Source organism: Coregonus clupeaformis, chromosome 9 (genome assembly GCF_020615455.1).
Source record: "Coregonus clupeaformis isolate EN_2021a chromosome 9, ASM2061545v1, whole genome shotgun sequence".
Classification (NCBI taxonomy): Eukaryota; Metazoa; Chordata; class Actinopteri; order Salmoniformes; family Salmonidae; genus Coregonus; species Coregonus clupeaformis.
Genome location: NC_059200.1, coordinates 28,101,709 through 28,173,797, shown reverse-complemented (window position 1 = coordinate 28,173,797; position 72,089 = coordinate 28,101,709). Strand labels below are relative to the sequence as shown.

General features: G+C 42.4%; 1 protein-coding gene across 1 annotated transcript; it reads left to right on the top strand.

The window, feature by feature from the left end:
- The first annotated feature begins 25,366 nt into the window (after positions 1–25,366).
- Positions 25,367–62,513, top strand: fgf10a (fibroblast growth factor 10a). The gene is made up of 3 exons (XM_041887032.2): positions 25,367–26,569; positions 60,228–60,331; positions 61,552–62,513. The coding sequence occupies exons 1-3, from the start codon at positions 26,245–26,247 to the stop codon at positions 61,741–61,743; spliced, it is 621 nt and encodes a 206-aa protein (XP_041742966.1). The 5' UTR covers positions 25,367–26,244; the 3' UTR covers positions 61,744–62,513.
- The last annotated feature ends 9,576 nt before the right edge of the window (positions 62,514–72,089 follow it).

Here is a 72,089-nt window from a genome sequence, read left to right as displayed (position 1 = left end):
CATATTTGCTTTGTCACAATTAACAGGTTAATTGTGCTAAAATTTACAAATCAGCTTCATTATACTGTAATAATAACTACCTAAATTCCAGAGTGAGGTTTGAAATGTTACTGTAGCTTGTGATATTGAAAGCATGCAACAATTTCACGAAGTGCATATTTTTCATTTTTGCCATTTGGTATACAGCTATGTGATGTGCTGAACATAAAGTTGTGTGGTCTGTCAGCTGATCTAGAGGAGTCTGGCCCAGTTTAACCTGATCCCTGAAACAGAGCGTAACTACTCTACGGAGGAAAGAAGGGTGCCTGGTTTCACCTGAGAGATGCTAATGATGTGAGGGGTTGGGTCGTGGAACACTGGAACACTTGCACAGTTTAGCTCAGCCCTGTGTGTGTGTTAGAGAGAGAGAGAGAGACCGACAATGTCTGAAACCCTGTCTCTTTAAAGAGTATCTTAAATAAATCAAATAGCACCAGTCTTTTCCTACTAGCACTGACATTGCTGATAACTACTTTGTTGAGGGGAAAGTACTTTCTACGATTGCGATATGTTGTTGTCTCACCTAGTTATCTTAAGATGACTGCACAAATGTAAGTCGCTCTGGATAAGAGCATCTGCTAAATGACTAAAATGGCAACCTGGTCTCAGAGCATTTCGTATTATTCTGTACGTAATTCTGAGATACTCCATTTAATATGATATGTTACGTTTCGTATAGTATGTATTAATTTGTGGATGTCCATCAATCATTTTGTATGATATGTTCCGAATTACAATTCGCATTATATGTTACGAATTTTCAAAACGTACAAATGTTACGAATTCGCAAAACGTATGATATGTTACGAATTATAGCTAGGTGGCTAGGTGGCTAACATTAGCTAGCTGGCTAACATTAACTAGACTAGGGTTAGGGGTTAGGGTTAAGGTTAGGGTTAAGTTTAGGAGTTAGGTTAAAGGGTTCAAGTTAGGGTTAGGGTTAGCTAAAAGCGTTAAGGTTAGGGTTAGGGGAAGGGTTAGCTATAAGGGTTAAGGTTAGGGTTAGGGGAAGGGTTAGCTAACATGCTAAGTAGCTGCAAAGTAGCTAAAAAGTAGTAAGTAGTTGAAAAGTTGCTAATTAGCTAAAATGCTAAAGTTGTCCGTGATGAGATTCGAACTCACAACATTTGGGTAACCATCTGTCTTATGTAACCATACCAAACATAACATATCAACCTAATTTGAGTGTCCCGGATTTAAATGTACTATGTTACGTCTAGTCTATGAGACCAGGCTGAAAATGTAAATTTAGAGAGAGAGAGAGAGAGAGAGAGAGAGAGAGAGAGAGAGAGAGAGAGAGAGAGAGAGAGAGAGAGAGAGAGAGAGAGAGAGAGAGAGAGAGAGAGAGAGAGAGAGAGAGAGAGAGAGAGAGAGAGAGAGAGAGAGAGAGAGAGAGAGAGAGAGAACCCCCACACATCCACTGAGGACACACAAAAGCCAGAGATTGTGCTCCTCATTGACTCAATTGGCAAATATATTCAACAGGATAAACTTTTTCCCAAACACAAAGTGCTAAACTCTGGTGCCCAAACACTAGGCATGCCCTGGAGCTGTTGTCAGAGGACAGACTAGGGTCCCCCAGCCACATCATAATTCACATGGGCACAAATGACCTGAGGGCTCAGCAGGAAAGGGTGGCCACAGCACTCAAGGGAGTGATTGAAAAAGCTTCTTCCACTTTCCCCAACACACAAGTGGTTATCTCCACCCTGCTACCACAAAAATATTTTCACCCTTCCACCATACAGCGGGTGAATGCAAGCATTTCGCGAGACTGTGCCTCAAAACCTAATGTCTACCTGGCTCACCACTCCACCCTGGACTTGAACAGCCTTTCCGTCCAGGTCCACCTTGATAAGGCAGCAATCCCAACTTTTGCCAGGACCCTGAAGGACGTCACCCTCAACCGTAGCCCCAATACCTCACACAGGAGCAACATAGCAACAGACAACCCACCCAGACCAGCGAGGCACCCTCCCAGACCTGCAAGACCCCCTCCTGAAGGACCTGCACTGAGAGAACCCACGCCAAGAGGACCTACACCCAGACCACAGCATCACCAGCCACACCCCAACCTGCTAAGACCACCCCAAGCAAATCCTGGCCACACACTATATAGGCCCCCCCATATCAGACCTATGCCCTTTCTGCCGACCCCATGCCCCCCGCCCCTGCGGCAAGGACCTCAACATGACAGCAGGACATATGCCCAGGCCGTGAGCAGAGCAACAGGCCCAACCCCCACTATTACACCCGCCCAAGCCCCATCCTGCGACCTAAGAGGTATGTATCAGATGCTCAACATGCTCTGCTCACACCTACTGTGATGGTCTGGGCCTAAACCACACAAAAACAACACTAAACACTATGGAACACAACGTTTTTACGATTTCATCCTGGAATATACAAGGTCTGAGGTCATCTGCCTTTGGTCTAAAGAGTAGGAACCCAAAAAAAAGAGACTTTTGCCTCCCAAAAACTTCAACATCCAACAATGAACATTGGGACAATATATTTCAACATCCAAACGTTGGGAATGATGAGAAATATGAGAGATATGGAAAATGAATGTCTATTTTGTGATGTCATAAAAAATGGTATAAAGGCGTTATAACGAAAACATTGTGACTTGAAGAGCTTTTACACTGTGTATACAGTTGAAGTCGGAAGTTTACATACATCTTAGCCAAATACATTTAAACTCAGTTTTTCACTATTCCTGACATTTAATCCTAGTAAAAATTCCCTGTCTTAGGTCAGTTAGGATCACAACTTTATTTTAAGAATGTGAAATTTCAGAATAATAGTAGAGAGAATTATTTCTTTCAGCTTTTATTTCTTTCATCACATTCCTAGTGGGTCAGAAGTTTACATACACTCAATTAGTATTTGGTGGCATTGCCTTTAAATTGTTTAACTTGGGTCAAACGATTCAGGTAGCCTTCCACAAGCTTCCCACAATAAGTTGGGTGAATTTGTCCCATTCCTCCTGACAAAGCTGGTGTAACTGAGTCAGGTGTGTAGGTCTCCTTGCTCGCACACGCTTTTTCAGTTCTGCCCACACATTTTCTATAGGATTGAGGTCAGGGCTTTGTGATGGCCACTCCAATACCCTGACTTTGTTGTCCTTAAGCCATTTTGCCACAACTTTGGAAGTATGCTTGGGGTCATTGTCCATTTGGAAGACCCATTTGCAACCAAGCTTTAACTTCCTGACTGATGTCTTGAGATGTTGCTTCAATATATCCACATAATTTTCCTTCCTCATTATGCCATCTATTTTGTAATAATAAATAATATGCCATTTAGCAGAAATGTTTTGTAAAGTGCACCAGTCCCTCCTGCAGCAAAGCACCCCCACAGCATGATGCTGCCACCCCCGTGCTTCACGGTTGGGATGGTGTTCTTCGGCTTGCAAGGCACCCCCTTTTTCCTCCAAACATAACGATGGTCATTATGGCCAAACAGTTCTATTTTTGTTTCATCAGACCAGAGGACATTTCTCCAAAATGGCGGTTTTGGAGCAGTGGCTTCTTCCTTGCTGAGCGGCCTTTCAGGTTATGTTGATATAGGACTCATTGTACTGTGGATATAGATACCTTTGTACCTGTTTCCTCCAGCATCTTCACAAGGTCCTTTGCTGTTGTTCTGGGATTGATTTGCACTTTTCACACCAAAGTACGTTCATCTCTTGGAGACAGAACGCGTCTCCTTCCTGAGCGGTATGACGGCTGCGTGGTCCCATGGTGTTTATACTTGCGTACTATTGTTTGTACAGATGAACGTGGTACCTTCAGGCGTTTGGAAATTGCTCTCAAGGATGAACCAGACTTGTGGAGGTTTACCATTTTATTTCTGAGGTCTTGGCTGATTTCTTTTGATTTTCCCATGATGTCAAGCAAAGAGGCACTGAGTTTGAAGGTAGGCCTTGAAATACATCCACAGGTACACCTCCAATTGACTCAAATGATGTCAATTAGCCTATCAGAAGCTTCTAAAGCCATGACATAATTTTCTGGAATTTTCCAAGCTGTGTAAAGGCACAGTCAACTTAGTGTATGTAAACTTCTGACCCACTGGAATTGTGATACAGTGAATTATAAGTGAAATAATCTGTCTGTAAACAATTGTTGGAAAAATTGCTTGTGTCATGCACAAAGTAGATGTCCTAACCGACTTGCCAAAACTATAGTTTGTTAACAAGAAATTTGTGGAGTGGTTGAAAAACGAGTTTTAATAACTCCAACCTAAGTGGATGTAAACTTCCGACTTCAACTGTATCAGGTTTACATCCTTTACCTTGTGTAGAAAATATCAAGGAGGATGACAACGTTTCCGTGAAGATAGGAATGTGATTTTAGCTTTCTAACAAAGTCATAGTGATAATAATACTTTTTGTCTCGTAACTAGCCACGCCCGAGGGAGCTCAGAGAGCGTGTCAGTATGACGGAAACGCCCCTCTTTACCAGAGTGCATAAAAGACTGAGATAAGAATGTTCATATCAGACTAGACGGACCTCAAGTTGCAGCTTTTGTCCATATTGGTCCCGACCCTGAAAATCAACACGAGGTGAAGACGACAAAGTTGCCTCCACTAACAATAAATGTTACAGCTGAGTAGCTGTTCTAAGTACTGTATCTAAGAAGGTGAATTTAAGTGGGACCATCCTGTTACTCTCTTCAAACCATTGTCTACTACACTGCTCTCATCACTCCACAGGGGATCATTGACACAGCTGATTAGCCATCCTCAGAAGACCACTTCCAGAATGAGTGAAAGTAAACAGACAACTAAGAAGAAGGACATTGTGACCTCTTGTGGACAATCTGAGCCTTACATCTGAACCTTATATCTAAAAGGCCATCCGAAAAGAGAAGGCCCAATCGACCCTTCCCACGAAGGCCTGGGTCCAACAGAGACAACGAAGACAAACACGTAAATACCTGCATTACTTCTTACCATACGGGCGGCAGTTCTTGGCAAATTATTAGGATTACTATGAGTATAGGTCCATGTGTATCCAAGTGTTTTCTCTCGCTCTCTCTCTCCCTTTAAATCGTCATCTTTTGTAACAAGTTTCATATTGTGTTAGTCCGCTAGGGACCCGTTTTCATTGTATTCAGTTTCTAATCCCTACCGTGTATGTGTTTCTATCTTGTGTTATCATTTTTAATTAGTTAGTAAATAAATAATTAAATCAATTTGTGTGGTACGGAATGATCAGTAAGACCCGGGTTCGTGCAGACCTAAAGAGCCTACGACTTTCAAAATGAGACTGATATGAGGTAAATGATTAATAAATGACTGTTAAATGATGGGAGATTTCAAGATATCTTTAGAGTTAATTTGGGAAACGGTAACTCATTAAACAACTTTACCCGTGGTGCCCCAAATTCCTAATGAGTTAATTGTTACATGATTAATTTAATCTAGTGGCAATTAAACATAGTAGGTAATTATTCGATAAATAATAGTCATCACAATTATGAAAGGCATGTCACGACCCTGTAATAGTGAAGGTGTAAACTTGACAGTAGAAAACCTAAACAGTATATTTGACCTCTCAAATGGTTTGATGAAGAATGTAAAAAGAAAGAAATTGAGAAAACTATCCAACCAAAAACAAAGAGACCCAGAAAATCTGAGTCTTCACTATTGTGAATCACTAAAACCATACAGAAATAAACTACGGAAAAATAAGGAACAGCATGTCAGAAATCAGCTCAATGTAATTGAAGAATCCATAGTATCTAACCACTTCTGGGGAAATTATCTATCCAAAACGGAGATGTATCTTCTCCAATCTTTTTGGCTCTATAACAAAGAACAAACAGCAAAAACATATACATGATCAAATACAAATCTTAGAATCAACTATTAAAGACTACCAGAACCCACTAGATTCTCCAATTACATTAAATGAACTACAGGACAAAATACAAACCCTCCAACCAAAAAAAGGCCTGTGGGGTTGATAGTATCCTAAATGAAATGATAAAATATACAGACCACAAATTTCAATTGGCTATACTTAAACGCTTTAACATCATCCTCAGCTCTGGCATGTTCCCCAGTATTTGGAACCAAGGACTGATCACCCAAATCCACAAAAGTGGAGACAAATTTGACCCCAATAACTACCATGGGATATGCGTCAACAGCAACCTTGGGAAAATCCTCTGCATTATCATTAACAGCAGACTCGTACATTTCCTCTGTGAAAACAATGTACTGAGCAAATGTCAAATTGGCTTTTTACCAAATTACCGTATGACAGACTACATATTTACCCTGCACACCCTAAATGACAAACAAACAAAACAAAACAAAGGCAACGTCTTCTCATGCTTTGTTGATTTCAAAAACGCTTTCAACTCAATTTGGCATGAGGGCCTGCTATACAAATTGATGGAAAGTGGTGTTGGGGGAAAAACATACAAAAAAAAAACATTAAAAAATCCATGTACACAAACAACAAGTGTGCGGTTAAAATTGGCAAAAAACACACACATTTCTTTCCACAGGGCCGGGGGGTGAGACAGGGATGCAGCTTAAGCCCCACCCTCTTCAACATATATATCAATGAATTGGCAAGGGCACTAGAACAGTCTGCAGCACCCGGCCTCACCCTACTAGAATCTGAAGTCAAATGTCTACTGTTTGCTAATGATCTGGTCCCCAAACAAGGACGGGCTACAGCAGCATCTAGATCTTCTGCACAGATTCTGTCAGACCTGGGCCCTGACAGTAAATCTCAGTAAGACAAAAATAATGGTGTACCAAAAAAGGTCCAGTTGCCACAACCACAAATACAAATTCCATCTAGACAGTGTTGCTCTAGAGCACACAAAAAACGATACATACAGTGGGGAAAAAAAGTATTTAGTCAGCCAGTAATTGTGCAAGTTCTCCCACTTAAAAAGATGAGAGAGGCCTGTAATTTTCATCATAGGTACACGTCAACTATGACAGACAAATTGAGATTTTTTTTCTCCAGAAAATCACATTGTAGGATTTTTTATGAATTTATTTGCAAATTATGGTGGAAAATAAGTATTTGGTCACCTACAAACAAGCAAGATTTCTGGCTCTCACTGACCTGTAACTTCTTCTTTAAGAGGCTCCTCTGTCGTCCACTCGTTACCTGTATTAATGGCACCTGTTTGAACTTGTTATCAGTATAAAAGACACCTGTCCACAACCTCAAACAGTCACACTCCAAACTCCACTATGGCCAAGACCAAAGAGCTGTCAAAGGACACCAGAAACAAAATTGTAGACCTGCACCAGGCTGGGAAGACTGAATCTGCAATAGGTAAGCAGCTTGGTTTGAAGAAATCAACTGTGGGAGCAATTATTAGGAAATGGAAGACATACAAGACCACTGATAATCTCCCTCGATCTGGGGCTCCACACAAGATCTCACCCCGTGGGGTCAAAATGATGACAAGAACGGTGAGCAAAAATCCCAAAACCACACGGGGGGACCTAGTGAATGACCTGCAGAGAGCTGGGACCAAAGTAACAAAGCCTACCATCAGTAACACACTACGCCGCCAGGGACTCAAATCCTGCAGTGCCAGACGTGTCCCCCTGCTTAAGCCAGTACATGTCCAGGCCCGTCTGAAGTTTGCTAGAGTGCATTTGGATGATCCAGAAGAGGATTGGGAGAATGTCATATGGTCAGATGAAACCAAAATAGAACCTTTTGGTAAAAACTCAACTCGTCGTGTTTGGAGGACAAAGAATGCTGAGTTGCATCCAAAGAACACCATACCTACTGTGAAGCATGGGGGTGGAAACATCATGCTTTGGCGCTGTTTTTCTGCAAAGGGACCAGGACGACTGATCCGTGTAAAGGAAAGAATGAATGGGGCCATGTATCGTGAGATTTTGAGTGAAACCCTCCTTCCATCAGCAAGGGCATTGAAGATGAAATGTGGCTGGGTCTTTCAGCATGACAATGATCCCAAACACACCGCCCGGGCAACGAAGAAGTGGCTTCGTAAGAAGCATTTCAAGGTCCTGGAGTGGCCTAGCCAGTCTCCAGATCTCAACCCCATAGAAAATCTTTGGAGGGAGTTGAAAGTCCGTGTTGCCCAGCGACAGCCCCAAAACATCACTGCTCTAGAGGAGATCTGCATGGAGGAATGGGCCAAAATACCAGCAACAGTGTGTGAAAACCTTGTGAAGACTTACAGAAAACGTTTGACCTGTGTCATTGCCAACAAAGGGTATATAACAAAGTATTGAGAAACTTTTGTTATTGACCAAATACTTATTTTCCACCATAATTTGCAAATAAATTCAATAAAAATCCTACAATGTGATTTTCTGGATTTCTTTTTCTCATTTTGTCTGTCATAGTTGACGTGTACCTATGATGAAAATTACAGGCCTCTCTCATCTTTTTAAGTGGGAGAACTTGCACAATTGGTGGCTGACTAAATACTTTTTTTCCCCACTGTACCTTGGCCTAAACATCAGCGCCACAGGTAACTTCCACAAAGCTGTGAACGATCTGAGAGACAAGGCAAGAAGGGCGTTCTATGCCATCAAAAGGAACATAACATTCGACATACAAATTAGGATCTGGCTAAAAATACTTGAATCAGTTATAGAACCCATTGCCCTTTATGGTTGTTTGGTCTGGGGTCCACTCACCAACCAAGAATTCACAAAATGGGACAAACACCAAATTGAGACTCTGCCTGCAGAATTCTTTAAAAATATCCTCTGTGTAGAACGTAAAACACCAAATAATGCATGCAGAGCAGAATTAGGCCGATACCCGCTAATTATCAAAATCCAGAAAAAAGCCGTTAAATTCTACAACCACCTAAAAGGAAGCGATTCCCAAACCTTACACAACAAAGCCATCACCTACAGCAAGTTGGGGCTCTGCTCACAAACACAAACAGACCACACAGAGCCCCAGGACAGCAACACAATTAGACCCAAACAAATCATGAGAAAATAAAAAGATAATTACTTGACACATTGGAAAGAATTTACAAGACAACAGAGCAAACTAGGCTATTTGGCCCTAAACAGAGAGTACACAGTGGCAGAATACCTGATCACTGTGACTGACCCAAAATAAGGACATCTTTGACTATATATAAACACAGTGAGCATAGCCTTGCTATTGAGAAAGGCAGACCTGGCTTTCAAGAGAAGACAGGCTATGTGCACACTGCCCACAAAATGAGGTGGAAACTGAGCTGCACTTCCTAACCTCCTGCCAAATGTATTACCATATTAGAGGCACATATTTCCCTCAGATTACACAGACCCACATAGAATTCGAAAACAAATGCATGAGCACTGAGCAGATAGAATCGTTTTATTTGTAACTGATTACCTCAAGACTCACGTCAGAATATGGTGCAACTTGCAATACATAACAATAATATTGTAATAGTTGAAGAGTCTACACCAGGGCTGTCAAACTCATTTTGCCCCGGGAGCCACATTCGGTCTTCAACAAGGTCCGGAGGGCTGCACTGATTTTAAAAAAATTATCCTCACCCTCAGAATTAGCAACAAATAGTCCTCTATTCATTGATTTTGGAATGTTCAATGCTCCCTGACTGTCTAGCTTTCATTTAGGTGATTATTGGCAAGCTGGACACAGTCAATAAATTGTATGAAGGTAGGTTCATTAATTATTTCTACACAGTTTAGATTTGGTTTTAGTCATTTTAAAGTATATTGAGTTTATTTCCACCACACCAAATAATTGCAAAAAATATTTGATTCAAACCACCCGTGGGCCGGATTGGACCCCCTGCCGGATCCGGCCCATGAGCCATATGTTTGACACCCCTGATCTACATGTTTGAAATGGGACCCAGAGAGGTTAAGAGTTGACTGTACTGCAGTTGAACCCTTCAACCTTGGATGCTGATAAATAATTGGGGTGCGGACACAGCAGCCATGTGCGTCAGTAACCCCAGGCAGGCACTGATAGAGCTTCCTGTGTGTCCCCCTCCTTCCCCCTCCTCCCCCCTGGCCCCTGGCCCTCAACAGGGCCACCAACACCAGGGTGACAAAGAGCCAAGACCTCCCGAGACAATGATTCCATTACCACAGGTCTCAGATTTCCATTGACTCAGGAGGGCTTTGTTCTGACAGAGATAACCCACAGCTCACTGTCCAATAGGATCGGCTGCTGGAGGGAATGTACTGTATTAAGATGTTGAATACAAGATATCTGGGCCTGACATATGACTTGTTACCTGTGAAGTGAAATGGCTCCCATCTCCTGTTGAGTCTGACCTATAGGAGGTCTACTTATTCCAGAGGGCCTGGGAGTGTTTTGGCCTAATTGCCCCTAGCCTCTTCCCACTTACACACACCTGGCGCTCATTTCAGAGCTTCCGTTCCTAGCACTCCATATCTGCCATAGAAGAGCTGGACATCAGATAAAACCACATAGGGGAGGTGAGGCTTTGCACATGACGGCTGACGCAATGATTAATGACAGAACCTAGAGTCCGATGGGAGTGCCATGTGTGCCTCCATCAGTTTAAACACTCCACCACCTCCCACAATTAAAGTCAATTATCTTGAACTTTACCCAACCTCTGGACCAAGGTTAAAGGGATAGAGTCCTCAAAATACAAATGTACATGATTTTTCACTTACCTCGGCTGTAGGAGATGCTTAGAGATAGTTTTTGGATACTAAGTTATCTTACTGAGATACCGTACTAAATCATTGCTAGAGGTCCGATCATTCTGAAAATATGTCTAAAACACCTTACAAACCAGCCAATTAAACTGTTATCATAGGTATGTAGACATTACTTTATTTTCAAGGTAAACTTCAGACAGGAAGCAGAACTTGAAACAGAAAGTCACTTCTCTGTAGCAACTGCCTTCTAGGGGATGGGGGGGTGCAAGTGTGCATTGACATCTCTAAAAGCGTACCTAAAGCTCTTTATCATCCTATCAGCATCACTTCAGACATTCCCCATCACTCTGAAGGCAACAGTCATTCAGACCTTTATGAGTCACATGAAATTGCCTGCTTATTTGAAAGCTCTCAGACACTCTGCTCACGTTTTAATGATATCACCGATGATTGGTTACAGCCTTTTGCTTCGAACTTTCCACTTAGTGAAATAAACTATGGTACCAAGAATAAAAACAATCAACTCATTTTTTATTTTCATAGTTAAAAACAACCCCTTGCCTACGTGACTTTTATGGTCCTGTAAAAGTCCTGGAAAGTGTATCTGCTGATTAAACCACAAAGTCTGTCAATCGCCTCTCCCCATTCCCTGAAATGGAGGAATGGCTTTGTACAATAATTAATTCATCTGCTCACTCGCTTTCCCTGAAACTAGAACTAATCCTGCCAATGCATTATTCACCAATAACCAACACTTCCACCATTAATATTTCAGCACTGCCCAGCTAATGTTTTTCTCATGGGGTTTTGGATCACTTACTGGTATGAGATAGAAATGGACGAGATGGAAGGTTCATAGGATCTGTAGTGTTATATTCATCCCAGGAAGTAGAAAAGTGACCACTCATCCTTACTAGGGTTGAACATTTTCCCGGTGTTTACAAATGTTCCATCCTGAGAATAAATCACTGTTCTCCCAGGTAACCCGGTATTTCCCGCCAAAACCTGAAGTGTCATTCAAAAGCATTATAAAGCATATAAATATCTGGATTTGATTAGAACTTTGATCAGCATGAAAATTCTAATGATTGTGCCATTATCCAATAGATATATGATATAGACTACTGCACATAAAAGCCTATAGATGTAGCTAGCTATATGCTCTCTTGGGTAAATACATTAAACTAGCTCCAGTAGGCTAATCTTTTTGACTGTGAACTGTATTACTGTACTGTATTGTATTATACTGTATTATATGGACTGGAATTACGCACATCGTTCAAACCATGATAAAGCAGAAGAGAACATGCGATTCTGGTGCATCACATGCGGCCTACAAAGTTACAAGTATAGTTACTGCATCGCAGTGCTAGCTGTGCCACTAGAGATCCTGGTTAGAGTCCAGGCACTGTCGCTGCCGGCCGCGACCGGGAGACCCATGGGGCGGCGCACAATTGGCTCAGCGTCGTCCAGGGTAGGGAGGGTTTGGCCGGCAGGGATGTCCTTGTTCCATCGCGCACTAGCGACCCCTGTGGTGGGCCGGGCGCAGTGCACGCTAACTCGGTCGCCAGGTGTACAGTGTTTCCTCCGACACATTGGTGCGGCTGGCTTCTGGGTTAAGCGGGCACTGTGTCAAGAAGCAGTGCGGCTCGGTTGGGTTGTGTTTCGGAGGACGCACGACTCTCGACCTTCACCTCTCCCGTGTCCGTACGGGGGTTTCAGTGATGGGACAAAGACTGTAAATACCAATTGGATACCACGAAATTTGGGAGAAAAAGAGGGGTAAAATACCACCCCAAAAAATAAAATACAAATAATAATAAAAAAGTATAGGCTAGCAAAATGTATTTTAATTTTGAAATACACTGCATTCGGAAAGTGTTCAGACCCCTAGACTTTTCCAAATTTTGTTACGTTACAGCCTTATTCTAAAATGGATTCAATAATTTTTTTCCCTCATCAATCTACACACAATACCCCATAATGATGAAGAGAAAACAGATTTTTTGAAATTTTAGCAAATTTATTAAAAATTTAACAGAAATAACTTATTTTCAGAAATATTCAGACTCCACAGAGAAAGACTGCTAGAGAGTGCTCGCGCGTGCACTGATTTAAAGCAATGATATTCTAGTGATAAGCTGTTTTAAAACTCTGGAGCTGCAATTAAAACAATTATAATCTTTACAATTAAAAGACAAGGTGACCCCTGAAAGCCAGATGGAGATTGGTAAATTAGACGCGCATTCGGTCTTTATATTACTGTAGCATAGGCTATGCTGCAGCAAATATAGGCCTACCTATCACAAGAAAGAAAGTTACCATGATGAGATGATAGGTCTACATGCATTGTGAACTGCACTCCATACTGAGATGGGCTGTCTGTCCCCACCCTGAGCGTTGATTCATCATGCAGAGGCCGTAGAGAAGACAGATTTAGACATTTCATGTAATATAAGTTCAATTTCATGACATGCTGTTCATATAAATCATTTATTATAATTTACCGGTTTCTCGCAGTTATTTATCCCGGGAAAAGGGAGTGGTTTTGGGCGGTAAATCCCGGTAAATCTCGGTAACTGGGTCCACGCCATTCAACCCTAATCCTTACATCTATTTCAGGACAGTTTACATAAATCTAAATTGATTTCAGATCAATAGCAGTGTTTTAGAAGCTGATTTATACCTCATGTATTAACTTCCTATTTCTCTCATGTGTTTATGTTTTTAAGCTTGCTATTGTTTGACTGTATGGATGAGTGTAATAACTTTGTTAGTATATGGATACCAAGACAGATGTCATTGAATCATGTCTTTGTAACAGATGTCTTTGCATCTAAAAAAGTAGTATGGCAACACTTTCCCTTCACATGTATAATTAGGAGCATTATAACCTCATTTTGAGTCACAATTCTCAATATAACTTCTATAATTAACCCACTTCTAAGGAATACATATTCCTATCATCACAAAACTCAACTCAGCACTAAGTAGCCTTGTTGATAATGGAACTGGGTAGGACGCTACTCTTACCATTCTTGTGGTGTAGTTATTCAGGTCTTATACCAGTCTAGGCCTTGGGGACCAGTCATAACTAACAGTCATCTGTTTTAAGCTGGTGCAGGACAACAGTACATGCTTTGTCTTACCATGAATAATTGTCAGTAGCTATGGCCAACATAGTGTATGTACTCATGAGGGAATTGCTGAGATAGTCCAAAGTTATGGGAACACATACTCTAGTTGGTTGACTTCTCACTGGCCGCAGCACATGAGGAGACGATCGGAAACATTTAGCTTTTCACGATCAGATGATGGGAGAGTCTCTGAAGACAGAGAACAGTAATTCACCATTCACAGGTCCCCAGGAGAGGAGAAAGAGAGGGGGAGGGAGGGAACATGGGAGAGAGAGAGACAGAGAGAGAGACCGACAATGTCTGAAACCCTGTCTCTTTAAAGAGTATCTTAAATAAATCAAATAGCACCAGTCTTTTCCTACTAGCACTGACATTGCTGATAACTAATTTGTTGAGGGGACTGTGATATGTTGTTGTAATAATAATATGCCACTTAGCAGACGCTTTTATCCAAAGCGACTTACAGTCATATTTTTTTTTGTGTAAGGGTGGTCCCAGGGATCGAACCCACTACCTTGGCATTACAAGCGCTGTGCTCTACCAGCTGAGCTACAGAGGACCACGTCTCATCTAGTTATCTTAAGATGACTGCACTAATGTAAGTCGCTCTGGATAAGAGCATCTGCTAAATGACTAAAATGTCAACCTGGTCTCAGCGCATTTCGTATTATTCTTTACGTAATTCCGACGCAACTATTTAGTATGATATGTTACGTTTCGTATGGTATGGTATGTATTAACTTGTGGATGTCCATCACCCATTTCGTATGATAGGAGAGATTAGATGGAAAGACCAAGGGGCATGCAGAACTGTTGCATGCCAAGCGGCATGAAGTGCGATCAGTGGAAATGACCAAAACAGCCAATGTTAAGTAGCCTGCCTCAATTAGATAAAAAATGTAATAACAAGAACTACTCTTACTGCAGTGTTTCCCTTCACCTTTGAAAAGGAAATATATGTTACGTTACAAGACTTCACTAGATGTTCTATAGTCAGAATAAGAACCAGATACTTCTCTTTTACTTTATTAACTAAAGTTAAAGAAGTTTATCTCAAAACATTGAATTACATTTAACCATGTAATGATTTCTTAAGAGAGATTTAACTTTGACTTTAACCATTCTGTGTTTTGTAACTCAGATATTGAATCGGCTGACATATTTTCTTCACGTTAACCTACTAAAACCTTTTGGGATGCATTTCAGTACTAGATCACATACCTATAATGATCTATCTATACCCACTTTAACATTTAATAACATCAGGTTTGGTTTTCTAATGGAGGACAGGAAGCAGAATGTATGTATAAATGTATTATTATTTTTTTACTACCCCCTTGTTTACTGTCTTCTTAAAGGAGGTAAAGTTATATAAACAATCTTTGAAATTGGTTAAATCCAAACAAGCCTTTGATTTTTATAATAATTTCGGTAATTTTATTCCTGAGCAGACCACCCTGTGTATTTATTTTATTTTATTATTTTATTAATTTTTTATTTGTTCAAGTTTGCTCAGTGTGTTTATTGAAAGACATGTTATTGCTATACAGTGCATTCGGAAAGTATTCAGACCCCTTGACGTTACAGCCTAATTCTTAAATGGATTACATTGGTTTTTTCCCCCTCATCAATCTAAACACAATACCCCATAATGACAAAGCAAAAACAGTTTTTTGGAAATGTTTGCTAATGTATTAAACATAAAAAATTGAAATATTACATTTACATGTATTCAGACCCTGTACTCAGTACTTTGTTGAAGCACCTTTGGTAGCGATTACAGTCTCGAGTCTTCTTGGGTATGACACTACAAGCTTGGCACACCTGTATTTGGGGAATTTCTCCCATTCTTCTCTGCAGATCCTCTCAAGCTCTGTCAGGTTGTATGGGGAGCGTTGCTGCACAGCTATTTTCAGGTCTCTCCAGAGATGTTCGATCGGGTTCAAGTCCACTCCTGCGTTGTCTTGGCTATGTGCTTAGGGTTGTTTTCCTGTTGGAAGGTAAACCTTTTCCCCAGTCTGAGGTCCTGAGTGCTCTGGAGCAGGTTTTCATCAAGGATCTCTCTGTACTTTGCTCTGTTCATCTTTCCCTTGATCCTGACTAGTCTCCCAGTCCCCTGCCACTAAAAAACATCCCCACAGCATGATGCTGCCACCACCATGCTTCACCGTAGGGATGGTGCCAGGTTTCCTCCAGACGTGACGCTTGGCATTCAGGCCAAAGAATCTTGTTTCTCCTATAGGTGCCTTTTGGCAAACTCCAAGCAGGCTGTCATGTGCCTTTTACTGAGGAGTGGCTTCCATCTGGCCACTCTACCATAAAGGCCTGATTGGTGGAGTGCTGCAGAGATGGTTGTCCTTCTGGAAGGTTCTCCCATCTCCACAGAGGAACTCTGGAGCTCTGTCAGAGTGACCATCGGGTTCTTGGTCACCTCCCTGACCAAGGCCCTTCTCCCCCGATTGCTCAGTTTGGCCGGGCGGCCAGCTCTAGGAAGAGTCTTGGTGATTCTAAATTTCTTCCATTTAAGAATGTTAGAGGCCACTGTGTTCTTGGGACCTTTAATGCTGCAAAAATTTCAGAAATGTTTTGGTACCCTTCCCCAAATCATGTCCAATCAATTTAATTTACCACAGGTGGACTCCAATCAAGTTGTAGAAACATCTCAAGGATGATCAATGGAAACAGGATGCACCTGAGCTTCGAGTCTCATAGCAAAGGGTCTGAATACTTATGTAAAGGTAAGGTATTTCTGTTTTTTATTTTTAATAATTGTGCCAACATTTCTAAAAACCTGTTTTCACTTTTATCATCATGGGGTATTTTACATTTTACATTTTAGTCATTTAGCAGACGCTCTTATCCAGAGCGACTTAGAGTTTGTGAGTGCATACATGTTTCATACTGGTATTGTGTGTAGATTGATGAGGAAATGTTTTTATTTAATTAATTTTAGAATAAGGCTGTAACGTAACAAAATGTGGAAAAAGGGAAGGGGTCTGAATAATTTCCAAATGCACTGTATGTGAATTATGCCTGTTTGATTTTTGAAAATGTCCCACCCCCAAAAGAAAAATCGAAGACGTAACTTGAAAAAAATAAAAAAATAATTATGTAGCCTGCCTCAAAGGAAAGATGTGTTAATCTCAGTTGGAGCACATTGTTATTGTGAAGACTGACTCCACATCCTTGCACACCTTCTGAAGCTATTTCAATATCTCATGGAGAGATGTGTTTACTAGGTTTCTTATTCAGGGACACAAATGCATTGTGTTTAAAGTGGGTAGATGTTTGCTGGCTTTCCAAGTGTGATGCGATGCGGCCTGGTTTGATTGGTTAATCAGAATTGTTTAGCTAAGTGAATCTCAGGAAATGTTGTTCCGCTCCAAGTTCTTGATTGCTAGAAAAAGTATGCAATATAAGTATATTGCTAGAAGAAGTCTGGGGTTGATAAGGAAAACAAATTAAATCAACAAGATAAACTATGGGAGATATTGTCTCTGACAGACTTGAAAGTCTGTTAGACCATCCTTAACCACTTAGTCAGGGACCCTTTCACAGTAACTTAACCTAAATCCCACTGACTGCCCCTTGTTACTGTACTGTACTACATTTAAGCTTAAATTTAAGTCATTTAGCAGACACTCTTATCCAGAGCGACTTACAGTTTTTTAGTGAGTGCATACATTTTCATACTGGCCCCCCATGGGAATCGAACCCACAACCTTGGTGTTGCAAACACCATGCTCTACCAACTGAGCTACACGGGACTATAGGTCTTGGAAGTCATTGAGTTAGCTATAAATAAATCTGTATTCCATTACAATAACTCACTGTAGGCTACCACTTCATTTAAGTAAAGCCCATTGAGTGATTTAAAGAGCCTAAAACCACTGGCTGAACTGCTTGGCTGAACTGCTATGAAATAATTAGACCCAATTATGTCATTCAAGGCATGACCTAGACTTAATCGACATAACCTCCAATAAAGATACTATTTCAACAGTCAGTCAACATTTAAATATTAGGGTCTGATATTAAATATGAATCAGAAAGATTTGTGTGTAATTAATACGTTATGTTAATATGGCTTTCAACTGGTACAAAAATCCATGAGAAGTGGTCAGTTTTACAAAGTGCCACTGCCTGAAACAGATTCCCTCTCTATAGCCAGAGTGGAACACCTGACAGAGGACCCACAGGAAGACCTGATCCAGGCTGGAAACGAGGTAGAATTTCACCCCCTCCTCTTTGAAGTAACAGAGACGGATTCAGACCCCTTATTATCCTGATACCATCTACACTCAGACATGTAAGTTAGCGACTCAAATCTATGGGGACAGATTGGATTGCGTTAAATAGTGCTATTTTATAGTTTTCTCAGGCTCTCCTGGCTTTCTCAAATGGGTGCCGCTAACAATGAGGAACAGTGCTGAACATTCAGTAGCACAGACTGGCTGGGAAAAAAGATATCTCAGCTCTAACCTCCTTTTTGAGATAGTGTTTTTTGGTTGGTGTTGCCACAATTCACTATGACGTAGTGGGTCTTTAGGACCAACTTAGCAGGCATGATATGGACAGAGGGTTCAAATGAATTACACTCACATAGTTTGAGAGTATTACAGAGGATGTGTTATGAGTTAATTATGTGCTTCATTTTAAATACGTTGTGTCCAGATGAAAACACTGGCTAAAGTCATACAATAAGACTGCAGTAAGGGGTGACAGATTTATTAATAATGTTACACTGTATCTACCTCTGTGATTGTTTCCACGGTTTCCCTAAGCAGCTTGGAGGGGGAACTGTATATCTAGTGTATCAAAACATCCAACATATTGTTTTCTTATGTGACGAAAAGTGTTTTCCTCAAGGAGAACTTCTTCCCAACATCTGAGTTTGATTAGGATTGCTGAACAACAGTAGAGTATCAGAGAAGCAATGAAGATGAAATCAATGAAATACAAAGAACCTGAGCACCTGCAACACATTGCTTTTGATAAAAATGAAGGTTATAATTATTGAATGCCTGACAGAGGGATGCATGCAGCAGATGGACTTTGATACAGTAAAATCAAATCAAATCAAATCAAATTTTATTGGTCACATGCGCCGAATACAACAGGTGCAGACAGTACAGTGAAATGCTTACTTACAACAGTGCATTTATTTTAAACAAAAAAAGTAAAAATAAACCAACAACAAAAAAAAGTGTTGAGAAAAAAAAGAGCAGAAGAAAAATAAAGTGACAGTAGGGAGGCTATATATACAGGGGGGTACCGTTGCAGAGTCAATGTGCGGGGGCACCGGCTAGTTGAGGTAGTTGAGGTAATATGTACATGTGGGTAGAGTTAAAGTGACTATGCATAAATACTTAACAGAGTAGCAGCAGCGTAAAAGGATGGGGTGGGGGGCAGTGCAAATAGTCCGGGTAGCCATGATTAGCTGTTCAGGAGTCTTATGGCTTGGGGGTAGAAGCTGTTGAGAAGTCTTTTGGACCTAGACTTGGCACTCCCGTACCGCTTGCCGTGCGGTAGCAGAGAGAACAGTCTATGACTAGGGTGGCTGGAGTCTTTGACAATTTTGAGGGCCTTCCTCTGACACCGCCTGGTATACAGCACCTTGTTGAAATAAAGTGTTTTGGGGACAAAATCTATTTTGATAGTTGGTCTCCCCTGGTTCTGTTTGTTCCTCCCTGCATCATCCCAGGTTTACAGGAAGCAGTGTATTGAACAGAGGGAGTAAATGATAAGATTAGGCTGTTTGTACGACACCAGATGAATTGCTGAGCTAACATATTGGAAGCTGGAAGGCATGGCCAGAAGGGATCAGACAGCAGACTACCAGAGAGGTAGTTGAAACATTGACAGCCAGGGGCAAAGGAAGGGGAGGGGCATCTTATTTAGTGATGTGACAATCGGATTGTACAAACAACCATGTAAGAAATGAGATTCAGAGGAATTTTTTGGTTATGACTTATGTCCTGTTTTGCTAGTTTTTAACCCTGTCGTTAGGATTTATCTAGAGGGACAATAGAGTTTTGTGTTATTTTTTATCACTCTAGCTCACTTTCTTTTTTACTGTGATGGATAATCCTGCTAGCCATGTTACTCACAACATCTGAGTGGTTCTGGAGACACAGCCATAAACTACGATCAGAACTGACCATACAGTTCTATCTTGGTATTCATGTATTTATAGCTAACTCAATGACTTCCAGAACCTATTCATGTATGTATTCCTAGATGTGTTACTTCTATTCCAAACAATTGTGTAAATGTGCTTGTGAAAGCGATGTACTGCCATGTGTTGTCATTCTACACCAATGAATTCAGCACAGTGTGGTACAGAACAGATGTCCTCTCTCTTTCTGGTATCCCCCCTCTCCTGCCCCTTGCTCCACCCCCCCTCCCCCAGAGTGCCTGCAATGTATCCCATGGTTTGTTTGGCCTCCCTCTCACTGCCTCGTAAGAGTGGTAGGGATTCCAGCCGTCTCTGGGAAGTTAGCGACACTCTGACGTGTATGTAATGCAGGTATAGAAGTTACGCAAGATCTGAGCCGGATTCCCTGTGGATGAATAAGGTCAAAAGGCTGAAGTCCAAAAACACCACAACATAAATCAGCAGTGTTGATTAATTAAAGTGTCAAATTTATTGAAAACAAAAGTTGGACTCTTACGTTAGAGCTCCATCCTTAAAGTAAAGGCTCCACTCCTCACTGAACAGTGTCAGGGTCTTGAGAGACATGCATGACATTTCTTTGGCAGTAGTGGAAATGGCTTTAGCATGACCACCAAAACACAAGCTGTTTGATAGGTAGGTAAAGAGGAGGGAAAGGACCGGAGATAAGTATTTTGTCTGGCAATGTGAAAAGGAAATTAAACAACAAACAAACCAGACATGAGACCTAGATTCTTTGAAGGGTGAAATTGACTGACACACGGAAGGTCTACTTTGGGTTTAAAAGCGTAGTAATTCACTTGTGTTATAAAGTAATGTATAGTGGAGTGTCTGTCTGTCTACATCTTTGTTGCTGAGTATCTCAACTCCGTCCATATATACATATCTACTGAGTTGAGTTGCGATGAGTGTAGGCGGAGTGTACCACCGACTACATCGAGTACCTATGAGTCGATACTTGTAAAAATGTCCATTATTTAATGCCTACCTTGTACCTATGTTTGTCCTGTGTATCCATATTTTTTTTTAAATAAAAAACTATGGATTCACTCTATAATAACTAGGACAAGCACAGGTACACAGTAAGCATTAAATAATGGATATGTATAAAACAGTGGCAGTCGGTGACATTTAAGATCAGGGAGGAAGATACATTTTTTTATGAGCATGGCCTTATTTCTATCACAGCATATTGGATGACTGTCATTCATATTCCATTCACCCAGCTCAATGCAACATCGATAGGTTTAGGCTACTACATGATACTCACATTTTCCCTATACACATCATGCTACAACCTAGCCTATGAATTAAAGTTTACAATGTAGGTGCACAGGTCGATAGAACATTTTTAGTAATCAAGGTGACAGACAGTGACCATTCAATACCGCCTTGCACAGTCTTGCCTGCATCCAGCTGATCTAGGGTGTAATCATTAGTCCAACAGTTACAAAATAACGTTTCTATTGGACAAACCTTCATATCATAACCGCTAACCGCTACACACAGCCTACATCGTTGTCACCATATTAGCTAAGGTCATAGTCAACATAGCTACTAGAAATAATGCATTAGTAAACCCGCTACAATCATGCAGTACAGTGTGCAGTCAGCAAGCAGTTTAGCAGTTAAACCGGTGGGCCCCAGTGGCAAGAAATTAATAAAACCAAAAGCTTACCTTAACTTGGAAGAGTTCCAGTGTTGGATAGCAATAGCCGGCTAGCTAACATAGCATCCCTCTCTGTTTGAGCCGGGTGTTTGAGTAGGCTAAACTAGCTAGCTGCATTCGCTAGCTAAGTGAAAGTGAAAAAAATACAACCAAATATAGCTAGCTCGCTCTCTCTCTTTCTCTCTCTCTTGCTTCTCCTTCATTTTTTAAGAAATGAATTTGTTAAAAACTGTTCAACTATTGTCTTTCTCTCTCTTTGAGTCATCTACTCACCACATGTCATGCACTGCAGTGCTAGCTAGCTGTAGCTTATGCTTTCAGTACTAGATTCATTCTCTGATCGTTTGATTGGGTGGACAACGTCTCAGTTCATGCTGCAAGTGCTCTGATAGGTTGGAGGACGTTCTCCGGAAGTTGTCAGAATTACTCTGTACGTTTATGGAAGGGGGTGAGAACCATGAGCCTCCTAGGTTTTGTATTGAAGTCAATGTTCTCAGAGGAGGACAGAAACTAGCTGTCCTCCGGCTACACCATGGTGCTACCCTACATAGTGCTGTTGAGGCTACTGTAGAACTTCATTGAAAAACAATGTGTTTTAATCAATTATTTGGTGAAGTGAATATATTTAGTATAGTTTTATCTAAAAAGGATAACTTTTTTAAATGTTTCACTATTTTTATTTGTATGAAATTTGCTGAGGAAGATACAAGTATTGAGTGGTAGAGCACGTTTGAAGTTGTAACATTCTACTCCATTGGAAAACAATCGATTATGGGGCGCAATTTGACAGACGTCATATAAAATACATTTTTAATAACAAAGTAAGGATTACAGCACCGAAAGAAAAGTCTGCAGTTACACAGGACAAACATAGGTACAAGGTAGGCATTAAATAATGGACATTTTACAAGTATCGACTGATAGCGACTCGATGTAGTCGGTGGTACACTCCGTCGACACTTATAGCAACTCAACTCAGTAGAGATTTATAAATGGATGGAGTTGAGATACTCAGCAACATCTTTGCCTGACTTGGTTAGACTGGGTTTTGTTGTAATTCGTCAGGAGATTCCATTCATTCTAGCCATGGTAAAGTTCTAGATACTATAGCACTACAGTATTAATAATGGATATTGTTGACAGTGTTTTTTCTTTGATCTACAGTGGGGAGAACAAGTATTTGATACACTGCCAATTTTGCAGGTCTTCCTACTTACAAAGCATGTAGAGGTCTGTAATTTTTATCATAGGTACACTTCAACTGTGAGAGACGGAATCTAAAACAAAAATCCAGAAAATCACATTGTATGATTTTTAAGTAATGAATTTGCATGTTATTGCATGACATAAGTATTTGATACATCAGAAAAGCAGAACTTAATATTTGGTAGAGAAACCTTTGTTTGCAATTACAGAGATCATACGTTTCCTGTAGGTCTTGACCAGGTTTGCACACACTGCAGCAGGGATTTTGGCCCACTCCTCCATACAGACCTTCTCCAGATCCTTCAGGTTTCGGGGCTGTCGCTGGGCATAATGGAGGTTCAGCTCCCTCCAAAGATTTTCTATTGGGTTCAGGTCTGGAGACTGGCTAGGCCACTCCAGGACCTTGAGATGCTTCTTACGGAGCCACTCCTTAGTTGCCCTGGCTGTGTGTTTCGGGTCGTTGTCATGCTGGAAGACCCAGCCACGACCCATCTTCAATGCTCTTACTGAGGGAAGGAGGTTGTTGGCCAAGATCTCGCGATACATGGCCCCATCCATCCTCCCCTCAATACGGTGCAGTCGTCCTGTCCCCTTTGCAGAAAAGCGTCCCCAAAGAATGATGTTTCTACCTCCATGCTTCACGGTTGGGATGGTGTTCTTGGGGTTGTACTCATCCTTCTTCGTCCTCCAAACACGGCGAGTGGAGTTTAGACCAAAAAGCTCAATTTTTGTCTCATCAGACCACATGACCTTCTCCCATTCCTCCTCTGGATCATCCAGATGGTCATTGGCAAACTTCAGACGGGCCTAGACATGCGCTGGCTTGAGCAGGGGGACCTTGCGTGCGCTGCAGGATTTTAATCCATGACGGCGTAGTGTGTTCCAAATGGTTTTCTTTGAGACTGTGGTCCCAGCTCTCTTCAGGTCATTGACCAGGTCCTGCCTTGTAGTTCTGGCCTGATCCCTCACCTTCCTCATGATCATTGATGCCCCACAAGGTGAGATCTTGCATGGAGCCCCAGACCGAGGGTGATTGACCGTCATCTTGAACTTCTTCCATTTTCTAATAATTGCGCCAACAGTTGTTGCCTTCTCACCAAGCTGCTTGCCTATTGTCCTGTAGCCCATCCCAGCCTTGTGCAGGTCTACAATTATATCCCTGATGTCCTTACACAGCTCTCTGGTCTTGGCCATTGTGGAGAGGTTGGAGTCTGTTTGATTGAGTGTGTGGACAGGTGTCTTTTATACAGGTAACGAGTTCAAACAGGTGCAGTTAATACAGGTAATGAGTGGAGAACAGGAGGGCTTCTTAAAGAAAAACTAACAAGTCTGTGAGAGCCGGAATTCTTACTGGTTGGTAGGTGATCAAATACTTATGTCATGCAAATTAATTACTTAAAAATCATACAATGTGATTTTCTGGATTTTTGTTTTAGATTCCGTCTCTCACAGTTGAAGTGTACCTAGGATAAAAATTACAGACCTCTACATGCTTTGTAAGTAGGAAAACCTGCAAAATCGGCAGTGTATCAAATACTTGTTCTCCCCACTGTATATTAATATATGTATTTATTTTATAGGTTTTTCTCTTTCCTGTTGTTAGTCACTCATGATGAAAGGATAAAGAGCAAACTCCTCAGCAAATATCTATTTCTTAAAAGGAGACATGAAGACAATTCTCCTAGCCTCACCCTTTATGGAAAATACCAGCAACGGTCAGAAGCGGCAAGGTGGCATTGATAAGACTGAAGGCGAGAGAGACCTAACCTGTCTGGCAACACTTCGACCACTGAAAAAGGAAGACAGCGAAAGACAGGAAAGTAGATAAATATAAAAGAGGAAAGACGATATATGCACAAGATAGAGCAGTAGAGAGGGTGTTAAGGGAATAGGAAGAGAGAGGAGAGAAGTTGAGGAGAGAGAGTTTCCACAATTCACTCCTAACCTGTTCTGAGCAACTGGTAGGGCTTGGAAGGGGAGGGAACAGGGTGAGAGGGAGGGGGTAGAAGAGAGAGAAAGAGAGCGAGAGAGAGAGAGAGGTGGGGATAGGAGGGGAGAAAAAACGACCTCTCTCACCTACTCTATCTGACACACACATACACACACACATACACACACACACACACACACACACACACACACACACACACACACACACACACACACACACACACACACACACACACACACACACTCACACTCACACTCACACTCACATTCACACTCACACACACACACATACACACACACCCTCACACACACACATGCACATACACACACATATATACACACACACACACGCACCCTCACACACACACACACACACACACACACATATACACACACACACACATACACACACACACACACACCCTCACACACACACACACACACACACACACACACACACACACACACACACACACACACACACACACACACACACACACACGCACCCTAACACACACACACACACATACACAAATACTGACACACACAAGCAACTAAGCAACAGTGAAAAAAAACCTCACACACATAGATCTTCAAAGCCACCAGTTTCATAGACTGACAATTATCCTAAGAGATTACATCTGGGGGATTGCGTCAGATAAATAAGGTGAGAAGAGGGACAAGACTCAGTCACCTCAGCGCAGCAAGACAGACAGACAGACAGGGATAGGAGCTCAGAGAAGAGAAAAGAAGCAAAACTCCACCACTCCACTCAAAGGGACTCGGCTCAGAGAGACGGAGAGAAGAGAAGGAGAGCTCCAGCTCACACTCTGCTCTACTCTAACTCAGAGGGACCAGGACACAGAGAGTCAGCGCTCCTGCTCTCACTCCCTCACATAGAGGAGCACAGCACAGCGGAGAGAGAGAGATACACTCCAGCTAAGAGGCTCCATTACACAGACAAGTGACATCAGAGAAAAAGCCAAAGAGAACAGAAGAAAACCAAGGATTACATGGGTCCCTTTTTCTCCCCTCGTTGGATTCTTCATTTTGATGAGAAACAGCTTTAGTTTTTCTGTATAGATTTATTTTATTTTATTCATTTTCTGAACATTTTTTGCGTCTCCCCATCCCCTCTTCTAACCCTCCCCTTATCTCATCCTCTCCAGAGGTGGTAGAGGTAGTTTCTCATTTGTATTGAATGAGGAGAGTGAGCGGCGGAGGGCGAGAGGTGCTTGTTCCACAGCAGAGGTGTTTTGAGTTATGGACATTGACACATTCCTTTGGAACACGAGAGGAATAAGCAGCAGCAGTGTTGTCGTCGTCAGCCGCCGGGGGTTCCATCTCCCGCTCTCAGCCCCTCTCCCTCTCCCCTCTCCAGCATGGTCCTTTCTGTGAGCCTCTCTCCAGTCCTCCCAGCTCCAGTACAATGTCCAGATGGACAGTGACTAAGGGTGCTGCCGCCTGGTCCTGCATTCGTCTGTCCCTCATCTCCACAATGCTCGTCCTCCTGCTCTATCCATTGCCCTCCACGTGTCATCACAATGCACCTGGGGTCGCCACTCACTCCGTGCTGCGCTTGCCCAGGTCGGCCAACGCCTCTTCAGCCACTGTTGTGGGGCGACATGTGCGCAGCTATAACCATCTCCAAGGAGACGTGCGCAAGAGGAAACTCTACTCCTATCAGAAGTTCTTTCTCAGGATTGATAAAAATGGCAAAGTCAATGGCACCAAAAACAAAGACGATCTCTACAGTAAGTAACCCCCAGAAAATATGCTCTCCCTCAGCTTATGTTTTGTGAGTTTTTCTTCTTTTCTCATCCCTGTCACATGTGGGTCCTATAGAGTTTGTGGGCGGTGGTTTTCCCCCATTATTATGGCATTGCTCTCTGATTTTTCTCCACTGCACATCCACACATAATAGGAACCTTACCTGGTATAATGGTGGGCAGCAGTAGTGGGCAGCATAGATCATGTGTAGCCTGTGTTTCGTGTTTCTCGCTCTGCCTGGGCAGCAGAAGGTTCTGGAAGCAGCATGTTTGTTGCTTCAGTTACTCAGTCCTTTAGAGCACGTCTACTGGAACCAATTAGAAATAGCCTGAAGAACCCTTTTGTCTCTGAGGAAATATCTCAAACATCAACATCATCCCTGTGGCTCAGGGATCACATCCCTGTATTTTTTCTTTTGTGACTTATTATATCACTTTATTATAGGTCATAATACTAGTGATACTAGTGGCATATATAATGTTATTATCGTTTGTGGTTTTCATCAACCTCATCACTTTCCAGTTGCCGTAGCCGTGTCCTTTACCCTTTATGGGCACGGCTGACATGATTCTCTCTATCTAAGTGCTTGTATCCATTCACACACCCCTGCTGAGAATGACACCTCAGCTACTTGTCATGCTGCTCAAATCGCTACAATTGCCTGCCTGGGTGCCGTAAAGTTTACTATGCAGTGAGCGATACTCCAGACACCCTGGACAACACTCTCAGCACCTGGCCGCCACAGTCTCTCTGTCCAAACTGCCCGTGCACTTTTCTGTCAGTGCTCTGTGAACACACTGTGGTCCTAATAAAAGAAGGCTTTGCCATATGGAGCCCATGTGGTGCGAGGCTTCTCCTCACTGACAGGCCCACTCAGACGCTGAGGCTGTGCAAGACATGGCTGAAGGAATTTCAATTAGCAGAGCTTCCTCTCGCCTTCAGCACTCTCACAGTTCAACCATTAGAAGCAGACGTGTCAAAAAACACAAAAAGCTCAAGCTTTGAGATCAGGTCACGACATTAACACCTAGGCGTTGAATACTTAGATCGTTTGAAAGCCACTTTACATTATTTTGTAGGGGCACCTTTCTTGTTTATGGAAAGATAGCAGTTAAATAAATGAGAGAGAAAAAAACGAAAGAGAATAGTGTAGTGTTTTGAGGTGAGTGTCCAATGCATGCTGCATGTGAGTGGTTCCCGCCAATAGCCCACCACATGTGAATATAATAGGGTTGTCATTAGCTCCCACAATGACCTTTGGCACAAGTCTGGCTGGTAATAATGCTGAAACCAGATGCACAGAGTACTTATTGGGGAATTCACATCCCATGCTGCCCTAATACTGTTCCATCTGAAGTGTAGCTAGACAGGCTTGGGGGGGGGTTACTCGACACTTTTTTAGCCTCCTTACACACAACAAAAAATTATATGAATCTAAAAGTAAAATGCCCACCAGGTTGCAGTAATGTTCTGTGTCTCGCTGACTTGAAACCCATCAGCTTGTGGTGAAAAGTCAAAGATGTGGCACAAGACGTGGTGATAAGCACCTTTTGGTTTATTCATTCAGAAACTGTAGAAACTACAGTTAAAAAAACAGGTATCCTGGTTTGGTCCTAGAAAGGGGGACTTGTTGACTAGTTGAAATGTCTCAGAGGAACAAGAAGATAGAGAGCTGCAGGGTAATATTGCTATCTGTTGGTGGTGAAGGTGGAGATGCTGGGGGAGATAGTTTTCTCCTTGCTAAGCAGTTTGTCCAATCATAAACCCTGACAGCGGGACAGCTAAAAAAGGATCCTATGTCTTTATTGAGCAGTGGAAGTGAGATGATGCTGAGTACATGTTCATCTAGCCTGTCACCTCCTCTGGAAGTAGCCTGCAGCATCATGGAATTCGTTTTTTTATTAACCAAATATCAGAAGACTTTCCTCATCAGGACAGTATGTGGGAATGCTTTCACTTTATTAGCTTCAGTTCTGTGCTGTTCTGTGCTGAAATAGGTTCACTTGGAGTGTCTCCAGAAAAATGTGTGAAAACATGCCATACTTTGTGAGGCAAGGCAGACATTGAGAAGGTGTAAACTTAGATGTCATGGTAGACTGATGAGTGGCAGAATATGGTGAAATTGGCTCTAATTACATAGTGTAGTACCAGTAGGCATTGCCTGGCCAGGCCTCCACTGCCCACAGAATTGTAGCCTGTTAGGTTCTTTATCCTCTGCAGCTTTGATGTGCCCATGTACGGAGGCTAGATGTTTACGTACGGTAGAATCAAAAGGCAAATGAATGAAAGATCTTCTAATTAAATTAAATTAAAAGTCTGATAACATATCTTTCTGGAGAATTATATGATAATCAGTGCATGCTTTTGTTTATTATGTATAACCATAGGTCAGTTTAAACCAGACCTTTCAAGAATCATGGCACATTTCTATAGGTCCAGGGTGAGAGTTGGTACATAGTTAAATGTTCTTGGTACAAATACCTAGGTAGGACACACTGCTTGGGCACAAACCTGGTTTCTTAGAGCCTCTTTGTGTGCTGTGTTGGTCAGGTCTGTGCTGCAGCCTGGCCAGTGTTACCCAGCCCCTTTCTCTCTCTCTCAGCCGGGCCCTCCACAAAAGACCCATCTATGTGCTGTTTGAAACCCAATCCGGCCCATATTGTGTGATTCCCTTTCAGAATCCATCTGCTCAGTATCACTTTGTCACACTGTTTTAGTAGACATTACTCTCCAGTATTAGAATAGTATAGCACTACATGTGTGAACCAAACAAACAAACAGGTTTTTTTCATACTGAATTATCCAATATGTCCAATCTTTTTTTGTGTTTTCAAATGTCACCAAGCAATAAGAAACTGTTTATAACAGATGGGAGGTTTTTTCCTTTCATTCTATCAGATTTGACATCTGGACCCCACACCCCTTTCCTCTCCTCTCCCTCGCTTATCAACGACAGAAACTGGAATTGAATAAAACACTCTCTAATATACTTAATTCACCCACAGTGGACTGTGGTCTGAAGTTATATACTGGGGGATGCTGGGGAGGAAGGGGGCCTGCTAATGAGCATCATTAGACCCTGACAGTTTTGATTGAGGGGACTTAGCAGTTTAGGGTTCAACTGCAGGTTGTATTGTGAGCTCCCCAGTCAGTCTCTTTCCAATCATGTTGTCAACTTTGTGGGCTGTACATCACAGAGGGGACAGGCCAGTAGCTATCCATCCCCCTCTCACCCCATTCAGCCCTCGCTCTAATCTGATGCTGCTTAATTAGTATTACAGACGATCCCTGCCAAAACGGGCTGTTCCAAAGCCAAACTCATTTGTTCTTGTCAAGTTCTAGGGCATTAAGAGAACATTGATGTGTTGAGCCCTGGATGAGATGCTGGTATACAGCAAACACAGTGTATTAGTAGTAGCAGCACTTCATCTGTCGTGTCATGGTCCACTCCTTTCTTTAGATAAGGACCCTGGACATGATGCTTTTTCATTTTATATTGCAACATTTGATACAGATACTTCTAGATCCTATATTCAAATTGCACTATGGACTTTTAACTGATGCCTTAAAATATATATATATATATATATATATATATATATATATATATATATATATATATATATATACAGTGGGGAGAACAAGTATTTGACACTGCCGATTTTGCAGGTTTTCCTACTTACAAAGCATGTAGAGGTCTGTAATTTTTATCATAGGTACACTTCAACTGTGAGAGACGGAATCTAAAACAAAAATCTAGAAAATCACATTGTATGATTTTTAAGTAATTAATTTGCATTTTATTGCATGACGTAAGTATTTGATACATCAGAAAAGCAGAACTTAATATTTGGTACAGAAACCTTTATTTGCAATTACAGAGATCATACGTTTCCTGTAGGTCTTGACCAGGTTTGCACACACTGCATCATGGATTTTGGCCCACTCCTCCATACAGACCACCTCCAGATCCTTCAGGTTTCGGGGCTGTCGCTGGGCAATATGGACTTTCAGCTCCCTCCAAAGATGTTATATTGGGTTCAGGTCTGGAGACTGGCTAGGCCACTCCAGGACCTTGAGATGCTTCTTACGGAGCCACTCCTTAGTTGCCCTGGCTGTGTGTTTCGGGTCGTTGTCATGCTGGAAGACCCAGCCACAACCCATCTTCAATGCTCTTACTGAGGGAAGGAGGTTGTTGGCCAAGATCTCGCGATACATGGCCCCATCCATCCTCCCCTCAATACGGTGCAGTCGTCCTGTCCCCTTTGCAGAAAAGCATACCCAAAGAATGATGTTTCCACCTCCATGCTTCATGGTTGGGATGGTGTTCTTGGGGTTGTACTCATCCTTCTTCTTCCTCCAAACACGGCGAGTGGAGTTTAGACAAAAAAGCTATATTTTTGTCTCATCAGACCACATGACCTTCTCCCATTCCTCCTCTGGATCATCCAGATGGTCATTGGCAAACTTCAGACGGGCCTGGACATGCGCTGGCTTGAGCAGGGGGACCTTGCGTGCGCTGCAGGATTTTAATCCATGATGGCGTAGTGTGTTACTAATGGTTTTCTTTGAGACTGTGGTCCCAGCTCTCTTCAGGTCATTGACCAGGTCCTGCCGTGTAGATCTGGGCTGATCCCTCACCTTCCTCATGATCATTGATGCCCCACGAGGTGAGATCTTGCATGGAGCCCCAGACCGAGGGTGATTGACCGTCATCTTGAACTTCTTCCATTTTCTAATAATTGCGCCAACAGTTGTTGCCTTCTCACCAAGCTGCTTGCCTATTGTCCTGTAGCCCATCCCAGCCTTGTGCAGGTCTACAATTTTATCCCTGATATCCTTACACAGCTCTCTGGTCTTGGCCATTGTGGAGAGGTTAGAGTCTGTTTGATTGAGTGTGTGGACAGGTGTCTTTTATACAGGTAACGAGCTCAAACAGGTGCAGTTAGTACAGGTAATGAGTGGAGAACAGGAGGGCTTCTTAAAGAAAAACAAACAGGTCTGTGAGAGCCGGAATTCTTACTGGTTGGTAGGTGATCAAATACTTATGTCATGCAATAAAATGCAAATTAATTACTTAAAAATCATACAATGTGATTTTCTGGATTTTTGTTTTACAGTGAGGGAAAAAAGTATTTGATCCCCTGCTGATTTTGTACGTTTGCCCACTGGCAAGAGAGACAGACTAACAACAACAAAATCAAGAAAAACGCATGTCAAAAATGTTATAAATTAATTACATTTTAATGAGGGAAATAAGTATTTGACCCCTCTGCAAAACATGACTTAGTACTTGGTGGCAAAACCCTTGTTGGCAATCACAGAGGTCAGATCTTTCTTGTAGTTGGCCACCAGGTTTGCACACATCTCAGGAGGGATTTTGTCCCACTCCTCTTTGCAGATCTTCTCCAAGTCATTAAGGTTTCGAGCCTGACGTTTGGCAACTCGAACCTTCAGCTCCCTCCACATATTTTCTATGGGATTAAGGTCTGGAGACTGGCTAGGCCACTCCAGGACCTTAATGTGCTTCTTCTTGAGCCACTCCTTTGTTGCCTTGGCCATGTGTTTTGGGTCATTGTCATGCTGGAATACCCATCCACGACCCATTTTCAATGCCCTGGCTGAGGGAAGGAGGTTCTCACCCAAGATTTGACGGTACATGGCGCCGTCCATCGTCCCTTTGATACGGTGAAGTTGTCCTGTCCCCTTAGCAGAAAAACACCCCCAAAGCATAATGTTTCCACCTCCATGTTTGACGGTGGGAATGGTGTTCTTGGGGTCATAGGCAGCATTCCTCCTCCTCCAAACACGGCGAGTTAAGTTAATGCTAAAGAGCTCGATTTTGGTCTCATCTGACCACAACACTTTCACCCAGTTCTCCTCTGAATCATTCAGATGTTAATTGGCAAACTTCAGACGGGCCTGTATATGTGCTTTCTTGAGCAGGGGGACCTTGCAGGCACTGCAGGATTTCAGTCCTTCACGGCGTAGTGTGTTACCAATTGTTTTCTTGGCGACTATGGTCCCAGCTGCCTTGAGATCATTGACAAGATCCTCCCGTGTAGTTCTGGGCTGATTCCTCACCGTTCTCATGATCATTGCAACTCCACGAGGTGAGATCTTGCATGGAGCCCCAGGCCGAGGGAGATTGACAGTTATTTTGTGTTTCTTCCATTTGCGAATAATCACACCAACTGTTGTAACCTTCTCACCAAGCTGCTTGGCGATGGTCTTGTAGCCCATTCCAGCCTTGTGTAGGTCTACAATCTTGTCCCTGACATCCTTGGAGAGCTCTTTGGTCTTGGCCATGGTGGAGAGTTTGGAATCTGATTGATTGATTGCTTCTGTGGACAGGTGTATTTTATACAGGTAACAAACGGAGATTAGGAGCACTCCCTTTAAGAGTGTGCTCCTAATCTCAGCTCGTTACCTGTATAAAAGACACCTGGGAGCCAGAAATCTTTCTGATTGAGAGGGGGTCAAATACTTATTTCCCTCATTAAAATGCAAATCAATTTATAACATTTTTGACATGCGTTTTTCTGGATTATTTTGTTGTTATTCTGTCTCTCACTGTTCAAATAAACCTACCATTAAAATTATAGACTGATAATTTCTTTGTCAAAGGGCAAATGTACAAAATCAGCAGGGGATCAAATACTTTTTCCCCTCACTGTAGATTCCGTCTCTCACAGTTGAAGTGTACCTATGATAAAAATTACAGACCTCTACATGCTTTGTAAGTAGGAAAACCTGCAAAATCGGCAATGTATAAAATACTTGTTCTCCCCACTGTATATATATATATATATATATATGTATATATATATATATATATATATATATATATATATATATATATATATATATATATATATATTGTAATTATTATTATTTTTATACTGTCTGTGTGTGTTTGTCCTGTCTGAAGCACCCTGACAGCCCTGAAAGAATTGCCCCTCTGGCAATAATAAAGTTGTACTGTATTGTACTGTATAGCCAAGGAAGTGAGACTTGGCTGAATCTAAAGCTCCTCTGACTGATCCAAAGTGACCCTATTACTATCCAACCTTTAATAGTGTGTGTTATCCTCTGCTGGCCAGGCTGGATGGATCTATCGCAGGATGCATCTCTTTCTGAGAAGATTTGTGAAAGGAAATGGTTCTGACAAGAGGTATCCTCTTGCTGCAAATGAGGTCTTAATACTGTAGAGCCCTCAAATTAAACTCTGGACCTCAAAGCCTTCAGACCTTCATTGTTCCCCTCTAATCAGATTCAGATTCAGATTGTTTATTAGTCACATGTACAGGGTTGCAGGTGTGATTGCAGGGTACAGTGAAAATCTTAGGCTTCGAACTCCAACATCAGAGACTGACTGAGACCTGGGACACCAGGTGGGTGCAATTCATTACCAGGTAGAACAGCAGGCTCCGGACCTCGAAGGGTCAGAGTTGAATACCTCTGGCATAGAGGATGGGGGGACTAGGTAAATCTATAACTTTTATGGTTCCACCAGACCCTGGATGACGGAGGACGGGGGCTCTGGTGTTCCATGGCTCAGCATTAGAACCATGTCTTAGCAAAAGAGCAAAGGAATAGGCTATAGACTAGTGGTACCTTTGGCAATGGACTAATATGATTGGTTGGTGATTATCAATCAAAAGGGGCAAGTGAAGTTGTAGAAATATTACTACTCCTAATAGTTATGTGTTTATGTTCCCTTTTTCTCAACCCATAATTATAGTTATTGGCTCTTACATGCTTCTTCATGAGCCTCGTGGTGGTGTTGAAACACAAGGCTGTGTGTTCCCTCACTAGTTTGTGTTCTCTTAGCAAGTGGAAGTGTGGTTGTGTGTCTCTTTATAATGTGTTTATGTGAGGATAGAAAGACACCATGATGTGAAATGTGTAAGTAAATGTAAATGTAGCACCCGTCTGCACCACACAGATGGCACTCTCTCTTGAGTGTTCTCCTTCACTCTGTGGTTATAGTGCACATTTATGGTTCTCCTGGGAAATCTTAACCACACAGGCAATAAAAGTGAGTTATGAGGAGTGTGTGGATGTACAAAAGGTTAGTGCCAGTGTTTATTTTTATTCTATTTGACCTTCATAGACTTTCTCTTTTCTGATCCTTTAGTAATGACCAACTGTTTGGCCAGGGGTTTGGAGAATGTGCGTTCTAGGAGTTCTGAATGATGTGTCTAATTTACTGTTACGGTCCTTTTATACTTAGAATTAGAAGCAACATGTTTAGGGATTATTTTATTCTAGACCAGGGGTGTCAAACATACGGCCCGCGGGAAACAAACTCAATATACTTTAAAATGATTAAAACCAAATCGAAACTGTGTAGAATGATAATGGACCTACATTCATGCAGTTTCTTGACTGTGTCCAGCTCGCTAATAATCACCAAAATGAAAGCTAGACAGTCAGGGAGCATCGAACATTCAAATAAAAATAGATAGAGCACAATTATTTTTTTTATTTTTTTTGCCGGCGAGGAAATAATAGCAAATTTTTAGTGAGGCCCTCTGGACCTCGTTGAAGACCGAATGCCGCCCCCAGGGCAAAATGAGTTTGACACCCCTGTTCAGGATTCAGGATAAATTATTACACAGGAGTTTTTTTTTGCATTGCTTGTTTTTTTGCATTGCTTATGAAAACTCTTGTACAAACATTACACTGAGTGTACAAAATATTAAGAACTCCTTCCTAATATTGAGTTGCACCCACCTCCTTTTGCCCTCAGAACAGCGTCAATTCGTCAGGGCATGGACTTTACAAGGTGTCGAATGCATTCCACAGGGATGCTGGCCCATGTTGACTCCAATGCTTCCCACAGTTGTGTCAAGTTGGCTGGATGTCCTGGGTGGTGGACCATTATTGATACACACGGGAAACTGTTGAGCATGAAAAACCCAGCAGCGTTACAGTTCTTGACACAAACCGGTGTACCTGGAACCTACTACAACACCCCGTTCAAAGCAACTTAAATATATGAATGGCAGTAGCGGTGCTGGGGTAAAATCATGGGGAAGCCAAGCCAACTCAATAAAATAACAATAATGAGGCTACAGTTGAAGTCGGAAGTTTACATACACCTTAGCCAAATACATTTAAACTCAGTTTTTCACAATTCCTGACATTTCAGCCTAGTAAAAATTCCCTGTCTTAGGTCAGTTAGGATCACCACTTTATTTTAAGAATGTGAAATGTCAGAATAATAGTAGAGAGAATGATTTATTTCAGCTTTTCTTTCTTTCATCATATTCCCAGTGGGTCAGAAGTTTACATACACTCAATTAGTATTTGGTAGCATTGCCTTTAAATTGTTTAACTTGGGTCAAACGTTTCAGGTGGCCTTCCACAAGCTTCCCACAATAAGTTGGGTGAATTTTGGCCCATTCCTCCTGACAAAGCTGGTGTAACTGAGTCAGGTTTGTAGGCCTCCTTGCTCGCACATGCTTTTTCAGTTCTGCCCACAAATTTTCTATAGGATTGAGGTCAGGGCTTTGTGAAGGCCACTCCAATACCTTGACTTTGTTGTCCTTAAGCCATTTTGCCACAACTTTGGGAGTATGCTTGGGGTCATTGTCCATTTGGAAGACCCATTTGCGACCAAGCTTTAACTTCCTGACTGATGTCTTGAGATGTTGCTTCAATATATCCATATACTTTTCAAATCAAATCAAATCAAATTTTATTGGTCACATGCGCCGAATACAACAGGTGCAGACATTACAGTGAAATGCTTACTTACAGCCCTTAACCAACAGTGCATTTATTTTAAACAAAAAAGTAAGAATAAAACAACAACAAAAAAGTGTTGAGAAAAAAAGAGCAGAAGTAAAATAAAGTGACAGTAGGGAGGCTATATATACAGTAAAATAAAGTGACAGTAGGGAGGCTATATATACAGGGGGGTACCGTTGCATTGTCAATGTGCGGGGGCACCGGCTAGTTGAGGTAGTTGAGGTAATATGTACATGTGGGTAGAGTTAAAGTGACTATGCATAAATACTTAACAGAGTAGCAGCAGCGTAAAAAGGATGGGGTGGGGGGCAGTGCAAATAGTCCGGGTAGCCATGATTAGCTGTTCAGGAGTCTTATGGCTTGGGGGTAGAAGCTGTTGAGAAGTCTTTTGGACCTAGACTTGGCACTCCGGTACCGCTTGCCGTGCGGTAGCAGAGAGAACAGTCTATGACTAGGGTGGCTGGAGTCTTTGACAATTTTGAGGGCCTTCCTCTGACACCGCCTGGTATAGAGGTCCTGGATGGCAGGGAGCTTTGCCCCAGTGATGTACTGGGCCGTACGCACTACCCTCTGTAGTGCCTTGCGGTCAGAGGCCAAGCAGTTGCCATACCAGGCGGTGATGCAACCAGTCAGGATGCTCTCGATGGTGCAGCTGTAGAATTTTTTGAGGATCTGAGGACCCATGCCAAATCTTTTAGTCTCCTGAGGGGGAATAGGCTTTGTCGTGCCCTCTTCACGACTGTCTTGGTGTGTTTGGACCATGATAGTTCGTTGGTGATGTGGACACCAAGGAACTTGAAGCTCTCAACCTGTTCCACTACAGCCCCGTCGATGAGAATGGGGGCGTGCTCAGTCCTCTTTTTTTTCCTGTAGTCCACAATCATCTCCTTTGTCTTGGTCACGTTGAGGGAGAGGTTGTTGTCCTGGCACCACACGGCCAGATCTCTGACCTCCTCCCTATAGGCTGTCTCATCGTTGTCGGTGATCAGGCCTACCACTGTTGTGTCGTCGGCAAACTTAATGATGGTGTTGGAGTCGTGCCTAGCCATGCAGTCATGGGTGAACAGAGAGTACAGGAGGGGACTGAGCACGCACCCCTGAGGGGCCCCCGTGTTGAGGATCAGTGTGGCAGATGTGTTGTTACCTACCCTTACCACCTGGGGGCGGCCCGTCAGGAAGTCCAGGATCCAGTTGCAGAGGGAGGTGTTTAGTCCCAGGATCCTTAGCTTAGTGATGAGCTTAGAGGGCACTATGGTGTTGAATGCTGAGCTGTAGTCAATGAATAGCATTCATACTTTTCCTTCCTCATGATGCCATCTATTTTGTGAAGTGCACCAGTCTCTCCTGCAGCAAAGCACCCCCACAGCATGATGCTGCCACCCCCGTGCTTCATGGTTGGGATGGTGTTCTTCGGCTTGCAAGGCACCCCCTTTTTCCTCCAAACATAATGATGGTCATTATGGCCAAACAGTTCTATTTTTGTTTCATCAGACCAGAGGACAATTCTCCAAAAAGAATGATCCTTGTCCCCATGTGCAGTTGCAAACTGTAGTCGGGCTTTTTTATGGCTGTTTTGGAGCAGGGGCTTCTTCCTTGCTGAGCGGTCTTTCAGGTTATGTCGATATAGGACTCATTGTACTGTGGATGTAGATACTTTTGTACCTGTTTCCTCCAGCATCTTCACAAGGTCCTTTTCTGTTGTTCTGGGATTGATTTGCACTTTTCGCACCAAAGTACGTTCATCTCTAGGAGACAGAACGCGTCTCCTTCCTGAGCGGTATGACGGCTGCGTGGTCCCATGGTGTTTATACTTGCGTACTATTGTTTGTACAGATGAATGTGGTACCTTCAGGCGTTTGGAAATTGTTCCCAAGGATGAACCAGACTTGTGGAGGTCTACAATTTTTTTTTCTGTGGTCTTGGCTGATTTCTTTTGGTTTTCCCATGATGTCAAGCAAAGAGGCACTGAGTTTGAAGGTAGGCCTTGAAATACATCCACAGGTACACCTCCAATTGACTCAAATCATGTCAATTAGCCTATTAGAAGCTTCTAAAGCCATTACATCATTTTCTGGAATTTTCCAAGCTGTTTAAAGGCACAGTCAACTTAATGTATGTAAACTTCTGACCCACTGGAATTGTGATACAGTGAATTATAAGTGAAATAATCTGTCTGTAAACAATTGTTGGAAAAATGACTTGTGTCATGCACAAAGTAGATGCCAAAACTATAGTTTGTTAACAATAAATTTGTGGAGTGGTTGAACATTTGTGGAATAGTCAATGAAAATAGTCCAGGTGGCCATTTGATTAATTGTTCAGCATTCTTATGGCTTGGGGGTAGAAGCTGTTAAGGAGCCTTTTGGACCTAGACTTGGAGCTCCGGTACCGCTTGCCGTGCGGTAGCAGAGAGAACAGTCTATGACTTAGGTAACTGGAATCTTTTTGTCTTATTTCTTGTTTGTTTCACAATAAAACATATTTTGCGTCTTCAAAGTGGTAGGCATGTTGTGTAAATCAAATGATACATACCCCCCAAAAATCAATTTTAATTCCAGGTTGTAAGGCAACAAAATAGGAATAATGCCAAGGGGGGTGAATACTTTCGCAAGCCACTGTAGGTCCTGGATGGCAGGAAGCTTGGCCCCTCTGCAGCTCCTTAAGGGCAGATGCCGAGCAGTTGCCATACCAGGCGGTGATGCAACTGGTCAGGATGCTCTCGATGGTGCAGCTATAGAACTTTTTGAGGATCTGGGGACCCATGCCAAATCTTTTCAGTCTTCTGAGGGAAATAAAAGGAATTGTCGTGCCCTCTTCACGACTTTCTTTGTGTGTTTGGACCATGATAGTTTGTTGGTTATGTGGACTTCAAGGAACTTGAAACTCTCGACCCGCTCCACTACAGCCCCATCGATGTGAATGGGGGCGTGTTCGGCCCTCCTTTTCCTGTAGTCCACAATCATCTCCTTTGTCTTGATCATGTTGAGGGAGAGGTTGTTTTTCTGGCACCACACTGCCAGGTCTCTGACCTCCTCCCTATAGGCTGTCTCATCGTTGTCGGTGATCAGGCCTACCACCGTTGTGTCGTAAGCAAACAACTATATGTTGTGATAATTGCGTTGTTTGCTCTATAACCTATTAGTTAATATGCCTTTTCACCGTGATATATAGGCCTAAGGCTGAGACAATAAGAAGACTCAGTGGCAGAATAAATTCAACCACACCTTTGTTTCATCACAAAACCGGAGAGCAACATCTGTCAGGTGGAATCCATAAAGCATATTGCATGTAACAAACAGCATGGTCAATCAAGTTAATGTTTCTGACATTTTAGGACTACTAAACAACTATTGATTTAGAACACCGGAGAGTTACCTTAAGTCCCAAAGAAAACAGGAGCTGCCTCCACTATTCCAGCACCATTTCAACTTCAACATTTCAACATCATCAAATCACCTATGATTAGTCTAATACAGTGACTAAAAACCAAAAATGATTTAGTCCAATCAACATAAGCTAAATATCACGTGGCTGTCCATGGTACTGATTTGTGTGTGTGTGTGCGCGCATAAGTTACTGGTGGAAAAAGTACCCAATTGTCATACTTGAGAAAAAGTAAAGATACCTTAATAGAAAATGACTCAAGGAAAAGTGAAAGTCACCCAGTAAAATACTACTTGAGTAAAAGTCTAAAAGTATTTGGTTTTAAATATACTTAAGTATCAAATGTAAATGTAATTGCTAAAATATACTGTACTTAAGTATCAAAAGTAAAAGTATAAATCGTTTCAAATTCCTTATATTATGCAAACCAGACGGCACCATTTATTTATTTATGGAAAGCCAGGGGCACACTAAAACACTCACGACATCATTTACAAATGAAGCATGTGTGTTTAGTCCGCCAGATCAGAGGGATGTAGTGCGTGAATTTGACAATTTTTCTGTCCTGCTAAGCATTCAAAATGTAACGAGTACTTTTGGGTGTCAGGGAAAATGTATGGAGTAAAAAGTACATTATTGTCTTTAGGAATGTAGAAAGTAAAAGTAAAAGTTGTCAAAAATATAAATAGTAAAGTACAGATACCACTGCGTAAGTAGAAAAAACATGTTGACCCACTCTACTTGTAGAGAAATGCCAATGCCATCCTCTTCTCTTTCATGTTGCCGAAATGGTCTATGACTCTGTCATACATCACACGCTTTTAGGTTTTGTTGTCCTAAGCTAGCTGGCTAAAATGCTGGCTCGCTAGACTAACTTCCTATCATGGGCAAAGATTAGCCAGCTAGTTAACATTAGCCTACTACATCTAGCTATATATTGAACTTCCATCCTCTCAGGCCAGAGGCACAATGTATGAATTTATGGTTGGATCAGAATCGCTGTTATAATCATTGACCAGTACTTAGAATTAAGTAAAACCACAAGTCCAAATCCCTATCTCTGTCCATGGCTAATTTAGGAATGGGACCATTTTAGCTAGCTAGCTAGCCACTGGAGAACATCAACACAACGAGGTGCAACAATTCAAGTAATTTTTTTCTGTCAATGACGTTTGGCTTGATGTGAGGTGATTGGTGTGAAGCCAAATCCAAACTGGCTTCCCTTGACAGTTTCTTTTTTGGTGCACAAGGACAATTCACAGTTGAGCTCGCTCATTTTAGCTCAACGCTGATTGGCTATTATTGTATCTTTTTTTTATTAAGGGAGGCCAAATGCTCGCTGGATTCCCTTGAATTCAATGCCATGGGTGTAAACAATATCACTCTTTTTGACCAGACAGCATCAGATAAATGGGCTATACATACAGAGACAGAGGGGCGCTGTTTCGCTCGCTCGAAGGCTTTCTCTGGTGAGATACATTCAGCTTCTTGCGAATTGAAGGAAAACTATGAAACACAAAGAGACAAAAGATAAACTATTTTGTATTTATTTATTTTTTATTGGTGAATTTCTGGGGGAAGCGATACAGCCATGAATATGTGCCACTGCTGAATGACACACATACACAATCCATGTCTCAATTGTCTCAAGGCTTAAAAATCCTTCATTAAACTGTTTCCTCCCCTTTATCTACACTGATTGAAGTGGATTTAACAAGTGACATCAATAAGAGATCATAGCTTTCACCTGGATTCACCTGGTCAGTCTATGTCATGGAAAGAGCAGGTGTTCATAATGTTTTTGTACACTCAGTGTATACGTTACATTGTATAACAGTGTATGCACACTTTATTCATGGTAGTGTTGGTCATCGAGCTGAATTGCTATAATGATGTCCATGTGGTCTTAAGAAATTTGCTCCCTAAGAATGCAGACAACAAATCAAAACAAACGAGAGAACAAATCAATAGTTAACAGACACATTTCTGTTCTTTTACATAATGACTCTCTATTCCTCAATGATAAGAGAGCAGCGTTAATTTTGGCAGCTATTTTAGATTATTATTATTTTGTTAATGATTTTGTTAAAAAAATTGTAACTTCCTACTTCTTCTTTTTTGTTATTATCAGTCGACAGAAATTCTGGACAATTTTTGTCTAGTTTTAGACACAGTCATTTTAGTCACATATTAGTCAATGCATTTTCTCATTAAATAATTAATATTTACCTTTAACTTCCATCATGTGCACATTGAGATAGTCTTGTCCAACTAGGCCTACTGTCCCCTCATATAGCTGACACATTGCTATTGTGGCAGATTGTAACCAATGCCAGCCATGATTTACCATATACAGTGCCTTCTGAAAGTATTCACAACCCTTGACTTTTTCCACATTTTATATATATATACAGTGCCCTCCACTATTATTGGCACCCCTGTTTAAGATGTGGTCGAGGACTTCCAAAAATTCTCCTTTTTTTTTAAACAACATAGAACCCAAATGCAAAAAAAGAGAAAAATCCAACCTTTTATTTAAGTACATTATTTTGGTGGTAAAAAAAAATTCACACATTTAGAAAAAAAACAACTTGAAATCATGTGTCCCACAATTATTGGCACCCCTAACAATTCCGCTGAAAATTTTAATTGATTTTTTAAAAAATATATTTTTCTGTAGTTGCTAAAGTTGGTCAGGGTATCTAGGAACTTTTAATTAGTAATTCATGACTTCCTGTTTCCCTGGGGTATAAATATGACGTGACACAGAGGCCTAATTCTCTTACCCATTTGTCAACATGGCAAAGACAAGAGAACACACCATTCAAGAAAGGCAGATTTGTGTCGACCTTCATAAGTCAGGCAATGGCTACAAGAAAATAGCCACTTGCCTTAACTTGCCCGTATCTACAGTCAGAGGAATCATTAAGAAGTTTAAAACAACTGGAACAGTGACAAACAAGGCTGGAAGAGGTCCCAAGTTTATCTTGCCACAACGCACAGTGAGGAGGATGGTAAGAGAAGTAAAAAAAAGTCCTAAGCTCACTGTCACAGAATTGCATCAAAGAGTGGCATCTTGGGGTCACAAAGTCTCCAAAACAACCATCAGACACTCTCTACATGCCAACAAGCTGTTTGGGAGGCATGCAAGGAAAAAGCCTTTTCTCACTAACACTCACAAACGTAAACGTCTGGAGTTTGCTAAGCGGCACTGGGACTTCAACTGGGATTGTGTGCTTTGGTCAGATTAGACTAAGATTGAGTTTTTTGGCAACAAACACTCTAAGTGGGTCTGGCGTAAAACAAAAGATGAGTATGCCGAAAAGCACCTCATGCCCACCGTGAAGTATGGTGGAGGATCTGTGATGCTGTGGGCCTGTTTCTCTTCCAAAGGCCCTGGGAACCTTGTTAGGGTGCATGGCATTATGAACGCTTTGAACTACCAGGACATTTTAAATAAAAACCTGATGGCCTCTGCCAGAAAGCTGAAGATGGGTCGTCATTGGGTCTTTCAGCAGGATAATGATCCAAAACATGTGGCAAAATCTACACAAAAATGGTTCAGCAGTCACAAACTCAAGGTCCTCCCATGGCCATCTCAGTCCCCAGACCTCAACCCAATCGAAAACCTGTGGGGCGAGCTAAAGAGGAGAGTGCATAAGAGAGGACCCAGGACACTGGATGATCTAGAAAGATTGTGCAAAGAAGAATGGTCAAAGATCCCTCTCTCTGTGTTCTCCAATCTTGTGAAATGTTATAGGAGGAGATTAAGTGCTGTCTTGTTGGCAAAGGGGGGTTGTACAAAGTATTAACATCAGGGGTGCCAATAATTGTGGGACACATGATTTCAAGTTTTTTTTTTCTAAATGTGTGATTTTTTTTTTTTACACCAAAGTAATGTACTTAAATAAAAGGTTGGATTTTTCTCTTTTTTTTGCATTTGGGTTCTATGTTGTTTAAAAAAAATGAGAATTTTTGGAAGTCCTCGACCACATCTTAAACAGGGGTGCCAATAATTGTGGAGGGCACTGTATATATATATATATATATATACAGTGGGGAGAACAAGTATTTGATACACTGCCGATTTTGCAGGTTTTCCTACTTACAAAGCATGTAGAGGTCTGTAATTTTTATCATAGGTACACTTCAACTGTGAGAGACGGAATCTAAAACAAAAACCCAGAAAATCACATTGTATGATTTTTAAGTAATTAATTTGCATTTTATTGCATGACATAAGTATTTGATACATCAGAAAAGCATAACTTAATATTTGGTTCATAAACCTTTGTTTGCAATTACAGAGATCATACATTTCCTGTAGGTCTTGACCAGGTTTGCACACACTGCAGCAGGGATTTTGGCCCACTCCTCCATACAGACCTTCTCCAGATCCTTCAGGTTTCGGGGCTGTCGCTGGGCAATACAGACTTTCAGCACCTTTCAAAGATTTTCTATTGGGTTCAGGTCTGGAGACTGGCTAGCTCACTCCAGGACCTTGAGATGCTTCTTACGGAGCCACTCCTTAGTTGCCCCGGCTGTGTGTTTCAGGTCGTTGTCATGATGGAAGACCTAGCCACGACCCATCTTCAATGCTCTTACTGAGGGAAGGAGGTTGTTGGCCAAGATCTTGCGATACATGGCCCCATCCATCCTCCCCTCAATACGGTGCAGTCGTCCTGTCCCCTTTGCAGAAATGCATCCCCAAAGAATGATGTTTCCACCTCCATGCTTCACGGTTGGGATGGTGTTCTTGGGGTTGTACTCATCCTTCTTCTTCCTCCAAACACGGCGAGTGGAGTTTAGACCAAAAAGCTCTATTTTTGTCTCATCAGACCACATGACCTTCTCCCATTCCTCCTCTGGATCATCCAGATGGTCATTGGCAAACTTCAGATTGTCCTGGACATGCGCTGGCTTGAGCAGGGGGACCTTGCGTGCGCTGCAGGATTTTAATCCATGAAGGTGTAGTGTGTTACTAATGGTTTTCTTTGAGACTGTGGTCCCAGCTCTCTTCAGGTCATTGACCAGGTCCTGCCGTGTAGTTCTGTGCTGATCCCTCACCTTCCTCATGATCATTGATGCCTCACGAGGTGAGATCTTGCATGGAGCCCCAGACAGAGGGTGATTGACCGTCATCTTGAACTTCTTCCATTTTCTAATAATTGCACCAACAGTTGTTGCCTTCTCACCAAGCTGCTTGCCTATTGTCCTGTAGCCCATCCCAGCCTTGTGCAGGTCTACAATTTTATCCCTGATGTCCTTACACAGTCTTGGCCATTGTGGAGAGGTTGGAGTCTGTTTGATTGAGTGTGTGGACAGGTGTCTTTTATACAGGTAACGGGTTCAAACAGGTGCAGTTAATACAGGTAATGAGTGGAGAACAGGAAGGCTTCTTAAAGAAAAAACGAACAGGTCTGTGAGAGCCGGAATTCTTACTGGTTGGTAGGTGATCAAATACTTATTTCATGCAATAAAATGCAAATTAATTACTTAAAAATCATACAATGTGATTTTCTGGATTTTTTGTTTTAGATTCAGTCTCTCACAGTTGAAGTGTACCTATGATAAAAATTACAGACCTCTACATGCTTTGTAAGTAGGAAAACCTGCAAAACCGGCAGTGTATCAAATACTTGTTCTCCCCACTGTATATATATATATATGCAAAAAAAACATATAGGGAATTGGAAGTGATGCAGACAATTACATTGATGGAAGTTACTATCTATCTGCAATATTAAAGCTGATACACAAAGATACAGGTGTCCTTCCTAACTCAGTTGCTGGAGAGGAAGGAACCGCTCAGGGATTTCACCATCAGGCCAATTACAGAGTTTAATGGCTGTGATAAGAGAAAACTGAGGATGGATCAGCAACATTGTAGTTATTCCACAATACTAACCTAAATGACAGAATTAAAAGAAGGAAGCCTGTACACAATACAAATATTCCAAATCATGCATCCTGTTTGTAATAAGGCACTAAAGTAAAACTGCAAAAAATTTGGCAAAGAAATTAACTTTATGCCCTGAATACAAAGCGTTATGTTTGGGGAAAATCCAACACAATACACCACTGAGTACCACTACATTCATATTTTCAAGTATGGTGGTGGCTGCATCATGTTATGGGTATGCTTGTTATAGGCAATGACTAGGGAATAGAGCAAAGCACAGACAAAACCTAGAGGAAAACCTGGTTCAGTCTGCTTTCCAACAGACGCTGGGAGACAAATTCACCTTTAAGCAGGACAATAACCTAAAACACAAGGCCAAATATACACTGGAGTTGCTTACCAAGACGACATTGAATGTCCTAATGGCCTAATTACAGTTTTGACTTAAATTGGCTTGAAAATCTATGGCAAGACTTGAAAATGGCTGTCTATCAATGATCAACAACCAAATAGAATAATTTAAAAAATAATAATGTTCAAATATTGTACAATCCAGGTGTGCAAAGCTCTTAGAGAATTACCCAGAATGACTCCCAGCTGTAATCGCTGCCAAAGGTGATTCTAACATTTATTGCCTCTGGCGTGTGAATACTTATGTAAATGAGATATTTCTGAATGAAATTTTCAATAAATGTACAAACATTTCTGAAAACCTTTTCATTGGGTGAGAAAAAAAAATATTTAAGCAATTTTGAATTTAGGATGTAACACTTCAAAATGTGGAATAAGTCAAGGGGTATCAATAATTTCTGAAGGCACTGTAGACTACAAAGCCTTGGTTACAGGTTAAACAATTTAGTTCATACAGCTCTTTTATCCCCATCATAAGCTTGGGATTCCCTTAAAAAGGGAAGAATCTGAGCATTCCAACGATGCTTGAAATATTACTATACTCCTAAATTAAAAAAACAACTGCACCAAAAATAGCCTATGAGTTTAGGTTAGTTACAATTGAAGTGTCCTGGCTACGCATCAGTTTAAAAGATTGACTAGTGACTCAAGTGCTCTGCCCAGGAGCTGTGTTGGAGAGCCGGGCAGATCAATCAGACCATGCAACTGAAAGAAGTTAATTCTGCCAATGAGAGGAGAAATATTCAGCAAAGGCATGCATGCTTATGATTGGACAAAACAGATGAAAAGGAGCTTCATGTCCAATTGAATTTCCATTAGTCTCACATGGAATTCACATCACGTCAAGTCAACCTGGTCTTCGTATTATTCTGAACGTAAATCTGAGACACTCCATTTAGTATGATATGTTATGTTTTGTATGGTTACATAAGACAGATGGTTACTTAAGGCAAAATCGAAAGTAGGGTGGGTGGGTGTATAACTCGAACGTCTAGCAACCCAAAGGTTATGAGTTTGAATCTCATCACGCACAACGTTTGCATTTTTGCTAATTAGCAACTTTTCAACTACAGTACTTACTACTTTTTAGATACTTTGCAACTACTTATCATGTTAGCTAACCCTAACCCTAACCTTAACCCTTTTAGCTAACCCTTCACCTAACCCTAACCTTAAACCTTTTAGCTAACCCTTGCCCTAACCCTATCCCTAACCTTAACCGTTTAACCTAACTCCTAAACTTAACCCTAACCTTTACCCTAACCACTAACCCCTGGTTTAGCTAACGTTAGCAAGGTCGCTAACATTAGCCACCTAGCTAGAATTCGTAACATACCATATGTTTTGCAAATTCGTAACATATTGTACGTTTAGGAAAATTCGTAACATTTTGTACGATTGACAAATTCGTAACATATTGTACATTTCACAAATTCGTAACATATAATACGAATTGTAATTCGTAACATATCATACGAAATGGGTGCTGGACATTCACAAATTAATACATACCATATGAAACGTAACATATCATACTAAAAGGGGTATCTCGGATTTACTTACAGAATAATACAAATACTTAGTTGCAACTAATGAAAACTCATTTGTTACAGTTATCATTTTTTTCATGGCATCCTGTCGCATTATCGTCATAGTTTTAGTCAGGAAAAATAGGTTGTAGACAAATATTTTCCGTCATAGTTATTGTTGACGAAATTAACACTGCAAGAGAGTTCAACCTTTCCTTTCCTTTTGAACACACAACACTACATTTGACAATGGAGTTAGCACCATCACCAAACCCTCCCCACTTGGAAGAGCACGGTGCTTGCAACCCCAGGATTTCTTTTATACGGAAATGTGTCCATGCATGACCGTAAGTCGCTTTGGATAAAAGTGTTAAATGGCATATATTATTATCATTATTGTTATTATAATTCTTATTACTGTTATTATATGTATTATTATTGTTATTATTATCCCCAAAATACCCCCATCAGTAGAGGAAGCTGCAGCCTCATCCAACAGGCAGTAATATAAAGCAAACACCACTGGCACAGGACACCCACCCCTACACCCCCTACACACCCAGGTCAACAGACTTGTGTTTACATTTTCTGACTTTAGCCCTTTCAGGCAGTATCTCCCTTATCACAGGGGAAGTTGGAGCTGTTTAAAGAGGTTGTGCATTCACATAGATTTGTGAAGGCCTACTATAGAAATCTGATTTGTTTATAGTAGAAAAGTTATGATTCATAGCGAAATTGAACATATCATTTTGCTAATCTTCAACTAACCCCTCTTGAACCCCTCTCAGAACAAAAAGGTTGACCAGGGTAGCTTAGCTTTGTCTTCCAAACATCTTCTTCTAGTTTCTGCCCCCTCTTTTGCCCTATTTAGAGTTCAACATGGAGGTATGGAGATCCAGATGTATGCCTAACCTTTGACCCCATTACTTAAAGAGAGGGTAATTTGTGCCAGGGGAACACAACTGTCTCCTCACTATCATTGTGTCCTGTCTGTCTCTAACAAGCTGCAGTCAGAGAAAAACACAGAAGAGAGAGCAAGAGCAAGAGCAAGAGCGAGAGCGAGAGCGAGAGCGAGAGCGAGAGCGAGAGCGAGAGCGAGAGAGAGAGAGAGAGAGAGAGAGAGAGCGAGAGCGAGAGCGAGAGCAGAGAGAGAGAGAGAGAGAGAGAGAGAGAGAGAGAGAGAGAGAGAGAGAGAGAAATAAAGAAAGAAAGAGAGAGAGAGATTGTAAGTATGGGAGTTTATACTTGTGTTTGCATTGTGTGGATAAACGTTAGTTCACACAGGGGCCTTGACAACTTGTGACAGCTAAACTCAGCTGAACCTCTTATTTAAATCGCCACACCCGAACCCCAATAAATGGTTTGACTTCATGCAAGGCTGTTTAAAGGCCCAGTGCAGTCAAAATTCAGTTTTCCCTGTGTTTATATCATATTGTATAACTGCTGATGAAACTAATACTGTAAAAGTGTGAAAAAAATGGATCAGTGTTATTTCCTGATAGTTGCTGGTTGAAAATACAATCTACACAGAACCTTCCGTGCGGTAAATTGGTTAATACACCAACAACAAATAGAGTTCGAAACCTCTCTGCCAATAACAGCTAGTTTTCAGTTTTCCCCTCTCCACTCAGACCACTCTCAGACAGTCCTAGCAAAATTCTTGCTTGAGAAATATGTTTTTGCTAAAAAGCTATTTTTGCCCATTTTAATGGGAATCTATTACGGTAAGGTACTTACTTATTACCCACAAAATGATTTGATATTGATGTAAAAACGGCTGCATTGGGCCTTTAAGTACTGTTTCTATTCAAAATTAAAATAAGGAAAGCTAGCAGTCTATGCGGTGACTGACCAAAGTCGCTGGGGACAAGGGGAAACTGAGGCATCGCTCTTTGGGTTACAGTTTTCCCCTATTCTTAAAAAAATCATTATTTACCTATATTCTTTCAGCACTTTCCTGATATTCACCCAACAATTTACTCTCGTGTCAATCATTGACTCATCTGAACATGTTTGAAATAAGACACAGATTTCGTGAACCGCATAGTCCTGCCACTAAACTATCCAGCCACCTCTTTATTCTGTGTCTTCCTGCAACCTCTCAGTCCTGTGTAAACTCCAGTTTTCTTCTCTGAAGAATGGATTATTTACCATGGAATTTTAAGTTGGCAATCTTTATTTTGATGAACTGGTTTTGAGTTTTCAATGTCTACCTTATTTGCTGAAATATGCGGATTCAATACCCTCAAAGACGTGCAGGAATTTACTTATTCCTTAAACCAAACCAGAAAGTCAAAGGCTCACAATTCGTCAGAATGATTCAATAGAAGAGCAACTTTGAACATACTATCAGCTCCGTAATAGTATGTTATTGCCCAGAGCCCAGGATTGGTAAAGCTACATGGCAATTTCTCTTTCTGGAAGATGCACTGCTAAGTCTAACTTAAATAGGCCAATGTAGTTGAATGGTAGGCTGTCCAGGGAGGGAAATGTAGTTGAATGGTAGGCTGTCCTGGGAGGGAAATGTAGTTGAATGGTAGGCTGTCCAGGGAGGGAAATGTAGTTGAATGGTAGGCTGTCCTGGGAGGGAAATGTAGTTGAATGGTAGGCTGTCCAGGGAGGGAAATGTAGTTGAATGGTAGGCTGTCCAGGGATGGAAATGTAGTTGAATGGTAGGCTGTCCAGGGAGGGAAATGTAGTTGAATGGTAGGCTGTCCAGGGAGGGAAATGTGAGCAACGTTTCATGTGTTTGGGTGCTGCAATGTTACAAACATTCACTAGGTTAGGTCAATGTTACAAACATTCACTAGGTTAGGTCAATGTTACAAACATTCACTAGGTTAGGTCAATGTTACAAACATTCACTAGGTTAGGTCAATGTTACAAACATTCACTAGGTTAGGTCAATGTTACAAACATTCACTAGGTTAGGTCAATGTTACAAACATTCACTAGGTTAGGTCAATGTTACAAACATTCACTAGGTTAGGTCAAAGTTACAAATCATTGAGAACCACAGACATCACAACACATTCAGAGATGTGTACACACACACACACACACACACACACACACAAACACACACACACACACACACACAGAGAGTGTGGTGGGACAGATGGAAGTTGGTGAGCGAGAGAGGAGAGAGAGTCTTAATGGAATCATCAAAGGTAGCACATGGAGACCAGTGCTCGGACCAGAGACGCATCTGGACGGTCGTCCCATTTTAAAGGAACAGGCAGGAATGCCAGATAATTACCCATTGCATGCGCGAGAGGGGGGCTGTCCTTGGGCAACTAGTGGCTGGAGCAGGAGCCCTGGATTTTATCCGTCACAGATCCTATATCCCGACCCCCACTGCTTTACTGGCTACTAATGTAACACGTTCCCACACTGGGCCAAAGCTGGCCCAACACCATCCCCATCCTCATGGATGGCTGCTCTCACATTTATAAGGGGGAACAGTGTGTGTGTGTGTGTGTGTGTGTGTGTGTGTGTGTGTGTGTGTATGTGGGGGAGGGGGGAGGGGGGGGGGGTTGTAAATGTGTTACATACTCAATACCTGCCCGCAATCTGGAGGGATCTAAAACAACAAACAGAAAACTGTAACACAACACATGGAGGAAAAGCTGTTGACGCGCTTTCAGCAAGAAATGTTGAAAGTTGTGGTGATGTAAATGTGATAGGTCTGGAGAGGATTAGTTTGTTAGGCCTAGCGCTTGAGTGCTACAGTGCATGGTACTTTTCCCAGCAGTAAAAAGGCATCTGGACTTCAAAAACATGGGACCTTAAATCCCAATGACCCCAGGTTCATTACATAGCATAACTTAAAGAGTCTATAGAATGTCCAGAACAATTGGAATCACAACATTATGTTTACGCGTATATACAGTATAGAAAATGCAAGAAAAGTTCTTAATTACCTTGCCAGATCAAACCCATAAACACACATTCATACGGGAACCACTCAGTGCCCAGTGACATGTTTTGACATTTACTGGCATAGATTTGGCGCTATACCATGCTGCAGAACCAATAGCATTGGGTAAATCACATTATCTGAGAAGACTGCATTTTCTTCTGAAACCAGCGTGAACATCAACATGCATTTAATTTGGTTTTCAACGTGCTTTGAACCACCATGACATAATACACTGGTACTATTACCTGGCACGGTAAGCTGATCTCAAACCATGCTAATTTGAATGTTCTGTCTCAGAGAAATCTAATGCTATCTGTCGGCTGGAAAACAGAGCTCTGGTATTTGAAACATCACATTTATACTCAGTACAGGTGAATATTGTCTTCTGAATATCTGGATTTGCTTTTAATCATGTGTTGGTGCCAGGTTTAAAATCACACACAGCTTGACAGTGTGGTTTCAATGTTACTCCCCTGTGTAAGACTTCTGTGAATGCACGTTTCAGGCAAAGAACACAATATTGACATCAGGACGGATAGTATTAGAGAAGTATTAGATGTATAACTTCTGTGTGGAGATGGATCTAAAACACAAGTTGACAGCCTTGTGAAAATAAAAACTTGATTTGAAAGGCATCTCTAATGTTACTAAGCTAACTTAACTTTCGCTAGGTGAGGATGCAGACAGTGAACATGTGAAGTTTTCATTGGTTGTTGCTCATCTCACGCTATTTAGCACCAATACATTTACACCAGATCCATCACACACTGTCACGCTACCACCATGCTACCGCCATGAATCAGTTGAAAGTACCATCATACAGATTTAGCCAGTCACCAATGAGTTACTACCAACTTATATAACCCCCATCGTGGTGGAAAATATCTGTGACAAGTAACTAATAAATAAAAATGTATTGAGTAGTCAGCAGTCATAAATTACAATGACAGTGAATGGTGAAAACATCATAAAGTTTTCTTTGGCACAAGCCTTTGAACGTCTTGTGCTTGTCTGGTTAGAGTGGGATATTTTCCGGCTTTATCAACCCCAATACTTCATTACTTACCAAGTATAAAATTCCCTCAACACCAAAATGGCGTTTTTGTTTCCCAGTGGATCTAGTGTTTCCTCTGCCACTAACACTGAAGCTGTTCCATGGATATGAACCCCTGTGTCATGGTGAATTGGACAAATCGTCAATCAGGATGTCACCAGTTGTCAGAGGGAGATCTCTCATCTTAGATGTTAGTCACTCTATCCTCAAGTAATGCAAATCAAACTTGGGATTGTTGAAAAGTGAAAACAAAACCTGGAGTGTTTTTGTACTGAAACCTAACTCTCTTAGAAGTGACTCTCATTTGAATTCATTGTTTTAATATAACGTTTTTTGAATTGTCAGTATTTTTCTCTAAAATCCCAACATCCTCCATGTTGAAATAGATCTTCATAATTTTATTTGAAAGTTGTGCTTCAAGTGGTAATAACGGTTTTACAACTGAAACGCAGACAAGTACCTTACTTTCTCACACCCAGTTGTAGGCCATGCAATGGGAGCAGAGCAGCAACATAATCTTCAGAAGGGCCTAGAAGATAAACTGCGGAAACACTTTCACAGCCCTCCTTAACCTTAAAGTCCTACTCCAGTCTCCTTTTCAGCTAATTTATCACCTGAGTTAGTTAACAACAGGCACATCTCAATAGGTGGTCAAGGTAAGTCATAACATGGCGCAAGTGGGGGAGGGGTCTTTCCTTTTTTGTTCTATTGCTCCTCTATTGTTCCTCAACAAAGGTGGAGGCCAATGACATCAGAGGGCACCATCAGGCCAACTCCTTGAAGTTTGCACAAAAAAACACTATTTTGTACAAAACCTATTTTTTTTTTACCATTAAGTGTGTGTACGTTACTGTATTTATACGTGGGATATTGTTTTTCAACAGGAAAAGTAAAATAAATTGTGCGTGTTTAAGTTCATCTGGAGTCACCACTAATTAGGAGGCAGGGTGGAGTGTGTAGGGGAGGTGAGGGGTAAAGTGGTGTAGAGGAGGTGAGGGGTATAGAGGAGGTGAGGGGTTTAGAGGAGGTGAAGGGTGTAGAGGTGAGGGGTGTAGAGGAGGTGAGGGGTGTAGAGGAGGTGAGGGGTGTAGAGGGGTGTAGAGGAGGTGAGGGGTGTAGAGGAGGTGAGGGGTTTAGAGGAGGTGAAGGGTGTAGAGGTGAGGGGTGTAGAGGAGGTGAGGGGTGTAGAGGAGGTGAGGGGTGTAGAGGAGGTGAAGGGTGTAGAGGGGTGTAGAGGAGGTGAGGGGTGTAGAGGATGTGAGGGGTGTAGAGGAGGTGAGGGGTGTAGAGGAGGTGAGGGGTGTAGAGGAGGTGAGGGGTGTAGAGGGGTGTAGAGGAGGTGAGGGGTGTAGAGGAGGTGAGGGGTGTAGAGGAGGTGAGGGGTTTAGAGGAGGTGAAGGGTGTAGAGGTGAGGGGTGTAGAGGAGGTGAGGGGTGTAGAGGAGGTGAGGGGTGTAGAGGAGGTGAGGGGTGTAGAGGGGTGTAGAGGAGGTGAGGGGTGTAGAGGATGTGAGGGGTGTAGAGGAGGTGAGGGGTGGAGGGGTGGAGGGGTGTAGAGGAGGTGAGGGGTGTAGAGGGGTGTAGAGGAGGTGAGGGGTGTAGAGGATGTGAGGGGTGTAGAGGATGTGAGGGGTGTAGAGGATGTGAGGGGTGTAGAGGAGGTGAGGGGTGTAGAGGTGGAGGGGTGTAGAGGAGATGAGGGGTGTAGAGGAGGTGAGGGGTGGAGAGGAGGTGAGGGGTGTAGAGGAGGTGAGGGGTGGAGAGGTGGAGGGGTGTAGAGGAGATGAGGGGTGTAGAGGAGGTGAGGGGTGTAGAGGGGTGTAGAGGAGGAGAGGGGTGTAGAGGAGGTGAGGGGTGGAGGGGTGGAGGGTGTAGAGGAGGTGAGGGGTGTAGAGGGGTGTAGAGGAGGTGAGGGGTGTAGAGGAGGTGAGGGGTGTAGAGGTGAGGGGTATAGAGGAGGTGAGGGGTGTAGAGGAGGTGAGGTGTAGAGGATGTGAGGGGTGTAGAGGAGGTGAGGGGTGTAGAGGTGGAGGGGTGTAGAGGAGGTGAGGGGTGTAGAGGTGGAGGGGTGTAGAGGAGGTGAGGGGTGGAGGGGTGGAGGGGTGTAGAGGAGATGAGGGGTGTAGAGGTGGAGGGGTGTAGAGGAGGTGATGGGTGGAGAGGTGGAGGGGTGTAGAGGAGGTGAGGGGTGGAGAGGTGGAGGGGTGTAGAGGAGATGAGGGGTGTAGAGGAGGTGAGGGGTGTAGAGGGGTGTAGAGGAGGTGAGGGGTGTAGAGGAGGTGAGGGGTGTAGAGGAGGTGAGGGGTATAGAGGGGTGTAGAGGAGGTGAGGGGTGTAGAGGAGGTGAGGGGTGTAGAGGAGGTGAGGGGTGTAGAGGAGGTGAGGGGTGTAGAGGTGAGGTGTGTAGAGGAGGTGAGGGGTGTAGAGGAGGTGAGGTGTGTAGAGGTGAGGGATCTAGAGGAGGTGAGGGGTGTAGAGGAGGTGAGGGGTGTAGAGGAGGTGAGGGCTATAGAGGAGGTGAGGGGTGTAGAGGTGAGGGGTGTAGAGGAGGTGAGGGGTGTAGAGGAGGTGAGGGGTGTAGAGCCCAGACCCCACTACACTGATCTCTCAGTAGCCTGGGAGCCAGAGGCCTGTGGAGGCCAGATCAAAGGTGTGAGACACTGCTGTCAGGAGCCAGCTCAGGGTCAACCCCTGACCCCCAGCCCCCCTCCCTGCCCTGCCCTGCCCTGCCACTACCCCAGCCCCCCCTCCTCAGCCCCCCATTCCCTGCCACTACCCTAGCCCCCTTCCCCCTCCACTACCCCAGCCCGCTCCCCTTACACTACCCCAGACCGCTCCCCTGCCACTACCCCAGCACCCCTTTCCTGCCACTACCCCAGCCTGCCTGCCCTGCCACTACCCCAGCCCCAGCCCCAGCCTCCCCCCCTGCCACTACACCAGCCCCAGCCCCCTCCTCTCCCCTGCCCTGCCACTACACCTCCTACCACTGCCCCAGCCCTAGCCCCTCCTATCTACCCCTGTAGAGTTGTGAACCAGCCCCCCTGATAATATGCTTCGTCCACAAGTTTCAGACCCAACCCCAACCCCAAACCGTGCCCCAGTGCCAACCTCTTTAATAGGGCCTGAGCTGTCTCTACACCCCAGGATCTGGAAGGTTAATCGGAAAGACATGCCTGTCATAGGGGCAGCAAGTTGGGGTTCCCAGGACAATTATGCACACACTCTGGGGTGACGACATTGGTGGTCTTGTGGCATCTAAGCTGCTTGAGCTGTAGTATCGAATTGATGTCTGGTGTTGATGAGAAAAGGTATGTTTTCTCTCAGAATAGGGCATGCATTGTATGTGTTGTAGTAGAGTCTAGGGGTAGAAATACGGGAGGCTCAGCAGTAAAGTTGGCTGGATGAAGCTACACATTTTGATGTAATTATGACAAGATGCGATAATGTGAGTTCTGTCACCCTGCCAAGAAATCACGTCCCTCTGTGGAGATAGTGGGTCTGTGGGCAGGGATGGGACGGGACGGGAGGAGAGAGGCCACCTACAGAGCCTACGGTAGAAGGCAAGGCTGCTGACGATGGGAGTCACACCAGGCAGTTGACTCGACCACCCAATGGACAGTCAGTCAGCAGAACTAAACTGAGCCACCAGCTGTCTGCTCTTCAGTAACCCTGTAATTAGCAGACCTGGCCTCTGCCAACAGTACTGTAGGAGAACCCCCAGACACACAAATTACTCAAATACTGTGAAACCACATCAACCACTTAAGGTTGAAAAGAGATAGAAGTCAGACGACTCACCTTATCTAAACCAAGATATTTCAGAAATGTTTTACCTGCGCTCATACAGTATCACGATACACCATAAACACAGTCCCTCTTCTTGTGTGCAGTGGTAAATTCCTTTAGTGAGGCAAGCAAACATTGGACCACAACTCTAGGTAGCACAAATACAGTTTCATACAGTGAAATGAGGCGGAAAACTGATTTTGGACTCTGTTATATAGTCTTGTCCATCTCTGGAACTAACCCTTCATTAGCAATGAAGACTGCAGTCGACTGTTACAGGACCTTGGGCCTGGTTTTACTGAATCTGCCATATAAAACTAACACAGTCCTGTTATGTACACAGGTTTCTGTCTTAGTAGTTTCAGAAAAATGTTGATTGCAGAATGTCAGCACCTTATTTTCTTGTTGGTTAAGAAAACTCTGGTTATTGCACTTTCAATATTGGTCATAAAACTTAAAAGTCCACCGTCACAAAATAAAAATGTCAATTTTGGTCGACATGCCAACAACAGGGAGAAAAAAACAACCTCCCAAGCATAAAAAGAAAACAGAGTGAGGAGGCAGGAACAGGGGCAGAGTGAAGAGAAAGATAGAGAGAAACAGACATAGAAGATAGAGAGAAACAGACATAGATGCAGTTAGAGATAAGAGAGGGACAAGAGAGAGAGAGAGAGGAACGACGTAAAGAGAGGTAGAGTAAGGATACTCGTTTTACCGCTGTGAATGAAGGGGCTGAAGAGAAATGGGTCTGGCCCTGTGCTGCCTAGGAACAGTAAGGCTCAGTCTCTGGTTTATTCTGTTTTCTTGCAATTTAAGCCTTTTGTTGCAGCCCTGCCTTTCAACTCCTGAGTGCAGACAGAGGAAATGTTCTGGTGACTGACAAGGGGTCCTAAAAAAGCCATGGGTTTTGCTTTAATGCACCACATCAAACGGCCCAAAGCAAACGGCTAAAGCCTGACGTTCAACAAGGCAGAGGTAGATTTTATTTTGACATTGCAAGCTTACTTAAAATACTGCAGTGCCATCTATATTACAGGGCAGCTAGAATTTAAAAAGTTGTTTTGAACCAGTCACTCTTGCGCAGATGGTGAAGGTGTGTGTTTGTGTTTTTAACTGTGACTTTGAGTCAGTGTGAGTGTGTACAGTAGCTGCAAGTCTATGCAGTGTGTTGTATTTCCATACAATTTCATTATTCCAAGTAGGCTCCATACACCTGTATCAATTGGCATTGCCTCTCTCTCCTTTTGTCTCTCCCTCTGTCTCTCCCTCACTCCCTTTGATCAGGGATTATTCCGCTCTGTCATCCAATTTCTCTTCTCCTCCTTTCATCCCCCCTTCCCCTCCTCTGTTCATAAAGCTGAGGGAAGGCAGAGGAGCAGAGACGAGGCCGGATAGCCTTATCACCACACTCAATAGCTGTGTGCAACCAGAGCCCATACAGAAGGGGCTCTCTCACGCCCGCCGTGTATAGAGAAGCCTGTCAAATCCGTCTGTTGAGTGGTGGCCACTGCTTGTTTTACCGGTTCACAGATTCGGTTCACTCCACTGCCAATTCATACGAAATGGTTTAGCTTAGGCATCGACGATGTACTAGGACTTTGTTTTCAGTACAGGGACTTGGATTCATTTATTTCAGTGTCGATTAAATATGTATTAATAGTTTTATGGTGGTTTATAATAGCATCTTTAGAAATATGTCTATACAGATGCAGGATTTTAATTTGAGCCAGTTTGCTATAGCAGGAAAATAATCATGCAGCAATGGGAAATGTGAATTATTATGTGGATTATAATTCATGGACATTTTTGTAGTGGTTGATATATTTTCCATAAGGGAAAATCAAGTCTGAAATTTCAAAGTGGAAATCACAAACTTTAGAAGCCTTTTAAAAACTTAAATACACTACAAATTTGCATTTCCTGCTGTGCAGGAACATTTTCTGCAACAAAAAAGTGATCAAATTAAGATCCTACATCTATACATTAACTGCAACAGCTACTTAATCAACTGGCCTGCCTGCATGCTACAACAGCAAATAAACAATGGAACAACTGTATGCAGTCAAAACAGAGACACTGCTAGCTTTTTCAAGCATTTCAATGACTCAATAAAATGTCATGGATATTACAAACTTCAAAAGCGTTTTTAAACCTCAAATACACTACAAGTTTAACATTTCCAGGAAAGTTCTCCTGCATCAGGGTGACCAAATTAAGATCCTACATCTGTATGTTTTCACACTCCTCCTGTGGACATTTTTGTCTTCGAAAGTGGAAGGAAAATTAGGGGGTGGGGAGTCTGACTAGAGGTCATGACCATTGAGTAGAATCAACAGCTGCAGACTGTATTGGGTCAAAGGTGAAGTTGGTTTACATGGGAAAGTCCCTGGCAGGGGTAGACTAGAGTCCCCAAGTGAGATACTCTTCCTAAAAACTGTTAACCATAACATGTAACCCAGTACAGGGACAGAACACATAGTCCAAAGAGGACGATATGGACAGGACAGATACTGTACACCCAGCTGAACAAGTACTTAAGGGTAAATGCCTGAGCAACTTACCCCTGATCAAAGGTTCCTGCAACAGCTCTCCTAAAACTGGGTCCCTCCATGTCTCAGGCCGCCCATTAAATCCCCCCAGGACAGCAGGATGTTAGAAATGTGTGTCCAAGGAGTGAGAAGAGGGATGGTCCAAATGAAAGATGTCACTGGGGGGAAGAGTGGAGGTGAATCAGTACCAACTGGTCCCATTAACAACCTGATTATAGCCTGTCAAAAGCCACCTTGTGAGACAATATCTCCTCTCCTCTGACCCAGGCTAGGAGGCTCCATACTGGGCCAGACCAGCCACCTAGGCCCTGCCTCCTTGCTTGATACAAAGACCCACTTCCACCAGAATTGGTCCTGAGCTAATCCCCTCTAACCCATGATAGCTTTATGGGTTTATGCTGAAGGAGAGGGAAAAAGGAGACTGACTACCACGGCTTTAATCAGTAATTGGTTCAAAAAACATTTAGACTGCAAACTGATACTTACGGTACATTTCAGCTTTCGCCAGCGTGCCGCTCCGCTCCGAAAACAAAACAAAAGCGGATACATGTTTTTTCCGAGGCTTAGCCCTGGCCAACACCTCGCACTCAGGATTTATGGACCGTTAGCATGGGTATGAAATGTCAGCTCAGGCTCAGCCTGTCTGTTTTCCATGACTGGCACAGAGACACACAGCCAGGCAGCCAATCAGGACTCAAGCAAAGATGACAGTGATTATTTAAAACATGGGCAGGGATAACAGTGTGACTCGACCCCTGGTGTGGCTTAGTGGGATTCTGTAGTGTAGATGACTCAATAGGTTCAGTAAACGTACTGGAAAGAACTACAGTAACTTACAAATCATGGACTACAACATACTGTATCCACTTACAGATGTAGGATCTTCATTCATGCCAGCTTGCTACAGCAGGAAAACAATCCTGCAGCAACAGGAAATGTGAATTATTATGTGGATTATAATTAATGGACATTTTTGTAGGGGTTGATACATTTTTCATTAGCGCAAATCAAGTCTGAAATTTCAAAGTGGAAATCACAAACTTTAGAAGCCTTTTAAAAACTTAAATACACTACACGTTTGCATTTCCTGCTGTGCAGGAACATTTTCTGCAACAAAAGAGTGATCAAATTAAGATCCTACATCTATACATTAACAGCTACTGTACTTACTCAACTGGCCTGCCTGCATACTACAACAGCAAATAAACAATGGAGCCTAACAACTGTATGCGGTCAAAACAGAGACACTGCTAGCTTTTTCAAGCATTTCAAAGACTCAATGACTTCTATCACATTAGTGTATTGGCCTGGTATAACTAACTTAGATTGTATCTGTGTGTCTGTCAGGTGTGCTGGAGATCAAGTCAGTGGATGTTGGGATCGTGGCCATCAAGGGGCTCAGCAGTAACTTTTACCTGGCAATCAGCAAGAAAGGAGAGCTGTACGGCGCGGTAAGTTTAGCCTGTCATGAAATTCACACACAGAATAACAATATCCCTAACTACAAATGTAGCTAATTATTTGGTTGAGAATACAAACTTCCCATTAGACTGATTCAGTGTTCAGAACACTCACTAGTTAGACGCCAGCTAGTGTTTTTACACCGCCACCTTACTGTTGAAATCAACTCTCCTCCATACTATACTCTCGTAAGAAGCGGGCTCCTTTGATGTTGTGTGAGAGCTCTTCTCTCCCTTGTCCTCGGGCCCTTAGAGAAGCCTAGGGTTGTTTTAAAGGACAGTTCCACTCCACTGCCCGTAAATAATCCTCTAGCACAAGTCGGCCCAGCCAAAAGAGTTGTCGTCTAGAAGAAAGTAAGCCGAGACGCCCCTACAGCCCCTCTCTCCCAAATACACAGATCCTCCCATATACCACACCATGCTTGTGCTCTGCTCTATTCAGACCAGAGAAACACAATACAACAGCCTCTCCATTCTACTAAAAGCCCTCAAGGGCTACCGGCACTGTTTCATGCGCTCTCATACAACATAATCTAAAACATAACAGTAAAAGGCTGTTACTACGGCTCTCACAGTAGTGAAATCAGATGAAATGAGACACAAAAAACATTCTAGCTAGGAAAATAATTCCAATTACATATTCTACTATGTCACACTAAGGTACTGTCATTCATTCAGTAAAGCATTGGTGGCTTGTCTGTCCCTCATTAAACAAGCATTACATTATGATAAGCTTGTTCTAACTTCATATATACCATTTTGTGGGAGATTATTTTCACACACGTTTCCATGAGAAAGAGGTAGCCGACGTGAGTTAAACACTAGGCAGAAAAAATATTCTCATATGCTTTGGGAACATTCAGTTTACTTCTGGAACCAATTTGAAGAGCTGTGGCTAAAGAGCATTTGGGAAAGGAACATTCTTTACTGGATCACAACTGTATTCCTTTTCGTGTCTAGTTAGTCAGAACACTAAATGACAAGAGCAGTCTGTTAGAAGCTTGATGGACCCTACTGCTGTTATGACTCTGCAAGTCTGCATTTACACTGTTGTTTAGCTTGCCTTAATGGAGCTAAACAACCTGGATATCTGGATGGGAACTTCTGCTTAATGAAGAAATGATGCAAATGTAGACCCCAGTTCCATTTCCCGTGCTGCCAAAGTTGTTGAATCACACACTTACAATTTGTTTTTATTGTTTGTTCTCCAGAGGGACTTTGGTGTTGACTGTCGGTTGACCGAGCGGATTGAGGAGAACAGGTACAACACCTATGCCTCAGCAGAGTGGCGGAACAAGAAGAAGGCCATGTTCGTGGGGCTGAGCGCCAACGGCAAGCCCATGAGGGGCAAGAAAACACGAAGGAAAAACACTGCCACCCACTTCCTGCCCATAGTGGTGTAGCCACCTCATTGGACAGTTCCTTCCCCTGTGAATGTTTCACTGCACTGAGGAAAGACTGGAAACCTTCAAAGACATAATGGAGTCATATGGAGTCAACGTTTGAACTCATTATCGCGGAGTCTGACTGATGATGTCACATATTTGTTTTTAAGTTATGAGTCGGCACAGGAGAAAATATGAAAAAAAATTCTGTGCCAAATTATTTTCAATGGATGAACTGTTGGAGACAAATCTCAATACTGAATAAGAGGACAAAAAAGGGACATTGATTCCAACAGCGTCACTGAAGACAGGGTCAAAGGGCAGAGTGTACCGTGTGTATTTGTTGTTGTGATGATCTGTCGATGCAGTTATTTATTCTGTACTAACTGATACGAGGAACTGAAATTGACACTCAAGCTTTGTGACCCAGTGAATGGCTAGATATACAAACAGACAGATGCAGTACAGGAAGCACTTGGGTGACTAAGATGTGATGAAAGAGAAGCTGGGCCATGGAGTGAGTCAAATGCAGAGAATTTAGTCATGCTAGCACCATAGCATAAACAACCCTTACAAACATTATTAACATGCAAGTTCACTGTACTGGATATCTCTATACCTTTACCTGACTGCTTTAAAATAAATTATTTATTTTATGTAATATTTAAAGAAACCAAAAAGACAAAAAAATATGGATTGAACAAATCTTTTTTTTTATCATATATGCTCTTCTTTTTAAATACTAATCTATCGTTTAAACATGAATCAAATAAATATATTTCTCTTTACCATGTTGAATTTTCTCTTTCTAGGTTTGCACCTATTTATATCACAATACCACAGCACTACACAGCACATGTTATGCACTGTAGGTCTATATTTAAGCAATAAGGCCCGAAGGAGTGTGGTATATGACCAATATACCACGGCTAAGGGCTGTTCTTAAGCACGACGCAACGCGGAGTGCCTGGATACAGCCTTTAGCTGTGGTATATTGGCAATATACCACAAACACCCGAGGTGCCTTATTGCTATTATAAACTGGTTACCAACAAAAAAATAAACGTTTTGTCATAGCCAATCAGCATTCATGGCTTGAACCACCCAGTTTATAATACAAAATGACATGCCTGTATCAACAGCAGCTATAAGTGGTCAGAATAACAAATTAATAGAAACAGTGGTATGCTTTTTGACATATAAACTTACAACTACCAACCCCTTAATGAATTAGTTGGGTACTGTAGGTACTACAGGAAGGAGAAACTTATTTCCTAGCAGCTTGACCAGAAGGAAGGAGCTGTTTAGAAGCTGGTCACGATGCCAGAACATCAAATAAGTACACTTGACAGCTTGTTCCTAAATTCATTCATAACTCAGGGATTGACGTTGAGGTTTCACAGTGGAAAATGTAGACAAACAAACAAACCTCAAACTGGGGTATATTCTGTGCAAGATTCATATCCCAGCCAGTGTTTTAGAGAAAATACGGAGCGGACCCTGAGGAGTACGCAAATGCTTAAATCTTTAAAAGGGGAATTATAGATAAGGTAAAGCTATGGACGTTGGACATCTACAGCCCACAGAAATACAAAAAGTGATAACCAGCCAAAGAAGAATACATACAGGAAGTACAATATCCCACTGGGCACAGACGTCAATTCAACATCTATTCCATGTTGGTTCAACATAATTTCATTGAAATGATTCAACCAGTGTGTGCCCTGTGGGATGGCAGTTTCAGTCCCCTTTACAGATCTTACCAAAAACAACTGTAACATTTCAAACAGAGGGGAAGGAATACTGCAACATCAAGCATGTTGCGTAGTATAAGCACTTTAGATTAGCATATAAAGGATCAGATATACTGACATCATAGAAAGAGAGTTTGCTAAATTGTGAGTATGTTAGTTGTTTTCACACATTTCAGCACTGTTAAGCAGATGGCATAAAGTGGTGCTATGGAATTCTTAATTAAGTTGTAAAGGATACATGTGTTCTTTTATCTCTTACCAACAAAGGAAAACCTGTTTTTTGAGGTATGACTGTGAACATGGCCTCTCTCTACTTGGGCAGACATTTATTCTTTAAGAAAAAAAGCTTTCTCAAGGTGGCATAGCAGCTGAGCATGTTCCACCTTGACCTATGATGTCTAAATCATTGTTGTTTCCCTCTGCCTCTCCAGTGAGTGTCAGATACAAAGCGAGGGCATACGGTATAACATAAATATTAGAAAGTTGTTCATGAGCTGATTCTAATTAAGCATGATGTAATGTTTTCTTTTTTTCTCCTCGTAACCTCCACATCAGTTCCAGCAGGATCAGACAGAGAGCTAGGGCAGGCATCAGGACACACACACAGACACACACACACACACGCACACACACGCACACACACACACAAACACATACACTACCACCACCATCCCCACCCAAGGGTGTGTTCAATCACTGTCAATACTGTTACTCTCTGAGGTTATTTCTGAGTGGAATCAAAATCTCTCTGTTGATCCTGTTGTTTTTATATAAACAGACGTTATCTTTTGTTGGCCTCAATAATCAAAAATGTGTAATAGAGTAAGTATGATGCATTTGAGCACGTTTCAAATTTGCTTTCATCTTAACAGGACACTCAAGCTTTGTTTATATGATTACCGTACAATTAGACTGAAATGTATTCAAGACACCAGCAGAATTTTATTTTCCTTTACAACATTTAATTCTTCTGACAAAGTGTTTGTTGAACTTCTAGTGTAGAACTAGATGTCTGAATACTAGGTTGAAACTATACTTTATATAGTTCATCTTTCACATAATTTGAACTTCTATACACGTCCAAAAATGTGTTTTCTGATGTCTTCAGGAAAAGGTACAGATCAGTGTTTCGTTGATTTAAGGGCATGTGGTATAACGTTGCTGTTTTGACTACATCATTTCTAACAAACCTGTGTGGACCTCAAATGAAATCCACACCGATGGCTTCACACATTCACAGCTTCTCTGTTTGCTCAGAGGAATTTGCGGCTTCAGGACCAAACCACAGGACCAGCTGTGAATATTTTATCCTTGAGAGCTCTGGTGGACAAGACAGTAGATGTTAATAATAACTCAGAGAGACACGGTTCTGGTGTATTTTCGGAGGTCGGACACAGTGACGTTGGACCGAACCCAGGGAGTTCCAGGAACAGAGGTGAGTCTGGAACATCCGTGAGGAGCATTGGGTCTCTGGGTCTCCGAAGAGCCTCTTGCCTTGCTTGATGTCAGCAGAATCCAACGGCTAGATAGCTATGTATAGAGAATGTTTTACTGCATTTAACGGCATATATTAAAGCCTGGGCCAGCTCGAGCTGAGGCTTGGACCCCTTCGGGATCTCCTGAGGGCTCCAATTTCGGTTCAGCAGGTGTGTCAAACATTTGCCTTGGCCTTGACTAAGATGAAGCATGTGTTTATCAATTTAGAGAGAGGAGAAGAGGGAAAGAGGGGATGGATAGAGAGAGAGAGAGAGAGAGAGAGAGAGAGAGAGAGAGAGAGAGAGAGAGAGAGAGAGAGAGAGCTTTGACTATCCCAGGTGTTGCAGGTTTAGATAATATACAGTATGATCTGTGTCAAGCCTTTCTGAAAACATGTCATATTTGGCCCATCCAACCAATATGTTTTTCTAATAAGTAACAATGACTGTTGTGACCAGTGGAGCAGAGGCCCTAGCTAGCTCCGACTCCCTCTGTCCTTCCTGGTCCACTATCCCACAGGGAGGATAAATGTGCTTGAAGTCTAAATGAAAATATATTTGTTATTCTTGGACCCCTGACACTGGCGTGATTTTTGGAGAAACCCTGCGCCCCTGGAAGCACAAGCACAAACGCTGACTATTATCCTTGATCAAAGGCAATTACAGCAGAGTGACCATGGCAAACATTAGTATTGACATTGGATAAAACGTACACCCATATTTTTGGTACTTGTGTCAGTAAACCACATAATAGCTTTTCTCTACTAACAATATTTTTGTTAATCAGTCATTAGACTGATTAAAGAGCCAAAGACTAAATGTAATTGCTTTAGGAAAGGCTGCTTTGGCATGGGCTGTAATAATGTGTTAATTACTCTGTGTGTGAAGGGTTCATTAGAAGTCAGTATTGGTCTGCCTCCAGGTCATTTGATTGACTCTCAGCAGTGCCTCGGTGGTGTGACGTTGTACATGGCTGGTGACATGGCAGAATAACTTGGCTGTTGGAATGACCAGACTCTTTCTCCCAGTTTAGTCCTGCAGCTCTAGATAAATAGAGACCATGCAGGGAATCAAAACAGTTCTACTAAGCTATATGGAATTGTTTTAAGAAGGTCATACAAAGGATCATTTAGCTATTTGATTTTAAATTTTTAGACCCCTTGAAATAACAAAGAAAATATATTTTTTAAATGATTTCATGAAAATAAATGTTTGGCCTTACTGCTGTTTGCCCATACGAACGCATTGAATAACAGATTCACTACATGAAAAAACAGATAGTCCCCAAAAAATATCAAAAAGGAATTTTGTTCTGAAGTGTCTCTCTTATGTCTGAGAGATATAAGAAAGATCAGGAAACATTTCATATTTCTTGGGACATGAATTGAACCCCTTATTTTTGGCACTAAACAGTCTAAGCCCTGTCTAAACCAGGGGATGGGGGGGTTCTACTAAGCTATATGGAATTGTTTTAAGAAGGTCATACCAAGGATCATTTAGCTATTTGATTTGGAATTTTAAACAGGCATTGAACAGTTTCCATGTATACAGTGCATTCCAAAAGGTACACACCTGTCTATATAAGGTCCCACAATTGACAATGCATGTCAGAGCAAAAACCAGGCCATGAGGGCAAAGGAATTGTCCGTAGTGCTCCGAGACAGGATTGTATCGAGGCACATATCTGGGGAAGGGTACCAAAACATTTCTACAGCATTGAAGGTCCCCAACAACACAGTGGCCTCCAACATTCTTAAATGGAATAAGTTTGGAACCACCAATACTTCCTAGAGCTGGCCACCGAGCCAAACTGAGCAATTGGGGGAGAAGGGCCTTGGTCAGGTAGGTGACCAAGAACCAGATGGTCACTCAGACAGAGCTCCAGAGTTCCTCTGTGGAGATGGGAGAACCTTCCAGAAGGACAACCATCTCTGCAGTACACCACCAATCAAGCCTTTATGGTAGAGTGGCTAGACAGAAGCCACTCCTCAGTAAAAGGCACACATGACAGCCCGCTTGGAGTTTGCCAAAAGGCACTTAAAGGACTCTCAGACCATGAGAAACAAGATTCTCTGGTCTGATGAAACCAAGATTGAACTCTTTGGCCTGAATGCCAAGTGTCACGCCTGGAGGACACCTGGCACCATCCCTAAGGTGAAGCATGGTGGTGGCAGCATTGTGGAGGTCGTGGAGGTCGTAGAGCAAAACGGAGAGTACCATCGTGTACGTGAGAGTCTCATCATAATAGTTTGTAGACTAAACCGTTCGGACGCTACAGACGATTTTGTGAGATGACCGATTTTCGGGATGTCTCATGGTCTTACAAACACCACTCTAGCTCTTTCACCTTTCACCACAGATGTGGAAGTGCGACATAGGCGAATGTGGTGGATTGAGACGCACCCAATGCAAAAAAACTGATATCTCTAGTTTAAACTAACAGATTTCTATGGAGATTTTTTTATTATGCTAATTAGATTTACGCGGGGTGCAGACATCAACCTAAGGGGGTTCAATTGTTGCCTTGGAGAATATGTAGTCCCCATGAAATGTCCTTCTTAGTTTGACATAGAGCTGGTATGTATCTGTACAATTCTTTGTGTGTCTCATTTGACAACTGTTTTGTCTCAGTGATGATGATGAACATAGTCGCTTCAGAACCACGGACAGCTCAGGCTATAGCTTTGCCTCTAATGTAAGTATAACATTATAAGACTTTTGCAATGTTACTCTTCTGTGAAATAGTTCTAATACTGTAATGTGATCAACAGTTTCAAGGACTTACACTAGTTTGGCAGTTCTCCACTAAACTTGTATGGTTTAAAGAAATGAAGCCTCAGTGGAGTTGAAGGCACAACCCCATAATATCCTGAGTGGCGCAGCAGTCTAAGGCACTGCATCTCAGTGCTAGAGTTGTCACTACAGACCCTGGTTTGATTCCAAGCTGTATCACAATCCGGTCGTGATTGGGAGTCCCATAGGGTGGCACACAATTGGCCCGGGGTAGGCCGTCATTGTAAATACGAATTTGTTCTTAACTGACTCGCCTAGTTAAATAATAAATAAACCTAACTAGACCTTTTTGTTTCACTAGTTATTATTTATTTGTCCTGGAAAGCAACAGGTGCAAACTTTGTGCTAGTGCAAATATTACATTTAGTAAACCAGTTCTGCATCCCCTCACTAGAAAAACATAATGTGAATCACATTTATAGAGCTCACCAGTTAAACAAAAAAAATACCAGTCTATGTACTCCACATAGTACTTGAATATTATTTATTGCTACTTATGTGATATAGTAATAGCTTAGCACGTAGCACAAACAAAATGTCATTAAAATAATTTTGGCGCCTGAAAGCTTTTCCAGTCCTGTGCTGTTACTTTGCTCTAAATGAATGTTTTGCTACACTCTTCTAAGCTTAAATAAAGAACATATTGACTTGATTTTAATGCAGATGGTTGCTGGACAGTTTTTTATTTTGCTTTTATTTTGTCTGATGAAAACGACTGAATAAAATACACCACATTGCACAGAATTGGAGGATTTTGATCACATTTCATGTTTATGGTTTACATTATGATATTCTGAAACTGTATGCTTGAGATCATATTCCATCTGTCAGTGGTTAAGACATATCTGCAACTTCAAACATGGGCACTATCATACACTTTACAGTAACATTGACTACCCAGCTATACCCACAGCTGTAACACCACTTGATCGGCCACTGACGTGGTCAGTACCGTGCACTGTGTGTGTGTGTGAGTGTGTGTGCATACTGATGTGTGTGTGAATACAGTGCATTCGGAAAGTATTTAGACCCCTTTACATTTTCCAAATTTTGTTACATTACAGCCTTATCCTAAAATTGCTTAAATCGTTTTTTTTCTCCTCAATCTCCACATAATAGATTGGGGAAATAACTCACTCCAGACAGACATTACCAGGACGTGTACTCCGAGCATGTGCTGACCAACTGGCAAGTGTCTTCACTGACATTTTCAACATGTCCCTGACTGAGTCTGTAATACCAACATGTTTCAAGCAGACCACCATAGTCCCCGTGCCCAAGGACACTAAGATAACCTGCCTAAATGACTACCGACCCGTAGCACTGACGTCTGTAGCCATGAAGTGATTTGAAAGGCTGGTCATGGCTCACATCAACACCATTATCCCAGAAACCCTAGACCCACACCAATTTGCATACCGCCCCAACAGATCCACAGATGATGCAATCTCTATTGCACTCCACACTGCCCTTTCCCACCTGGACAAGAGGAACAACTACGTGAGAATGCTATTCATTGACTACAGCTCAGCATTCAACACCATAGTGCCCTCAAAGCTCATCACTAAGCTAAGGATCCTGGGACTAAACACCTCCCTCTGCAACTGGATCCTGGACTTCCTGACGGGCCGCCCCCAGGTGGTAAGGGTAGGTAACAACACATCTGCCACGCTGATCCTCAACACGGGGGCCCCTCAGGGGTGCATGCTCAGTTCCCTCCTGTAATCCCTGTTCACCCATGACTGCATGGCCAGGCACGACTCCAACACCATCATTAAGTTTGCCGACGACACAACAGTGGTAGGCCTGATCACCGACAACGATGAGACAGCCTATAGGGAGGAGGTCAGAGACCTGGCCATGTGGTGCCAGGATAACAACCTCTCCCTCAACGTGACCAAGACAAAGGAGATGATTGTGGACTACAGGAAAAAAAAGAGGGCTGAGCACGCCCCCATTCTCATCAACGGGGCTGTAGTGAAACAGGTTGAGAGCTTCAAGTTCCTTGGTGTCCACGTCACCAACAAACTATCATGGTCCAAACACACCAAGACAGTCGTGAAGAGGGCACGACAAAGCCTATTCCCCCTCAGGAGACTGAAAAGATTTGGCATGGGTCCTCAGATCCTCAAAAAGTTCTACAGCTGCACCATCGAGAGCACCCTGACTGGTTGCATCACCGCCTGGTAAGGTAACTGCTCGGCCTCCGACCACAAGGCACTGCAGAGGGTAGTGCGTACGGCTCAGTACATCACAGGGCCAAGCTTCCTGCCATCCAGAATCTCTATACCAGGCGGTGTCAGAGGAAGGCCCTCAAAATTGTCAAAGACTCCAGCCACCCTAGTCATAGACTGTTCTCTCTGCTACCGCACGGCAAGCGTTACCTGAGCACCAAGTCTAGGTCCAAAAGGCTTCTCAACAGCTTCTACCCCCAAGCCATAAGACTCCTGAACAGCTAATCATGGCTTCCCGGACTATTTGCACTGCCCCCCCCCCCCACCCCATCTTTTTACGCTGCTGCTACTCTGTTAATTATTTATGCATAGTCACTTTAACTCTACCCACATGTACATATTACCTCAACTATCTCAACTAGCCAGTGCCCCCACACATTGACTCTGCACCGGTACCCCCCTGTATGTAGCCTCCCTACTGTTATTTTATTTTACTTCTGCTCTTTTTTTCTCAACACTTTTTTGTTGTTGTTGTTTTATTATACTTTTTTTATAAAAATATATAAATGCATTGTTGGTTAAGGGCTGTAAGTAAGCATTTCACGGTAATGTCTACACCTGTTGTATTCGGCGCATGTGAAATTTAAAATGTGATTTGATTTGATTTGACAATACCCCATAATGACAAAGCAAAAACAGGTTTTTAGACATTTTTGCACCTTTATACATTTTTTAAACTGAAATATCACATTTACATAAGTATTCAGACCCTTTACTCAGTACTTTGTTGAAGCACCTTTGGCAGCGATTACAGCCGTGAGTCTTCTTGGGTATGACGCTACAAGCTTGGCACAATTGTATTTGGGGAGTTTCTCCCATTGTTACATTTACATTTTAGTCATTTAGCAGCCGCTCTTATCCAGAGCAACTTACAGTTAGTGAGTGCATAAATTATTTAATTTTTCATACTGGCCCCCCGTGGGAATTGAACCCACAACCCTGGCGTTGCAAACGCCATGCTCTACCAACTGAGCTACATCCCTACATTCTTCTCTGCAGATCCTCTCAAGCTCTGTCAGTTTGGATGGGGAGCGTCGCTGCACAGCTATCTTTAGGTCTCTCCAGAGATGTTCGATCGGGTTCAAGTCCGGGCTCTGGCTGGCCACTCAAGGACATTCAGAGTCTTGTCCCGAAGCCACTCCTGTGTTGTCTTGGCTGTGTGCTTAGGGTCATTGTCCTGTTGGAAGGTGAACCTTCGCCCCAGTCTGAGGTCTTGAGCACTCTGGACTAGGTTTTCATCAAGGATCTCGCTGTACTTTGCTCTGTTCATCTTTCCCTCGATCCTGACTAGTCTCCCAGTCCCTGCCGCGGAAAAACATCCCCACAGCATGATGCTGCTATCATCATGCTTCACCGTAGGGATGGTGCCAGGTTTCCTCCAGACGTAACGCTTGGCATTCAGGCCAAAGAGTTCAATCTTGGTTTCATCAGACCAGAGAATCTTGTTTCTCATGGTCTGAGTGCTTTAGGTGCCTTTTGGCAAACTCCAAGCGGGCTGTCATGTGCCTTTTACTGAGGAGTGGCTTCCGTCTTGTCAATCTATCATAAAGGCCTGATTAGTGGTGTGCTGTAGAGATGGTTGTCCTTCTGGAACGTTCTCCCATCTCCACAGAGGAACACTAGAGCTCTGTCAGAGTGACCATCGGGTTCTTGGTCACCTCCCTGACCAAGGCCCTTCTCCCCCAATTGCTCAGTTTGGCTGGTTGGCTAGCTCTAGGAAGAGTCTTGGTGGTTCCAAACTTCTTCCGTTTAAGAATGATGGAGGCCACCGTGTTCTTGGGGACCTTCAATGCTGCAACCAATTTTTGGTACCTTTCCCCAGATCAGTGCCTCGACCCAATCCTGTCTCGGAGCTCTACGGAGAATTAATTTGACCTCATGGCTTGGTCTTTGCTCTGGCATGTACTTTCAACTGTGGGACCTTATACAGACAGGTGTGTGCTTTTCCAAATGATGTCCAATCAATTGAATTTACTACAGGTGGACTCCAATCAAGTTGTAGAAATATCTCAAGGATGATCAATGGAAACAGGATACACCTGAGCTCCATTTCGAGTCTCATAGCAAAGGGTCTGAATACTTATGTAAATAAGATATTTCCGTTTTTT

Excerpts from the sequence above, each read along its gene's own strand:
- fgf10a (XM_041887032.2), top strand. The coding sequence starts at position 26,245 with ATGTCCAGATGGACAGTGACTAAGGGTGCTGCCGCCTGGTCCTGCATT. Across the intron at positions 26,570-60,227 it reads AAACAAAGACGATCTCTACA|GTGTGCTGGAGATCAAGTCA; the intron begins GTAAGTAACCCC and ends TGTGTCTGTCAG. Across the intron at positions 60,332-61,551 it reads AAGGAGAGCTGTACGGCGCG|AGGGACTTTGGTGTTGACTG; the intron begins GTAAGTTTAGCC and ends TTTGTTCTCCAG.